At 42.7% G+C, this 72,089-nt stretch overlaps 1 pseudogene; it reads right to left on the bottom strand.

Moving 5' to 3' along the window:
* Positions 1-33,166: 33,166 nt before the first annotated feature.
* On the bottom strand, positions 33,167-63,196 carry LOC124010686 (annotated as a pseudogene).
* Positions 63,197-72,089: the final 8,893 nt, after the last annotated feature.

The raw sequence follows: 72,089 nt of genomic DNA, 5'->3' as shown, positions 1-72,089 counted from the left end.
TCAGGTCATTGACCAGGTCCTGCCGTGTAGGTCTGGGCTGATCCCTCACCTTCCTCATGATCATTGATGCCCCACGAGGTGAGATCTTGCATGGAGCCCCAGACCGAGGGTGATTGACCGTCATCTTGAACTTCTTCTATTTTCTAATAATTGCGCCAACAGTTGTTGCATTCTCACCAAGCTGCTTGCCTATTGTCATGTAGCCCATCCCAGCCTTGTGCAGGTCTACAATTTTATCCCTGATGCCCTTACACAGCTCTCTGGTCTTGGCCATTGTGGAGAGGTTGGAGTCTGTTTGATTGAGTGTGTGGACAGGTGTCTTTTATACAGGTAACCAGTTCAACCAGGTGCAGTTAATACAGGTAATGAGTGTAGAACAGGAGGGATTTTTAAAGAAAAACTAACAGGACTGTGAGAGCTGGAATTCTTACTGGTTGGTAGGTGATTAAATACTTATGTCTTGCAATAAAATGCAAATTGCAAAATGCAAATTAATTACTTAAAATTCATACAAAGTGATATTCTGCATTTTTGTTTTAGATTCCGTCTCTCACAGTTGAAGTGTCCAAAAGGACTCTCGCCTCAAGTGGAACTGTCTATAGAATGATGAGCAAACACAAAATGGCACACCATGTTAGCAGAGTTCTCTGAGATGTCTGCCCACACACACACATTCACCTTGTGATGGTACAGGGGGGTTGGCAGATTTTAGTGTTATCCTGAGATGAAGTCGGATGAATCGTACACAGCTATGGTTCGTATCAAGAAGCTAGTTTCAATGTTATGAAGAGTCCTAACTAACCATTCTAACACTGGATTCGGCAACGGATAATAACCAGCAAGGTTAATCACTTTAAAAACAAACACTTGCAAAGCATGGTGGGTATTATTCTAATAAGCTCTGCCCCCAAACAAATAGAAATATGGTCGGTGTAGACCAGATCCAAATCTGAACGAATGATAGAGGTCTAGGCTACATTGCATTCGGAACGTTTTCAGAACCCTTGACCTTTTTCCACATTTTGTTAAGTTACAGCCTTATTTTAAAATAGATTTAATTGTTTTTCTCTTCAATCTACGCACCATACCCCATAATGACAAAGCAAAAACAGGTTAAGAATTTTTTGCAAATGTATTAAAAATAAAAAACAAGGTTTCAGAGCCTTTACTCAGTACATAGCATAGTCATAGTCTTTTGTAATCAAGTCTCCGTATAAATGCACCTGCACTGTGATAGTCTCAGAGGTCCATTAAAAGCGCAGAGAGCATCATGAAGAACAAGAAACACACCAGGCAGGTCCGAGATACTGTTGTGAAGAAGTTTAAAGCCGGATTTGGATACAAAAAGATTTCCCAAGCTTTAAACATCGCAAGGAGCACTGTGCAAGCGATAATATTGAAATGGAAGGAGAATCAGACCACTGCATATCTACCAGGACCTGGCCGTCCCTCTAAACTTTCAGCTCATACAAGGAGAAGACTGATCAGAGATGCAGCCAAGAGGCCCATGATCACTCTGGATGAACTGCAGAGATCTACAGCTGAGGTCTACAGCTGTAGAGGTCTACAGCTGTCCATAGGACAACAATCAGTCGTATATTGCACAAATCTGGCCTTTATGGAAGAGTAGCAAGAAGAAAGCCATTTCTTAAAGATATCCATAAAAAGTGTCGTTTAAAGTTTGCCACAAGCCACCTGGGAGACACACCAAACATGTGGAAGAAGGTGCTCTGGTCAGATGAAACCAAAATTGAACTTTTTGGCAACAATGCAAAACGTTATGTTTGGCGTAAAAGCAACACAGCTCATCACCCTGAACACACCATACCCACTGTCAAACATGGTGGTGGCAGCATCATGGTTTGGGCCTGCTTTTCTTCAGCAGGGACAGGGAAGATGGTTAAAATTGATGGGAAGATGGATGGAGCCAAATACAGGACCATTCTGGAAGAAAACCTGATGCAAAAGACCTGAGACTGGGACGGAGATTTGTCTTCCAACAAGACAATGATCCAAAACATAAAGCAAAATCTACAATGGAATGGTTCGAAAATAAACATATCCAGGTGTTAGAATGGCCAAGTCAAAGTCCAGACCTGAATCCAATCGAGAATCTGTGGAAAGAACTGAAAACTGCTGTTCACAAATGCTCTCCATCCAACCTCACTGAGTTCGAGCTGTTTTGCAAGGAAGAATGGGAAAAAATTTCAGTCTCTCGATGTGCAAAACTGATAGACATACCCCAAGCGACTTACAGCTGTAATCGCAGCAAAAGGTGGCGCTACAAAGTATTAACTTATGGGGGCTGAATAATTTTGCACACCCAATTTTTCAGTTTTTGATTTGTTAAAAAAGTTTGAAATATCCAATAAATGTCGTTCCACTTCATGATTGTGTCCCACTTGTTGTTGATTCTTCACAAAAAAATACAGTTTTATATCTTTATGTTTGAAACCTGAAATGTGGCAAAAGGTCGCAAAGTTCAAGGGGGCCGAATACTTTCGCAAGGAACTGTATCTATTGTTTTTTGTTGTTGTTGTGTTATGTGGATTAATCCCCTCTACCACACGGAACCCCACTAATCTACTGACGGAACGCAAGAGGTGGCTAATAATAGGCCTCCATCCTATGCTAGCTTGCTACCGATGGCCTGGCTAGCTGTCTAAATCACCGTAACCCCCAACCAACCCTTCTACTCACTGGACCCTTTTGATCACTCGACTAAGCATGCCACTCCTTAATGTCAATATGCCTTGTCCATTGCTGTTCTGGTTAGTTTTTATTGGCTTATTTCACTGTAGAGCCTCTAGTCCTGCTCACTATACCTTATTCAACCTATTAGTTCCACCACCCACACATGCAATGACATCTCCTGGTTTCAATGATGTTTCTAGAGACAATATCTCTCTCATCACTCAATACCTAGGTTTACCTCCACTGTATTCACATCCTACCATACCTTTGTCCGTACATTATACCTTGATGCTATTTAATCGCCCCCAGAAACCTCCTTTTACTCTCTGTTCCAGACGTTCTCGACGACCAATTCTTATTGCTTTTAGCCGTACCCTTATTTTACTCCTCCTCTGTTCCTCTGGCGATGTAGAGGTGAATCCAGGCCCTGCAGTGCCTAGCTCCACTCCTATTCCCCAGGCGCTCTCTTTTGACGACTTCTGTAACCGTAATAGCCTTGGTTTCATGCATGTTAACATTAGAAGCCTCCTCCCTAAGCTTGTTTTATTCACTGCTTTAGCACACTCTGCCAACCCGAATGTTCTAGCTGTGTCTGAATCCTGGCTTAGGAAGACTACCAAATTTTTTTTATCCCAAACTACAACATTTTCAGACAAGATAGAACTGCCAAAGGGGGCGGTGTTGCAATCTACTGCAAAGATAGCCTGCAGAGTTCTGTCCTACTATCCAGGTCTGTACCCAAACAATTTGAACTTCTACTTTTAAAAATCCACCTTTCTAAAAACAAGTCTCTAACCGTTGCCGCCTGCTATAGACCACCCTCTGCCCCCAGCTGTGCTCTGGACACCATATGTGAACTGACTGCACCTCATCTATCTCCAGAGCTCGTGCTGCTAGGCGACCTAAACTGGAATATGCTTAACACCCCAGCCAATCTACAATCTAAACTTGATGCCCTCAATCTCACACAAATTATTAATGAACCTACCAGGTACCTCCCCAAAGCCTTAAACACGGGCACCCTCAAAGATATCATCCTAACCAACTTGCCCTCTAAATACACCTCTGCTGTCTTCAACCAAGATCTCAGCGATCACTGCCTCATTGCCTGCATCCGTAATGGGTCAGCAGTCAAACAAACTCCACTCATCACTGTCAAAAGCTCCCTGAAACACATCAGCGAGCAGGCCTTTCTAATCGACCTGGCCGGGGTATCCTGGAAGGATATTGATCTCATCCTGTCAGTAGAGGATGCCTGGATATTTTTTTTAAATGCCTTCCTAACCATCTAAAATAAACATGCCCCTTGGTTCTCCCCAGACCTGACTGCCCTTAACCAACACAAAACATCCTATGGCGTTCTGCATTAGCATCGAACAGCCCCCGTGATATGCAGCTGTTCAGGGAAGCTAGAAACCATTATACACAGGCATTTAGAAAAGCTAAGGCTAGCTTTTTCAAGCAGAAATTTGCTTCCTAACTCTAAAAAGTTCTGGGACACTGTAAAGTCCATGGAGAATAAGAACACCTCCTCCCAGCTGCCCACTGCACTGAAGATAGGAAACACTGTCACCACTGATAAATCCACCATAATTGAGAATTTCAATAAGCATTTTTCTAAGGCTGGCCATGCTTTCCACCTGGCTACTCCTACCCCGGTCAACAGCACTGCACCCCCCCACGGCAACTCGCCCAAGCCTTCCCCATTTCTCCTTCTCCCAAATCCGTTCAGCTGATTTTCTGAAAGAGCTGCAAAACACCCTATTACTAGCCTGTTCAACCTCTCTTTCGTGTCGTCTGAGATTCCCAAAGATTGGAAATCAGCTGCGGTCATCCCCCTGTTCAAAGGGGGGGACACTCTTGATCCAAACTGCAACAGACCTATATCTATCCTACCATGCCTTTCTAAGGTCTTCGAAAGCCAAGTCAACAAACAGATTACCGACCATTTCAAATCTCACCATACCTTCTCTGCTATGCAATCTGGTTTCAGAGCTGGTCATGGGTGCACCTCAGCCAAGCTCAAGGTCCTAAACGATATCTTAATCGCCATCGATAAGAAACATTACTGTGCAGCTGTATTCATTGATCTGGCCAAGGCTTTCGACCATGTCAATCACCACATCCTCATTGGCAGACTCGACAGCCTTGGTTTCTCAAATGATTGCCTCGCCTGGTTCACCAACTACTTCTCTGATAGAGTTCAGTGTGTCAAATCGGAGGGTCTACTGTCCGGACCTCTGGCAGTCTCTATGGGGGTGCCACAGGGTTCAATTCTTGGACCGACTCTCTTCTCTGTATACATCAATGATGTCGCTCTTGCTGCTGGTGAGTCTCTGACCCACCTCTACGCAGACGACACAATTCTGTACACTTCTGGCCCTTCTTTGGACACTGTGTTAACAACCCTCCAGGCAAGCTTCAATGCCATACAACTCTCTTTCCGTGGCCTCCAATTGCTCTTAAATACAAGTAAAACTAAATGCATGCTCTTCAACCTGCACCTGCCCGCTTGTCCAACATCACTACTCTGGACGGCTCTGACTTAGCATACGTGGACAACTACAAATACTTAGGTGTCTGGTTGGACTGTAAACTCTCCTTCCAGACCCATATCAAACATCTCCAATCCAAAATTAAATCTAGAATTGGCTTCCTATTTCACAACAAAGCATCCTTCCCTCATGCTGCCAAACATACCCTTGTAAAACTGACCATCCTACCAATCCTCGACTTTGGGGCGGCAGCGTATCCTAGTGGTTAGAGCGTTGGACTAGTAACCGGAAGGTTGCGAGTTCAAACCCCCGAGCTGACAAGGTACAAATCTGTCGTTCTGCCCCTGAACAGGCAGTTAACCCACTGTTCCCAGGCCGTCATTGAAAATAAGAATATGTTCTTAACTGACTTGCCTGGTTAAATAAAGGTAAAAATAAAAAAATTTGGCAATGTCATTTACAAAATAGCCTCCAATACCCTACTCAACAAATTGGATGCAGTCCAAAGCCCCATATACTGGCTGGCCCTCGCTCATCGCCAAACCCACTGGCTCCATGTCATCTACAAGACCCTGCTAGGTAAAGTCCCCCCTTATCTCAGCTCGCTTGTCACCATAGCATCTCCCACCTGTAGCACACGCTCCAGCGTGTGGGGTGACTATATCTCTAGTCACCCCCAAAACCAATTCTTTCTTTGGCCGCCTCTCCTTCCAGTTCCCTGCTGCCAATGACTGGAACGAACTACCAACATCTCTGAAACTGGAAACACTTATCTCCCTCACTAGCTTTAAGCACTAACTGTCAGAGCAGCTCACAGATTACTGCACCTATACATAGCCCACCTATAATTTAGCCCAAACAACTACCTCTTTCCCTACTGTATTTAATGTATTTATTTATTTTGCTCCTTTGCACCCCATTATTTTTATTTCTACTTTGCACATTCTTCCATTGCAAATCTACCATTCCAGTGTTTAACTTGCTATATTGTATTTACTTTGCCACCATGGCCTCTTTTGCCTTTACCTCCCTTATCTCACCTCATTTGCTCACATCATATATAGACTTGTTTATACTGTATTATTGACTTTATGTTTGTTTTACTTCATGTGTAACTCTGTGTCATTGTATGCGTCGAACTGCTTTGCTTGATCTTGGCCAGGTCGCAATTGTAAATGAGAAATTGTTCTCAACTTGCCTACCTGGTTAAATAAAGGTGAAATAAATAAAAAATAAAAAACTTAGTTGAAGCACCTTTGGCAGCGATTACAGCCTTGAGTCTTCATGGGCATGAATCTACAAGCTTGGCACACCTGTATTTGGGGAGTTTCTCCCATTCTTCTCTATAGATCCTCACAAGCTCTGTCAGGTTGGATGGGGAGTGTCGCTGCACAGCTATTTGCATGTCTATCCAGAGATGTTAGATCGGGTTCAAGTCCGGGCTCTGGCTAGGCCACTCAAGGACATTCAGAGACTTGTCCCGAAGCCACGCATTGTCTTGGCTGTGTGCTTAGGGATGTTATGTTGGAAGGCGAACCTTCGGCCCAGTCTGGGGTCCTGAGCGCTCTAGAGCAGGTTTTATATCAAGGATCGCTCTGTACTTTGATCCGTTTATCTTTCCCTCAATCCTGACTAGTTTCCCAGTCCCTGCCACCGAAAATACATCCCCACAGCATGATGCTGCCACCACCATGCTTTACCATAGTGATGGTACCAGGTTTCCTCCAAATGTGACGCTTGGCATTCAGGCCAAAGAGTTCAATCTTACATAGATCTCAATCTCAATCATCAGACAAGAGAATCTTGTTTCTCATGGTCTGAGAGTCCTTTCGGTGCCTTTTGGCAAACTCCAAGCAGGCTGTCATGTGCCTTTTACTGAAGAGTGGCTTCCGTTTGGCCACTCTACCATAAAGGCCTGTTTGGTGGAGTGCTGCAGAGATGGTTTGTCTGGAAGGTTCTCCCATCTCCAGGTAGGAGAATGTCATATGGTCAGCTGAAACCAAAATATAACTTTTTGGTAAAAACTCAACTCGTCGTGTTTGGAGGACAAAGATTGCTGAGTTGCATCCAAAGAACACCATACCTACTGTGAAGCATGGGGGGTGGAAACATCATGCTTTGGGGCTGTTTTTCTGCAAAGGGACCAGGACGACTTATCCGTGTAAAGGAAAGAATGAATGGGGCCATGTATCGTGAGATTTTGAGTGAAAACCTCCTTCCATCAGCAAGGTCATTGAAGATGAAACGTGGCTGGGTCTTTAAGCATGACAATGATCCCAAACACACCGCCCGGGCAACAAAGGAGTGGCTTCGTAAGAAGCATTTTAAGGTCCTGGGGTGGCCGAGCCAGTCTCCAGATCTCAACCCCATAGAAAATCTTTGGAGGGAGTTGAAAGTCTGTGTTGCCCATTTTCTGGATTTTTTTTCTCATTTTGTCTGTCATAGTTGAAGTGTACCTATGATGAAAATTACAGGCCTCTCTCACCTTTTTAAGTGGTAGAACTTGCACAATTGGTGGCTGACTAAATACTTTTTTGCCCCACTGTATTTCATTTTTTTAAATACATTTGCAAAAATGTCTAAAAACCTTTTTCGCTTTGTCACTATAGGGAATTGTGTGTACATTGATGAAAAATGATTAAATCCATTTTAGAACAAGGCAGTCACGTAACACAATTTTGAACATCACAGTACAGTAGGGCACAGTAGTAGTAGTACAGTAAAGCACAGTACAACACAGAAGAGTACAGTTTTATTCAGTAGAGTAGTACAGTAGAGTTTAATTTATTAGTGGAGTACAGTAACGTACAGTAGAAAATAGTATAGTTAATTTCAGTAGAGTACAGTATTGTACAGTACAGTAGTGTTTAATTTAGTAGACTACATTAGTGCTGTATTGTACTCTACTTTTTTACTGTACTGTGTACTATAATGTACTGTACTCTGGTGTGCTCAACTGTGCTGTGAAGTAAGATTTGTGAAACATAGACCGTATCTAGAAATTACAGTTCATGCAGCTTTTGGAGTTCTGATTATGGAATTCCGAACACATTATGCATCTACACCTACATTTGAATGTGTCTACTGTGTCCGGATTCCTTTTCCCTGCGCTATATTCAAATACCTGTATGCATTCTGAAAACGGTGGAACAGGCTAAATCGTATAACACAACAACAACTTGATGGCAGTAGCTACTGTAGCTAAATAGCCGGTTAAGCTTTAACTAGACAGCAAAGCTAGCTAGCAAAGCAAAAGGGATTGCAAACAGGTTAGCATAACTCTAGCCAAACATTTTTGTTTTTAAATAAGCTAGCTAGTTAGCATTTATGAAGCCAGCAAACACATTCCTCAAGCACTAAGAATGTATTTCCTCCAATGTTTAAGGAAAAAAGGTGCCTTTTGCTACCAAAACACATGTTTTCTGGAGACTTGTGGGCAGAGTGCTGATCATTTTGCCCATTGTATGCGCTTCATTCAGTAGCCTGATTTGGGGAGAAATCAGCACACAATGTGTCCCTGACCACCTCATGAAGTGGCCAGCCAGATCTGAACAAAATCTGACCGCGACTTTCATATATCTAAACCTGTCTTTTTAATGCAATCTTCGTATGCTGGTAGAAGAAGTTGCATGTAAGTGTCAAGAGTAGACACAGCCATGGATGTCTATGACTGGTTCTGAACCAATTATAGACGTCTATGTTTAAGCTAAATGAAGGCCGTTCCGGACCAAATCTGAACATCTATGTTTGGGCCAAATATAGGCTGGTTCAGACCGGACATCAGTGGATCTCTATGATTGGTTCAGATTTGATTCGGACCGTACCAAAAATCTACGTCCATGGATTTTGAAATCAAGGCCAGTCCGGACCATAGCAAAAAAATATATTTTAAAATGAAAACAAAATGTCAAATGCTTAAGCACTACTTGTACTCTTCCGAACCTCCCAAAACAGAGGAGAGGGAAAGAAAGTAAACAATGTTTTCCTTGTTCAAGAGAGACCAGTGTCAGGAAAACACAGTGTACACACACAATCCATTTCTGGGTCAGTCTGTGTTCATTCGTTGTAAAGATCCATGCTGCCCTCCAGTGGGCACAGAGGCTAAAATAACACTTTTTGAGTAAAGTCAAGAAACACCATCATCAGACCTTCACTACATATTTATAGTTGCCCATGAAGCAATGGCAGATTAAAATATTATGGATATACATATTATGGATATATTGGGGCAAATGCTTACTTCCCTATCTTTGCATTTTGACTTAAGTCTCCGCATGCAAGGGTTAACATGTTTAAATGTGAATAAGACATTTAAAACGCGTTAACCGTCGCAAGGCTGCCGGCCCAGATGGCATCCCTAGCCACATCCTCAGAGCAAGTGCAGAGCAGCTGGCTGGTGTGTTTACGGACATATTCAATCTCTCCCTATCCCAGTCTGCTGTCCCCACATGCTTCAAGACGGCTACCATTGTCCCTGTTCCCAAGAATGCAAAGGTAACTGAACTAAATAGCACTCACTTCTGTCATCATGAAGTGCTTTGAGAGACTAGTCAAGGATCATATCACCTCCACTTTACAGTCACCCACTCCAATTTGCTTACCGTCCCACAGACGATGCAATCACCATCACATCGCACACTGCTCTATCCCATATGGACAAAAGGAATATCTATGTAAGAATGCTGTTCATTGACTATAGCTCAGGATTCAACACCATAGTACTCTCCAAGATCATCATTAACTCGGGGCCCTGGGTCTGAACTCTGTCCTGTGCAATTGGGTCCTGGACTTCCTGACAGGCCGCCCCCAGGTGGTGAAGGTAGGAAACAACATCTCCACTTCATTATCCTCAACACTATGGGCCCCCACAAGGGTGCGTGCTCAGCCCCCTCCTGTACTCCCTGTTCAAACATGACTACGTGGCCATGCACGCCTCCAACTCAGTCATCAAATTTGCAGACGTCACAACAGTAGTAGGCTTGATTACCAACAACGATGTGACAGCCTACAGGGAGGTGGTGATGGCTCTGGGAGTGTGGTGTCAGGAAAATGTCAGTGTGGTGTCAGGAAAATAACCAAAAGGAGATGATCGTGGACTTCAGGAAACAGCAGAGGGAGCCTCCTGATCCACATCAACGGGACACCAGTGGAGAAGGTGGAAAGTTTTAAGTTCCTCAGCATACACATCACCGACAAACTGAAATCGTCAACCCACACAGATAATGTGGTGAAGGAGCAACAGCACCTCTTCAACCTCAGGAGGCTGAAGAAATGTGGTTTGTCACCTAAAACCCACAAACGTTTATAGATGCACAATTAAGAGCATCCGATCAGGCAGTATCAGCGTCTGGTATGGCAACGCATCACCACAACCTGCTCTCCAGGACAACTACACCACCCAACTACACAGGAAGGTCAAAAAGATCATCAAGGACCACAACCACCCAAGCCACTGCCTGTTCACCCTGCTATCATCCAGAAATTGAGGTTAGTACAGGTGCATCAAAGCTGGGACCGAGAGAATGAAAAACCGCTTCTATCTCAAGGCCACAAGACTGTTAAATAGACATCACTATCAGAGAGGCTGCAGCCTACATACACATACTTGAAATCATTGGTGACTTTAATAAATGGAACACTAGTCACTTTAATAATTACATTTACATTTAAGTCATTTAGCAGACGCTCTTATCCAGAGCGACTTACAAATTGGTGCATTCACCTTATGACATCACCTTATGACATCCAGTGGGACAGTCACTTAACAATAGTTAAGTAACAATCTAAAACTTGGGGGGGGGTGAGAGGGATTACTTATCCTAATGTCACTGTAATAATGTTTACATATATTGCATTACTCATCTCATATGTATATACTGTATTATCTACTGTATCTCAGTCTATGCCGCTCTGACATTGCTCGTCCATTTATTTATATATTCTTAAATCCATTCCTTTACTTAGATTTGTGTGTATTAGGTATTTGTTGTGAAATTGTTAGACATTACTTGTTAGATATTGCTGCACTGTCGGAACTAGAAGCAAACATTTCGCTACACCCTCAATAACAACTGCTAAACACTTGTATGTGACAAATAAAATTTGATTTGAATGCATGACTATGTGAAAATTCATCTTAAGTGAAAGTTAGGTTTCACCATGTTGAGTAACATCCCCATTGATATCAATACATAACTAAGTAGAAATGCTTCTTATTGGAAGTTAAAATTCTTTAACTAAATGAAAATGTAGCTTTCATGAAAGTTATGATTCACCCTTTCGAGAGTGACACCCTGCCTGGAGGTAGAGGGAGGCAACAACAGGAGAGTTACGCACATCCAGGTAAGAGTTACAGGCAGTTTCCAGGAGGTCAGAGGTCACAGATAGGGAGGGCCATGGGCATAGGTTGAGCAGGACATGACGAGGTGGGTTTAGCTCATGCCAGGCACATCATCACTTGTCATACAACAGCTCATGGTACACAGAAATGTATGAAAAGGAGCTAGAGCCACCCAATCATAACACTATCACCTTCGTGGCCACATCTGAGCAGCCCATAGGCCTACAGTATGTTATTGGTGATCGGCCCATCTATGCCCCGCCTCCAACACGCAGCCTCCATTTGGTGTGTTTGGGCCCTAGTAATCCATGGCTCTCTTTGAGATTAAATCAAACTTGTTTTTATCACTCGCCCTTTGCAAAAAGTACATGTTTTTATGGCCCTGCTTTTATTGGTCCCGGTTGCATCTGTAATCCAGAGCGAAAGAGATTGTTAATGAATTAAAGAGCACATTTAGTGTTCTGAGGCAATATGGCAGAGTATTCTAGCTCAAGTCACAGGGTGTTACAGTTGAAAAGGCTCAGCATCAGCAAGCCACACTTAACACCCAGCCACACTTAACACCCAGTACCAGCATTAATCCCACTAAGCATCGACAGCAACGTCTATTTTTGGTCCGGCTGTATTTTTGCCCTCTTTTAATTGGTGCAATCTGCAACATCCTTGATTTCAATGTCCAAGGACATAGATTTTTGGTCCAGTCGGAACCAAATCTGAACCAATCATAGACGTCTATGTTTGGTTCAGATTTGGTCTGGTCCGGCCGGCCTTGATTTGGCCCCAACGTAGACGTCAATAATTGGTTCAGATTTGGTCCGGACTGGACCACAAATCTATGTCCTTGGACGTTGAAATCAAGGACGTGCCGAATTGCACCACCAAAAAAGAATAGAGGGGGAAAAAAGTTGACATCACAGTAGAGCACAGCAGAATACAGAACATTACAGTACAGAAAAGTAGAGTATATTACAGTACAGTACAGTAAAGTATAGAAAAGTAACCCACTTGACTCTAATGTACCCTACTCTACTGAACTAAACTGTACTCTACTGAATTAAACTGTACTGTCCTGTACTCTACTGTGCTCTACTGTACTAAACTGTGCCACAATGTGATGCCAAAACTTGTGAAACATAGCCAAGATGTCTATGATTAGTTCAGATTTGGATCTGGTCCCCACCGACCAAATTTGTACTTGTTTGGGGCTGGAGCTTATCATAATAATTACCAGCATGCTTTGAAGTGTTTGGTTTTTACGTTTACATTTTGGTCATTCAGCAGACTCTCTTATCCAGAGTGACTTACAGTCAGTGCATTCAACTAAGGTAGATAAACAACAGATCACAGTCATAACAGGAAAATAAAAATCTCTAACCATTACTGAGAATTATATTGTAGTTGAAGTGGTCTGTTGTTTTATTCTGTAGGATTGGGTACTTTGAATGTCATTGTGGCCCATTTCAAAGCCTTTAAAAAGGCTTGTATTGGCAGATCGTAGCAATAATAAATATTCTGTCTCAATCATTCTTATAAAAGGCTTGTAAAATGATCATTGTGAAATATCTACCTAATTGAGAACATATGTGCAGTTGAAATTTGTCTATAGATTTATTTTCAATGTTTGTAAATGACATATTTGTAACTTCTGGAAAATACCTATTTTCACCTTTCGTTCAGCACCTAAAATGCACCTGATTTCAACATCCAGGAAATAGGTACAGTGTTATCAACGTCCTGAAAATACGTATTTACAACATCCGTAAAATGTTCATTGGCTGTAAAATAGATATTTGACCTTTCATTCAGCACCTAAAAAGCACCTGACGTCAATGTCTGTAAACATTGTGCTTACTGGAATAGGCCCATTTCATTCATATAAAAAGGAGAATGCTTGAAAATAGTTGCTTTTCACAATTTGCTGGTTCACTGAAGTATGCAGTAGCCTAAGGCTGTGTCCCAAGCATCACCCTATTCCCTTTAGTACACTACTTTTGAGCAGGGCCTACTGTATGAGTAGAATAGGGTGTCATGTGGTATGCAGCAGGACAGTGTTAACAAGTGTCACGAACCGGCTCAAAGCCCGTAACAAAGGGAGACAACGTGGAGATAAGGAGTAATAAAAGATATATTTATTAACTAAAGCAACTAAGGAAAATATCCAATGGTGTGTGTAATCAGTAGTCCGTAGTGTAAGTGAGTGTTTTGCATGCATGAATGTGATAATGCAGGGTGTTGAAAGGTGCCAAAGCACACAAACAAAAGCCCACCAAGAACCACACCACAATCTACAACAGGTGTCTGCATGGAGAGAGTCTCCTCCATGAATGTTGAAGAGGTCTATTTATCCTGGGAGACACCTGGCCCAGGTGTTTCCCATGTAGCTGACGACCCTCTCAACTCCGCCCACTGGCATCCTAATAAGGAAACAAGAACAAAGACAGAATACGGCAGACAGAGTGGGAGGGTCGTCACATTCCCCCCCATAAAACCGGGGACCAACAAGGACCCCGGAACAACACACAGGCCTCTGCGTCCCAAATTGACACAGGCCTCTGCGTCCCAAATTGACACAGGCCTCTGCGTCCCAAATTGACACAGGCCTCTGCGTCCCAAATTGACACAGGCCTCTGCGTCCCAAATTGACACAGGCCTCTGCGTCCCAAATTGACACAGGCCTCTGCGTCCCAAATTGACACAGGCCTCTGCGTCCCAAATTGACACAGGCCTCTGCCCCAAATTGACACAGGCCTCTGCGTCCCAAATTGACACAGGCCTCTGCGTCCCAAATTGACACAGGCCTCTGCGTCCCAAATTGACACAGGCCTCTGCGTCCCAAATTGACACAGGCCTCTGCGTCCCAAATTGACACAGGCCTCTGCGTCCCAAATTGACACAGGCCTCTGCGTCCCAAATTGACACAGGCCTCTGCGTCCCAAATTGACACAGGCCTCTGCGTCCCAAATTGACACAGGCCTCTGCGTCCCAAATTGACACAGGCCTCTGCGTCCCAAATTGACACAGGCCTCTGCGTCCCAAATTGACACAGGCCTCTGCGTCCCAAATTGACACAGGCCTCTGCGTCCCAAATTGACACAGGCCTCTGCGTCCCAAATTGACACAGGCCTCTGCGTCCCAAATTGACACAGGCCTCTGCGTCCCAAATTGACACAGGCCTCTGCGTCCCAAATTGACACAGGCCTCTGCGTCCCAAATTGACACAGGCCTCTGCGTCCCAAATTGACACAGGCCTCTGTGCCCCAAATTGATGAGGGTTTACGTGTTCACACTTACAATTTGCCCCAGCCAACCTCCTCCCCAGACCTCAGCAACCTTCGCACAGGAAGCAACATTTAAGAGGAAAGAAAACAAGACCAGGAGGGAGCAGACAGGACAGAGAGAACATGACAATACGAAACAATGGTCAGTCACGTAAACATTAGGAACAGGGCGCACGAGAGAGCGCATCAGCAATCACGTTTTCAGTCCCCCGGATGTGCCTCACATCGAGATGGAATGATTGTAAAAATAAACACCATCGCATTATCCTCTGGTTTGGACACATCATGGACCTCAAAAAAGTGAGGGGGTTATGGTCGGTGTAGACCACAATAGGTACTACCCCGACCCTACATACACTTCGAAGTGTTGTAGCGCCCAAATGAGTGCTAGCGCTTCCTTTTCAATAACCGAATAGTTCAACTGATAATCGTTAAACTTTTTAGAAAAGAAACTAACAGGCCTCTCAAGCCCAGACACATCTGCTTGCAGCAAAACTGCACTTGCCCCCACATGACTAGCATCCACCTGCAAGGTAAATGACAAATCCATGCGAGGAGCAGCCAGCACTGGAGTTGAGGTAAGCAACCTCTTTGAATCTTCAAAAGCGTGTTGACAACGAGTAGACCAAACGTAAACAGCCTTAGCTTTCAGCATATCTGTCAAGGGAGCGACCACAGTAGAGAAGTTATTATTATTATTCATTATATTATTATTATCCATCCGAGGAAGAGGAAATGAATCTGGCTTTGTGACACTGTTTACCTTACGGTAGTCCGTACAAAAACGGTTTGTTCCATCCGGTTTACTGACCAAGATACAGGGAGAAGCCCAACTGGAGAAAGAAGGCTCTGCTATCTTACTCTCCAGCATGTACTTGACCTCAGCATCCAGACAACGTAGTTTCTCTGAAGAAACTCTATAGAACCGCTGACGAATGGGGTCAGCACCTCCAATGTCAATATCATGTTCTATTAAGTTTGTACGTGTAGGTGTATCAGAAAATAAACCTGGAAATCTCTGAATCAGACCAACCATCTCTTTCCGCTCATCAACAGGTAGGTGAGTGAGAAGACTGTCTAAAATATCCAGTGTTTCTGAATTTTTCAATCTACCCTGCAATATACAATCGTCAGGACCAGGAACATCTTCCTCCTCATGCACAGATCTAGCACGACAAGAACCCAAGGAAACAACGGTATCAGCCAAAAGAACAGGTTTACCGTCCTCTGTAGAATCCCACTGTTCAGTCTCAGAGGAACGTGCATAATAGGGTTTTAACAGATTTACATGGCACAGCTGGTGTGCTTTCCTCCGTTCTGGAGTGGCAACTAGATAATTTTGCTCAGTGTACTGGCGCACCACTGTATATGGACCTTGAAACTTGGCTTGAAAAGGAGAACCAACAATTGGCAGCAGAGCAAGAACCTGGTCACCTGGACTAAAGTGACGAGGCTCAGTTCGGCGATCAAATATGCCCTTCATCCTCTCCTGTGAAGATGATAACTTCTCTTTAGCCATTTCACCAGCGGCATACAGCCGTCGCCGGAAATCACACACATACGAACACAGGGACTGAGGAGGCTCGGGAGACTTCCAGTCATCCTGGAGAACAGATAAAAGTCCACGCACCCTATGTCCAAACACAAGGTCATTTGGACTGAAACCTGTGCTCTCCTGTGAAACTTCCCTAGCGGCTAACAGTAACCAAGGCAACCCCTCCTCCCAATCCTTATCCATCTCAGTACAATAAGCTCTCAACAAAGACTTAAGTGTTTGATGGAAACGTTCCAGTGCTCCTTGACTTTGCGCGTGATAGGCGCTAGACACATTGTGTTTAATATGGAGCTGTTGAAGAACCTGACCAAACAGATTAGAGGTAAAATTAGATCCTTGATCACTCTGAATGACCTTAGGGATTCCAAACAATGAGAGAAACTGAGTCAAAGCTTTTAACACCGATTTAGTCGTGATAGATCGGAGAGGATAGGCAGCAGGAAACCTAGTGGTCTGACACATCACAGTGAACAGGTAACTGCTACCCTTTTTAGAACGAGGCAGAGGACCCACACAGTCAATAATCAGATACTCAAAAGGTTGGCTGAGTACAGGAATAGGAAACAATGGTACTGGTTTAATAGCTTGATTAGGCTTACCAGTTAATTGACAGGTGTGACAAGTTTTGATAAAATCAGAAACATCCCTCTTTAATCTAGGCCAAAAGAAATGTCTTAATATGCGATTGTAGGTTTTCCTCACCCCCATATGTCCAGCAACGTCACTGTGAGAAGTTTCCAACACCAACTCACGAAGCTTAACTGGTACAACAACCTGACTAATTGCCTCCCCCAGAAAAACACTATCATGAGACACCCACTTTCTCATCAGGACATCCTCTTGGAGAAAATAGCCATGGGCGACATCTCCCAACTGTTCTATAGGCACAATTTGATCACGCAACTCTTCCAACGTGGGGTCATCCCGTTGAGCATTGATTAGATCTGAGCGGGTTACAGAGAACGGGATAACAGGGAAAACAGTGACATACTTTGTATTATTATCATTAGTCGGCGCAGTGACTAGTTCGCCACGGCTCATAGAACGTGTCACTGCACACGCAGAGAACACCTCTGGGAAACTCTGTACACTCTCATCAGGAATCCCAACAAATGACGGCTTAGTGGAAACCACTAGAGATGGAAACACGACTGGCCATACATGCTCACCTGCTAAGTTATTCCCAAGGATAACGTCGATACCCTCAATAGGCAACGAAGGACGCACCCCCACAACAACTTCACCCTTCACCAGCCCACAATCCAACATCAGTTTATGCAATGGAACTGACAGAGTGTTCAAACCTATTCCCCTAATTAGAACACTATTCCCCGAATCAGTCTCAGCAGAAAAGGGTAACACAGACTCCAACACAAATGATTCAGAGGCACCTGTGTCTCTCAGGATCTTCACTGGCACTAGGTCTTTACTTCCTAACATAGACACAAAACCTTCTGTAATGAAAGGTAAATAGTCTGGATCAATATGGACTTCCACATTCTCCTGGGCCTGAGGAAATGAGTCAAGAATGAACTGATGTGGAACAGGTGCAGCTAACGCAGCAGGCTTAGATTTAGCGTAAGACCCTTTGACCTGAGAAGTGGACATTCGTTTTCCAATGACCTGAACCTTGACAGTAGTGACACTCCTGCCCAAAGTCAGCCTTACCATGGGAGTCAGGTTCAACCCTAGTTGAATAGAACTCTGCCCGAGAACCAAAGTATCTCGGTGAGCGAAGCCCAAATCTATCCGAACGCCCCCACTCTTTCCGAATACGGGGTTTTGCAAAGACACTTTTGTGAGTCAACACATACTCGTCCGCCAAAACCGCAGCTTCAGCAACATTCTTTACTTTCTGTTCATTAATATAAGTGGCAATACGATCAGGAATTGTGTCCTTAAATTGCTCTAACATAATCAGATCACACAGCCCTTGGAAAGTCACAACTGCAGAGGCAGAACACCAGCGATTAAACTGTAAAGATAACTGTCGCGCAAACTCAACATGAGTCTGGTTATCGTCCCTTTTTAAAGTTCTAAATCGTTGGCGGTAAGCCTCAGGGACCAATTCATAAATCTGTAACACAGCTGTTTTAACTTTATCATAACTGGCACTGTCGTGTACACTAAGAGCTGAATATGCTTCCTGCGCTTTACCAGTCAGCACACACTGCAACATTAAAGTGCGGTCAGAATCAGGCCAACTCCTAGCGTCAGCAACCCGCTCAAACAACGAAAAGAATGTCTCGGGGTCCCTTTCATTAAACCGAGGCAATAACCGCAAGTTCCCAACAATATCAAATGTCTCTGGGGCACGACCAAAAGCGGAACTACCCCTAGGTAAATCTGGGTCACCTTCCCAAAACAAACTCTCCCCTGAGATCTTTCCTTCCCTAACCAACTCTATACGTTCTTGTTGCAACTTGATTTTAGCACGCTCCATATCTTGTTTAAATGCCAATTCCTTTTCATATTTCACACGATCATGCTCTAGCTTCTCACGATCATGCTGCCGATCATGCTCTAGCTTCTCACGATCATGCTCTAGCTGTAACAAAAGCAGTTCTTTCTGCTGTTCAAAAGAAGGCTACTAGGACTAACCGATGGAATGGCCATTGTAACGTTATGGGGAGACAACAAATCCTCAGCAGAGGCTGGCCCGGTGGTAACTTCAAGAATACCACTCTCCATCAGATTGGCTTTCAATATCAACCTAATAGAATTCTTTAGACGTTTATCACTAATCTCAACCTTGTAGTGTTCCGCGACCTTCAACAGCTGTTCTTTAGTACCTAAATCTAACAATTCCTCTGATGGAGAGCGAATGAACTTATCTACATAAGACGCCATAATCACACAAAAAAAAATTCTCGCTCTTCCCTTCTGCTGAGCACACCAGAACACAACCCGAGAATTGACAATCACCCTGAGCACCACAGAAGAGAGATGAGATATGGAGCTTCCCCAAAACCTACAATAACTCAACCCTAGTCTTCGTGCAGATTTGCGGTGGGAATTTACGCACTGTAGCCCGCTGGCAAGGAAATAGAACTCCCCAGCATGCTGGCAAATTCCACCAAGCCACGGATGTGCCCCCGAGACAACTGCTCAGTCCACAGACACCACACAAAAATAACAAACATTAACCATGCCCAACATATTCCAAAAAAATGAAACACGTCGCTAAACCTATCAGGGGAAAAAGGCTATAGCTCCGGGTAGCAAGTTACACTACCCTACCCAAATCTCCCACCGAGGTACACAGCAGATTACTCACTTCAGACTGATGTCCCAACAGAAAGTAGAACAAGAGTTCAGGCTAGGCAGGGCCTGGAAACTAACCATTATACTCTCTCCAACGCAGCACACAAACCAAACAACAAAGGCAACCAATACTGGGCCGATCACTCAAACACCATATTCAAACTAAACACGTACCTCCACGGTCTCCCAAACCAATAGTTCAAAGATCCCGGATGAGCCCCCACTTGTCACGAACCGGCTCAAAGCCCGTAACAAAGGGAGACAACGTGGAGATAAGGAGTAATAAAAGATATATTTATTAACTAAAGCAACTAAGGAAAATATCCAATGGTGTGTGTAATCAGTAGTCCGTAGTGTAAGTGAGTGTTTTGCATGCATGAATGTGATAATGCAGGGTGTTGAAAGGTGCCAAAGCACACAAACAAAAGCCCACCAAGAACCACACCACAATCTACAACAGGTGTCTGCATGGAGAGAGTCTCCTCCATGAATGTTGAAGAGGTCTATTTATCCTGGGAGACACCTGGCCCAGGTGTTTCCCATGTAGCTGACGACCCTCTCAACTCCGCCCACTGGCATCCTAATAAGGAAACAAGAACAAAGACAGAATACGGCAGACAGAGTGGGAGGGTCGTCACAACAAGGATGATCCCACCACCTGCCTGGTGCCTTCATGTTCTGGTTATGGTGTGTAAGCCCAACACTGGATGCAATAATATTACCAGTCTTTTTGGTTGTTAACCAACCCACATAAAACATAATGGCTATATGACACGCAGACTTGAGGCATTTGCTGATGTCGATTGATGTGTCAATCAACATCAGTACCGTCAGTTGACTCATTTCCCTTTAACACACTCTTTAATTTGTATCTTACACTTCACTTATTTTTTTAAATCTCCTATCAACCCAGTCTCTCATTATGTACTATATGTACAAATTAGACTTTTTTTTGTACTAATAGCACAAACTCTTTGCGCATCGAACTCCATCAATGCCACACCCCTTCTGAATCTCCCATCATTATTGTGGCAGTCTGCTACCCAGACCAACAATTCCCACAATGCACTGCAACAGGAACCAGGAAAAACATCTAGTTAGCTACACGTGCGCCTCTTCATCAGATTCAAACAAACATATCATACCATAAGCTTCAGGTAAATTTAACTTGCAGCTATGTAATCTAACATTGTCAGTCAGTGTTGTTGAATTTGGCATGTAAATGCATTACATCGTGAAATTCATTCTCGTAAGCCTAGCTAACTAACGAGTCATTCAGCTCTCATCTTCAAATCAGTCTACACCGACAAATACTGTGTTTAAAACAAGTGTGAAATCCAAGAATGCGCCAAGCTGGGATAGGCTCCTATTGGTGAAATATCTGTCAATCAAATGTATTTATAAAGCCCTTCTTACATCAGCTGATGTCACAAAGTGCTGGACAGTAACCCAGCTTAAAACCGCAAACAGCAAGCAATGCAAGATTAGAAGCATGGTGGCTCGGGAAAAAAAACTCTAGAAAGGCCGGAACCTAGTAAGAAACCTAGAGAGGAACCAGGCTATGATGGTTGGCCAGTCCTCTTCTGGCTGTGCCGGATGGTGATTATAACAAAACATGGCCAAGATGTTCAAATGTTCATAGATGACCAGCAGGGTCAAATAATAATCATCACAATGGTTGCAGAGGGTGCAAAAGGTCAGCAACTCAGGAGTAAATAAATGTCAGTCAGCTTTTCATAGCCGATCATTCAGAGTATCTCCACAGCTCCTGCTCTGTCTTGAGAGTTGAAAACAGCAGGTCTGGGACAGGTAGCACGTCCGGTTAACAGGTCAGGGTTCCATAGCCGCAGGCAGAACAGTTGAAACTGGAGCAGCAGCACGACCAGGTGGACTGGGGAAAGCAAGGAGTCATCAGGCCAGGTAGTCCTGAGGCATGGTCCTAGGTCTCAGGTCCTCTGAGAGAGAGCGAGAGAGAGAAAAGGAGAGAGAGGATACTTAAATTCACACAGGATACCGGATAGGACAGGAGAAATACTCCAGATATAACAGACAGACCCTAGCCCCCCGACACAAACTATTGCAGCATAAATACTGGAGGCTGAGACAGGAGGATTTGGGAGACACTGTGGCCCTGTCCGACAATACCCCCGGACAGGGCCAAACAGGCAGGATATAACCCCACTCACTTTGCAAAGCACAGGCCACACCACTAGAGGGATATCTTCAACCATCAATTTTCTATCCTGAGTATAGCCCACAAAGATCTCCCCCACGGCACAACCCAAGGGGGAGGGGTGGAGGGTGTAAACCCCTTCAGTGACTCAACACACAAGTGACGCACCCCTCCTAGGGACAGCATGGAAGAGAACCAGTAAGCCAGTGACTCAGGCCCTGTAATAGGGTTTGAGGCAGAGAATCCCAAGGGAGAGCGTGGAACCGGCCAGGCAGAGACAGCAAGGGCAGTTCTTTGCTCCAGTGCCTTTCCGTTCACCTTCACACTCCTGGGCCAGACTACACTCAATCATAGGACCTACTGAAGAGATGAGTCTTCAATAAAGACTTAAAGGTTGAGCCCGAGTCTGCGTCTCTCACATGGGTAGGCAGATCATTCCATAAAAATTGAGCTCTATAGGAGAAAGCCCTACCTCCAGCTGTTAGCTTAGAAATTCTAGGGACAGTAAGGAGGCCTGCGTCTTGTGACCATAGCGTACGTGTAGGTATGTACGGCAGGACCAAATCAGAAAGATAGGTAGGAGCAAGCCCATGTAATGCTTTGTAGGTTAGTAGTAAAACCTTGAAATCAGCCCTTGCCTTAAAAGGAAGCCAGTGTAGAGAGGCTAGCACTCGCGTAATATGATCAAATTATGATCATGATTTTGATCAAGATTCTAGCAGCCGTGTTTAGCAATAACTGAAGTTTATTTAGTGCTTTATCCGGGTAGCCGGAAAGTAGACCATAGCAGTAGTCTAACCTAGAAGTGACAAAAGCATGGATTCATTTTTCTACATAATTTTTGGACAGAAAGTTGAAATTTGCTATCGTAAATGTTAGCAACACCTCCGCCTTTGTGGGATGCGCGGGGGATATGGTCACTAGTGTAACCAGGAGGTGAGGCCTCATTTAACACAGTAAATTCATCAGGCCATGTTTCAGTCAGGCCAATCACATCAATAATATGATCAGTGACTAGTTAATTGACTATAACTGCCTTGGAAGTGAGGGATCTAACAATAAGTAGCCCTATTTTGAGATGTGAGAGATCACAATCTCTTGCAATAATGACAGGAATGGAAGAGGTCTTTATTCCAGTGAGATTGCTAAAGCGAACACCGCCATGTTTAGTTTTGCCCAATCTAGATCGAGGCACAGACACTGTCTCAATGGGGATAGCTGAGCTGACTACACTGACTGTGCTAGTAGACTCCACTAAACTGGCAGGCCTGACCTGCACCTTCTCTCATTGTGGAGCTAGGGGAGTAAGAGCCCTATCTATGTTCGTAGATAAGATGAGAGAACCCATCCAGCTAGAATGTAGTCCGTCACTCCTCAGCAGGCCATGCTTGGTCCTGTTTGTGGGTGAGTCCCAAAAAGAGGGACAATTATCTACAAATTCTATATTTTGGGAGGGGCGGAAAACAGTTTTCAACCAGCTATTGAGTTTTGAGACTCTGCTGTAGAGCTCATCACTCCCCCTAACTGGGAGCGGGCCAGAGACACGTACTCAATGCCAACACATCTTTCTAGATGATTTACACGCTGAAGCTGTGTTGCACTTGGTGACCTCTGACCGTTTCATCCTAACATTGTTGGTGCCAACGTGAATAACATTATCCCTATGCTCGCCAGTTTTAGCTTTAGCCAGCACCATCTTCAGATTATCCTTAACCTCTTCCTCCTACCCCCTATTTTTCGAACATTCTGTTAAAATTCGCGCAACATTTCAGCGCCCTGCTACTCATGCCAGGAATATAGTATATGCATATGATTAGTATGTGTGGATAGAAAACACTCAGACGTTTATAAAACTGGTTAAATTACGCCTGTGGCTATAACAGAACGTGAGTTTCATCGGAAAGCGCAGGAAAACCTGATCACTGAAGATGGAAATAAATATCCTTGCGCTACTTCCAGGAATTGTTCAAAGTGAACCGAATTACATGAGACCGAGGTTTCAGCGCCTACAGCTTCCACACGTTGTCTAGAGTCTTGTCATTTGATTCAGCTTTGATTCTTGGTCTAACCGGTTCAAGGGAACTCCTTCCCTCCGGTCTCCGACCGGATGTTTTGGTCGAGCTCTCTCCGGACATGTTTTTCCAGACGACACCTATAGAATTTACATCGCCTCCTGATGAATTTTATCGCTTATTAACGTGTACTAATACCTAAAGTTGCATTACAAAAGTATTTCGAAGTGTTTTGTGAAAGTTTATCGTCGACTTTTTGAATTTTAAAAAATGACGTTACGTTATGAAACGCTATTTTTCTTCCGTTTATCACACAGTCTACATAGAACGATATCTAGGCTATATATGGACTGATTTAATCGGAAAAAAGACCCAATAGTGATTATGGGACATCTAGGAGTGCCAACAAAGAAGATGGTCAAAGGTAATGAATGTTTTATATTTTATTGTGCGGTTTGTGTAGCGCCGAATATGCTAATTATTTTGTTTACGTCCCCTGCGGGTGTTTTGTGGTGTTACATGCTATCAGATAATAGCTTCTCATGCTTTCGCCGAAAAGCATTTTAAAAATCTGACTTGTTGCCTGTATTCACAACGAGTGTAGCTTTAATTCAATACCCTGCATGTGTATTTTAATGAACGTTTGAGTTTTAACTAATACTATTAGCATTTAGCGTAGCGCATTTGCATTTCCAGAGCTCTAGATGGGACGCCTGCGTGCCAGGTAGGAGCAAGAGGTTAACGTCAGTAGCTCCCCTGGTAGCTCCCCTGGTAAACAGTGTATGATCGCTGGATGATTTGTTTTAAGTCTACATGTTGCCAATGACTAGGGTTTTCAATTTGTCCGAGCTAATGGTGGGAGGCTTCGGCATCTCAGACCCCGTTACGGGGGGAGTAGAGATCAGAGAAGGCTCGGCCTCTGACCCGTTGCTTAATGGGGAGCACCGGTTGAAAGTTTGTCGGCTGAATGAGCGACACCGGTTGAGCATTCCTACGGCATTTCCTTCCAGAAGCCATGAGAAAATTGTCCGACTGCGGGGACTGTGCGGGGGGGATTCATACTACTATCTGTACTTATTGGTGACACAGACGCTGTTTCATCCTTTCCTACACTTAAATTACCCTTGCCTAACGATTGCGTCTGAAGCTGAGCTTGCAGCACAGCTATCCTCCCCTTAAGGTGACCATACTCCTGTATGAGTACAGCAACTGCAATTAGAAGGAATAATGTTACTTAGCTTCGGCTGATGGAGGTCCAGGCGAACAACGTCCAGATAAAGCGTCCGGGGTGGAAAAAGTTGAATGAAAAAAGTTGAGCGAAGGGAGAAAAATAAAACGATAACGTTAATTAAAAAGTAAAAACCGTCAAGTTGGCAGGTAGCAAAGTAATGTTAGCAACAAACCGCACAGCAGCAAGTAAGCAAGTCTACAAGTTGTCTGATTGTTCTAATTTTGGAATAGAGCTTGCCAGCTTGTAGTTCTAATTACTTCTGGTTTCTTCACCCCTAAGCGAAAAGATTTATTGCATTGTTGCATGTTTATATTTTTGTTCAGTGTAGCTACTTAAATAGGTTTATGCATCACAACATTGTGCCTAGCAGTTTATTAAAGTGAAAGTTGTTTATGAGTGTATAATGGTCATCATAAATGGCACCCAGAAAATACTCTTAGTCTAATCCTTTTGTTTTTCCACACTTTTACATGGCTGCAGGCGTTTCGTGCAGTTAAAACACTGCTTGTTAAAATTGTGAAAATACTGTCATTAATGTTTAACAACTTCATGAAATTTTACACACTTCTGTTGAACCCAGTCATTGGTTGTGTTCCCTAAAAAACATTTATGCATATGGCCAGTCGTCTCAGAATTATGGCCACCCAAGGTGCTGTTTGGGTTCATTTAGTGCAGTTGTTATTTATTCCTATGACCATCAAATAACCCTTTTGACCTCTACCAGTTGTCTGAAATCTCAGAGTTCCAGCAGTTTGTATCAACCTTTGGATGACAGACATTTACCTAATAGTTCTGTGTGTGTCCATCTCTGTACAGCTTCTAGTCAGGCAAAATTAGTGGACCATCGAAGATGGCTTCATGACGTGGAGCATGTCACTGTCCCTTGCCTGACATCCTGTGTGTGTCAGTGGGCCAGATGTCCTTTCCCACCGTGTTGTACTCCCATGCGGGCCTTTCACTGATGTGTATGAGCCAGCCCAGGACTCCTTCCCTTTGATAGATGCCATTGACCAGGATGCTGACAGACTTAAGATAATTAGGTGAGCAGCTTGTTACAATAACTGGGTTGTATTCATTAGTGCTTACATAGCAAAACATTTTGCAACAAAACTAGTGTTTCTTATTGGACAAGTTCAGGTAGTCCCTCCCCATTTTGTATCTAGCGAAAATGACCCTCAGTTGTGTTCATTAGGCACCAAATGGAAGAAAACAGATTGAAAGGGAAGGTACTGCCTGGAATGGTCCAATAAGAATTTTTGCTTTCTGTTGCATGCCCTAATGAACCCCACCCTGATACCTGTTACTAGTCAACAATAGTTACTGACCTTTGACCCTCTTCTCCAGCCCCTCTGTGTGTCAAGAGCTGGGCAGTGGCTCTGGGGTGGTGTCTGCCTTTCTGGCATCCATGATGGGAGCTGTAGCTCTATACCTGTGAGTAGGAGAGTGTGTGAGAGACTGCCTGTCTGAATTTGTTTGTTTTGGATGTGCTTTAGTAACATGCCTATATCTGTGTTTAGGCCATTTTGTAAAAATAATTTTGTCTAGAGGGCTTGTGACTTGTATGTGTGTTTTAAGCGATGTGTTTGACTTGTGTGTCCTCCCCAGCTGTACCGACATGAAGCCCGCAGCAGCCCAATGCACTCTGGAGACCTCTCGCTATAACGCCGTTAGTCTGCAGCCCATCATCACTGACTTGAAACACACACTAGAGATGTGCATCTTTCTCTTTCAAGATGATTTGATACGTAACTTGATACATGGGATACAATACAGGAATGATACATTTTGGTTTGACACGATTCGGTTCGATGCTATTCGCCCTAACAATGGGAGTCTTTGTCCACAAAGCGGCACGATGGGCTGTCCCGCCTATCCTTTCTTTGGATTGGTGCATACATCTCATTATTGTAATCAGTTTTTGAATATTCGATGAGGGTTGCTTAAGTCAAGCACCTTTATTCAGTGGAGAGCGATGCTATGAATTCATGTCATGAATAACCATCTTGAGACAACTTCGATATAAAAAGTGTTCTTTCTCAAAGTTGCCAGGATTTCATGTCCTACTTATGTCAATACACTCGTAACAACTTCAGCATTGCGAAACTTCTATTCGATCAAATAAGCCATACATTTTTGGTTGACCAAATTCGACACTCATTGACCTCCATACGACTCCTTGCATAGTGGGCAAAACAATGAAAAAACACCACGAGTTGGACCTCTCTCATGTCGGTGCCTGAGCTGAGCTATAAGGGAAATTGGACATCTTCCACCCCACTATCAGATAAGGGGGGGGGGGCAATGTTAGCATTTTTGTTGAGTTTCAACTGCTAGAGAATGCAGCTACTAGTCAGACTCAATCTCACAGGCACAAACATGACTCTAGTCACGTAACCACGGTAACCTCAGTTCTTAAAGGGGCAGGTGTAAATTTGACTCACCTGTGAGATTTTGGTTTAAAGACTCAGGTCACAAAACTGCAATGAAATTAAACAATTAAAACATTTGTTTTAGAAACATTACAAAGCATGCTCATCAGTTTTTGGTGTAATTGAGGGGAAAAAATATTATTTTGGCTAGTAACTAAATCTGAGTGGCTAGTAGATTTAAGGCACCTGCAGGCTGACTTTGTTGTTGGTTGAACGGTGTTTCCTCCGAAACATTGGTGCGGCTGACTTCCGGCTTAAGCAGGCGAGTGTTAAGAAGCGCGGTTTGGCGGGTCATGTTTTGGGGTCAAGATCGCATTACTCGATCTTCGCCTCCCGAGCCAGTTGGGGAGCTGAAGCGATGAGACAAGATCGAAAAAGGGGGTATATTTTTTTTTTCTCTTTTCTACATTGACTCTTGGCATTCTCTCAACCAGCTTCATGAGTTAGTCACCTGGAATGCATTCAAATGAACAGGTATGCTTTGTTAAAAGTTAAATGGGTGGAATTTCTTTCCTTCATGCATTTGAGCCAAATGTGTTGTGACAAGGTAGGGATGGTATACAGAAGATGGCCCTATATGGCAAAGACAGTCCATCATTACTTTAAAACAAAGGTCAGTCAATCCGGAAAATATCAAGAACTCTGAAAGTTTCTTCAAGTGCAGTCACAAAAAACATCAAGCGTTACGATGAAACTGGCTCTCATGAGGGCCGCCACAGGAAAAGAAGTTAAGTTCAAGATAAGTTCATTAGTGTAAACTGCACCACAGATTGCAGTCCAAATAAATGCTTCACAGAGTTCAAGTAACAGACATCTCTACAACTGTTCAGAGGAGACTGCGTGAATCAGGGCTTCGTGGTCAAATTTCTGCAAAGAAACCACTACTAAAGGACACAAATAAGAATAAGAGACTTGCTTGGGCAAATAAACACAAGCAATGGATATTCGACCGGTGGAAATCTGTCCTTTGGACTGATGAGTCAACCTTTTAGATTTTTGGTTCCAACCGCCGTGTTTTTGTGAGACGTAGCGCCCCCGTGAAGCATGGAGGAGGTGGTGTAATGGTGTCCAGGTGATTTTACTGGTGACACTCAGTGATTTATTTAGAGGCACACTTAACTATCATGGCTACCACAGCGTTCTGCAGCATTTCACCTTTCTTGAAATGACATTTCTTTGTTGTTTTCTAGGGCTTTGTCAGTTATTACTTGATGCGCATCACTTCTAGCATGTTTTTTTATACAGCAGGTAGGGTCTAAACTTGAATGCTGATTGGTTCAAAAAGTATCCATCCGGTGTCAATTCCACCAGCTAAATCTATGATGTTAAAATGCCTATTTACTCTGTTTCATCTGACTGCGCAATCCACTGTCTCATCAGCCCAGCAAGGCAACTCATAAACTTGATCTCCACTATAAAAAGTATCTAGACATGATCTCACATTTCTTTGACTAACATTTCGTTTAACAGCAGAGATTTGTATAAACCTTGCTGTCTGTCTCTCACATTTGCAACATTATTTCAATATTCAAATTCGATCTCTTGCTGTCCCATAGTAATGAACGTGTTGGGAGTCGTGACGAGACTGGAAAATAAAAACGGTCTGTCTAAATCATTTAATCACCTGGCATCGTTTTTATGGATATTTACAAAAAAAAATGTAAATTGAAAAGAGATCAAAAGAAACACAGCTTATTTGCAATCTCTCCAGCTTCAGTTTGAAGTGATTGTTACATTAGCTGTGTTGTTGGCTAGCTCCTCTGAACAATAGTGTCCTGACGAGTGAGCACATTTTCTATCCCAAGCGAAATTGCGGCTCATTAGCTCATTGTTATGGATGTATCCAACTAAAATGTCACTAGAAAACAGGTTAAACAAATGTAAATGCAGCTACTTTGCTGTTATTCTGGCTGCACTTTTTGTTGTGACTAAGTTAGCCGTAGTTGGATAGCTAGCAAGCAAGGGATAAGAACATTGCCAGCCAGTATGGCAATGGAACATTTAGAACAAACGACTAGGATACAGAACAACTGGGTCACGTCCATAGATACAGAACAAAAAGAAAATCCCGACACAGTCGTTCAATATCTTGTGGAAGGATGAAATAGTATGAATAAATTATTCATAAAAACGTTTAATGAAAATGTCAATCCTTATTTGAATATGTTGGTAACCTGTATAAGAGTGACAAAGTCTCGGGCCTAACAACACCAATATATCCTAACACCGGTTTCGAGGGCATTATCACATAACTAGAAACCGGGTGGTATATCAGACCATATACCACGGGTATGAATACTATATATTTTTTACTGTTCTAATTACATTGGTAACCAGTTTATAATAGCAATTAAGGCACCCTGGGAGTTTGTGGTATATGGCTAATATACCACGGCTAGCGGCTGTATCCAGGCACTAGCATTGCATCATGCTTAAGGACAGCCCTTAGCCATCGTATATTGGCAATATACCATACCCCCTTGTGCCATAATCATTGCAGACAACCAAGTTAAATCGACACCACAGATTTAAAAAGATCTGGTGAGTTTAATGATTTTCTTTTGTGACATTCAAATGTGTTTATTATGTCATGTCATAGTTTGGAATAATTATTATTTTGATTAATTTTATTTCTAAACGTCCTTACAACGATATGCCTTTCTTAATTGGATTGATGACATGTGGCAATGTGGCAACTCCTCTCTTACTGTGAAAACAATTTTGACTAGTTTTCAGGCCTTTTGATCTCGTTAACTTCTTTGGGATAGGGGGCAGCATTTTCAGTTTTGGATGAATAGCGTGCCCAGAGTGAACTGCCTCCTCAGTCCCAGATGCCAATATATGCATATTATTATTAGTATTGGATAGGAAACACTCTGAAGTTTCTACAACTGTTTGAATGATGTCTATGAGTATAACATAAATCATATGGCAGGCAAAAACCTGGGAAGAAATCCATACAGGAAGTGGGAAATCTGAGGTTTGTAGTTTTTGAACTCAGCCCTATCGAATACACAGTGGGATATGGGTCAAGATGCACTTCCTAAGGCTTCCACTAGATGTCAACCGTCTGTAGAAACTTGAATGGGGCTTTTACAATGAGGTGGGACCGGATGAGAGCTCTTTGAGTCAGTGGTCTGGCAGAGTATCACAGCCTCATGACCCGCGGTCACGAGAGAGTTAGCTCTCGTTCCATGGCCGTTCTACATACAATGGAATTCTCCGGTTGGAACATTATTGAACTTTTATGATAAAACATCCTAAAGATTAATTCTATACTTAGTTTGACAAGTTTCTTCGACTTGTAATATACATTTTTGAACATTTTGTCCGACTGGGCCAGTCCTCCTTATATAAAACATTCATTAACTTTGACCATCTTCTTTGTTGGCACTCCTAGATGTCCCATAATCACTAATGGGTCTTTTTTTCGATTAAATCGGTCCATATATAGCCTAGATATCGATCTATGAAGACTGTGTGATCAACGAAAAAATAGCATTTTATAACGTAACGTCATTTTTTAAAATTAAAACTTCAACAAAACACTTCGAAATACTTTTGTAATGCAACTTTAGGTATTAGTAAACGTTAATAAGCGATCAAATTGATCACGAGGCGATGTATATTCTACAGCTTTACGTCTGGAAATAATGTCTGGGTAAATCTCAACCAAAATATCCGGTCGGAGACCTGAAGAAATGGGCTGTCTCGTTCGTTTGACCAAGAAACAAAGCCTAGGCAAATGACAAGACTGTAGGTATTGCAACCTCGGCCCCATTTAATGTGGTTCACCTTTATCAATCGGTTGAAGTGGCGCATGGATATATTTTTCAATTTTCAGTGATCAGATTTTCCTGCACTTTTCGATGAAACGCACGTTCTGTTATAGTCACAGCCATGATTTAACCAGTTTTATAAACATCTGAGTGTTTTCTATCCACACATACTAATCATATGCATATACTATATTCCTGGCATGAGTAGCAGGGTGCTGAAATGTTCGAAAAAGTAGGGGGTAGGAGTAACAGGTTAAGCAGAAAGCACACCAAACAGAGCGCGCAGAAGCACTTGGCCAAATCAATTCCATTAAATAATTAAACAATTATACATTTACGCTGACACGTCGCGACCCACACTTTAAGGCTGGTGTAACATGCTGTTCAAATAATGTTAAGAGCAGAGTTGAAATTGGCTAGCTTTTATGGTGAATGCGATCTCTACGAAAGTTGAAGTAATTGCCTTTAGAAGGCCGTCGGACTGCCAGAGGACGTGTTTTTACGGCTCCCCAGTCCAATGGCAGTGAGTTTTACCACTCCAGTTGGCATTGCGCATGGTGATATTGGGCTTGTGCGGCTGCTTGGAAAAGGAGCTCCCGACGAACAGTACTTGTGCTGACGTTGCTTCCAGAGAAAGTTTGGAACTTGGTAGTGGGTGCTGCAACAGACCACATTCAATTGTTATGCACTACAGCGGTTCTGTTCTGCGAGCTTGTGTGGCCTACCACATCGCGGTAGTTGACCAGGGCAGCTCTAGCAGGACAGACATTTTATGAACTGACTTGTTGGAAAAGTGGCATCCTATGACAGTGCCATGTTAAGTCAGTGAGCTCTTCAGTAAGGCCAATCTACTGCCAATGTTTGTTTATGGGGATTACATGGCTGTGTGCTCGATTTTATGCAACATGTGTGGCTAAAATAGCAGAATCCACCAATTTGAAGGGGACATCACTTTTGCGTTGAGCCAACTTCGCCGTGGGCCAAAACGAAGCACCTGGCTCTAGCCCGCCTGGGAGGCAATCAACGCTAACCAGGTTTACCCGAGGAATTAATCGAATCCCCTCATGGAATAACTTAACCTCAACGGAGCAACATTTCCAGGGCTCATTCGCAATTATCCCCGTTTGTATTCTGCCCTCACCTCCTTAAAATGCATTAGTCGGAGCTTGTGCTTTGAGGAGATGAGAGGAATCGAGAAAAGACTACTTGAGAAATCAAGGGCATGCCTTAACGTAATAACTGATTGGATAGGTGAACAAGTGTTTCACCACATAGCTTTCACCTTTCCAGTCATTTTTAATTGGTGATTACGTCAAGGGATGCTCAATGTGGCCCAGGACTGCGTCCTTTCTCCTGAAGTGTACACTTCACTCTCCTTTATAAATTTGAAATGACTAATGTAAAGGGTGGAAAATCCTAACCAATGCCTACACCAAGGAGGAGTGCAGATAAAGTATAGCGGAGCTAGAGAAAGGTAATTTGTTAATTCAATGTTTTCAGTTGTAACAAGGGAATGTTGTGTGCAACCTGGTTTACAGGGAAGATGTCATAAGCCTTTCGTTACATTTCAATATTCATTTCTTGCATGTTAAGTCTAACGAAGAAGTCTTACTGGTTTGCTGATAAACTACTAAAGAAAGGTGTTCAACAGTGCAAGTTTAATGAAAGGGCATGCAGAAATAGCAGTTTAGGCATTTTCTCTAAGTATATGCAGAGAACAACCTTGACTCACTTCATGATAATCATACTACAATGACTTGCCCAGCTGGCATAGCGAACAATATAGGTTGACTCGTCATGCAATGTCTCGAGGATATACCAAAAATCATTGTTCAAGTACTACTGTAACATTCTTACATAATAGTACCCATGGAATGTGTGCAAGGGGAATTAGTTATTTTGACATTGTAGCAATGGCACAAGGCATGTATCGGGAATAAACCAGTTTGTGGCTACCAGAGATGAGGGAGGGTCTTTAGAATTTAGAACCAAATATCTATTATAAACAATAAGAGGTTGATTTTTGGGAGACATTGCTTACACTAAGGCAATCCATTTACTACACAGGTCAGTAGAGCCACTGCTTTTAGGTGGGGACCAATGTATTCTGAGTTAAGGGGGTAAGGTATTTTGGTGAATGGGGGCCAGGGTGTGGTGGTACTGTGATGAGGTTTAGCACTGTGCGTTTGGGTTCCAGACAATGCGTCCGTCATCCCCCAGGCTCACGCCACCCGCGGCCACCAGCTCCAGGGCAGCAGAGAAGGCCCGGTGCTCCGCCTCCCGGATGCGATCTGATAGGCTCTCCTCAGTATCATTCATCAACACAGGCACTGCCTCCTGAGCAATGATGGCACCGGCATCAACCTCTTCCTATGGTTGAGAAGGCAGGAAAATATTTAAGTCCTGTCCATAGACAACTCTGTGCCCAAAAGCCTGTTTTAGCATGAGCATCACCATTTCAAAATAGTCAACTGGGTGAGACTTCATATGTGTTAAAGGAAGGAAAAAAGGATCACATAATTCCATTCATCATGAGATCAGCCAATGAATTATACTTGTGATAAAACATTCCATAACTATAGGTGGCAGTAAATCACAAACATTGGCTTTATACCTGTTTAAACAACACACTCCAGGTATGCACCCGTTCAGTAGTAGAACTTCACTTCAAAATGGAGTTGACCTCAATGTCACTGCCCGTGCTCAGACACCATAATGGGACAGATGCAAAAGATGCGTCATCCAAGTCTACGGTCCTGTCCCAGAACAACCCCTAGCCTCTAACCCTAGGGACTTATGTACAGTGGGGAAAACAAGTATTTAGTCAGCCACCAATTGTGCAAGCTCTCCCACTTAAAATGATGAGAGAGGCCTGTAATTTTCATCATAGGTACACTGCAAATTATGGTGGAAAATAAGTATTTGGTCACCTACAAACAAGCAAGATGTCTGGCTCTCACAAACCTGTAATTTCTTCTTTAAGAGGCTCCTCTGTCCTCCACTCGTTACCTGTATTAAATGGCACATGTTTGAACTTGTTATCAGTATAAGACACCTGTCCACAACCTCAAACAGTCACACTCCAAACTCCACTATGGCCAAGACCAAAGAGCTGCCAAAGGACACCAGAAACAAAACTGTAGACCTGCACCAGGCTGGGAAGACTGAATCTGCAATAGGTAAGCAGCTTGGTTTGAATAAATCAACTGTGGGAGCAATTATTAGGAAATGGAAGACATACAAGACCACTGATAATCTCCCTCGATCTGGGGCTCCACGCAAGATCTCACCCCGTGGGGTCAAAATAATCACAAGGACGGTGAGCAAAAATCCAAGAACCACATGGGGGGGACCTTATGAATGACCTGCAGAGAGCTGGAACCAAAGTAACAAAGCCTACCATCAGAAACACACTACGCCGCCAGGGACTCAAATCATGCAGTGCCAGACGTGTCCACCTGCTTAAGCCAGTACATGTCCAGGCCCATCTGAAGTTTGAAAGAGAGCATTTGGATGATCCAGAAGAAGATTGGGAGAATGTCATATGGTCAGATGAAATCAAAATATAACTTTTTGCTAAAAACTCAACTCGACGTGTTTGGAGGACAAAGAATGCTGAGTTGCATCCAAAGAACACCATACCTACTGTGAAGCAGGGGGTGGAAAACATCATGCTTTGGGGCTGTTTTTCTGCTAAGGGACCAGGACGACTGATCCGTGTAAAGGAAAGAATGAATGGGGCCATGTATCGTGAGATTTTGAGTGAAAACCTCCTTCCATCAGCAAGGGCATTGAAGATGAAACGTGGCTCGGTCTTTCAGCATGACAATGATCCTGAACACACCACCCGGGCAATGAAGGAGTGGCTTCGTAAGAAGCATTTCAAGGTCCTGGAGTGGCCTAGCCAGTCTCCAGATCTCAACCCCATAGAAAATCTTGGGAGGGAGTTGAAAGTCTGTGTTGCCCAGCAACAGCCCCAAAACATCACTGCTCTAGAGGAAATCTGCATGGAGGAATGGGCCAAAATACCAGCAACAGTGTGTGAAAACCTTGAAGACCTACAGAAAATGTTTGACCTCTGTCATTGCCAACAAAGGGTATATAACAAAGTATTGAGATAAAATTTTGTTATTGACCAAATACTTATTTTCCACCATAATTTGCAAATAAATTCATTAAAAATCCTACAATGTGATTTTCTGGATTTTTCTTCTCAATTTGTCTGTCATAGTTGAAGAGTACCTATGATGAAAATTACAGGCCTCTCATCCTTTTAAGTGGGAGAACTTGCACAATTGGTGACTGACTAAATACTTTTTTGCCCCACTGTATCTGAAAGGACTGGATAGGTGTAGGCGATATGGCTAGAATTCCACCTAACGTAAACCTGTATCAGAGAAATCCGAGCTTGTGCTTAACCCTAGGGGTGAGGGGTTTCTAAATAAAGCCTTTTTTGATCTCAAGCTATGGATAACAAACTAAATGTGCATCCATTTTTCGAAGAAAAAAAAAATGTTCAACCATGTTCTGCAGTGGACCAGGAAACACAGGATAAGTTTGGCTTTAAGATCTGATCCGAGCTAATTTTTATAACATCTGGTTATGGTTAGTATTGGTGAGCGGAGGCAGGATCTGTTCCGAGTACAGTACTTACAGCCACAAAGTGGACGGTGCAGCCGGTGACACGTGCCCCCGCCTGCAGAGCCTGCTTCTGGGCATTCACCCCCTTGAAGGAGGGCAGCAGGGATGGATGGATGTTAAGCAGTTTTCCTACAACACATAAAATATGTTATTCACACACACACATTTTTAATAGAATTAAAGCATACCCAAACACGCTCCAGTCCAGCTTGATGACAAAAAGGTAAATCCGATGCTCTGAGGGATTCCAAAAAGCATTCCTTAACCCATGTAACTTCAAGGGAGAGCAAGTGAATTTAAGGAATGCTTTTTTGGAACAAATCACTGTTTCTTTGATACAGTGACATCACAGGTAAAACACACATAAAACTACTATTGGTGCACACACAAAGCTGGGTGGTCCTACCGTTCCATTTTCTGACGAAGGACCCTGTGAGGATCCTCATGAAGCCAGCAAGACACACCACCTGCACGTCAAATTCCTCCAGCATGCGGTCAATGGTGCCGTCAAACTCTGCTTGGCTACCGTACAGCTTATGGTCAATCACCAGTGTCTGAATGACGGCCAAAGAGGCTCTTTTGAGGCCCAAGACCTCCGGCCGGTTGGAGATTACCACCACGATTTCTGGTGAGCTGGACGTTCTCTTGGCCTGCTCCATCAGTGCCTGCAGGTTGGTGCCTGACACACACACACACTTAAGGCAGTGCACACTGGTATACAGATTAAAAACTTAACTGCAAATAGCTATGGGGCAATCTAGTATCCACTTAACTGCAATTCAACACGTAGGCCCTACATTGACAACTTTCACAGTAACGACCATCTGTTGAAATTTGGGTGAACTATCCCTTTAACAATGGACTACAGCAGGGGTCCCCAACAGGTCAATCGCGAGCCACCAGTAGCTCGCAGCCCACCGAGGAGTAGCTCGCCAAACAATTCTTAAAGTAGATGCAATTTTTACGTTCCACCGCAAACAACTCAGGCACCGCAAGCTCACAGCTACTATCTAATGAACGCAACATTGACATTATCCCACCGCTGGTTTGCCATTATTGGCTTAAAAAGCCAAACACAGCGTATGCAAATTATTTGCATCGGTCTGTGTGGATTCGTGTGTTTGTTTATCGCTCCATGTGCTCCAAGTTTACATGATAACTGTCTTGTGGGTTGACAGAAATACTTTCCCCAAAACCTTCTCAATTAACTGCAAAGTAGGCTTACCTGGCAGAAGTATATCATGAGTAAATATATAATTTATATCTTATTTGCAAACTGTCATGACATGAAGAGCACAGAACCGTCGCTAAACTGGCACATTCCTCACTTGCTAAATGTGTAATAAAGAGGCCAGATGCACAATTTAAAAAGGGAAAATAGTTTTTTTTTATTTAAGCATCGACATGGACTCAGAATATCGAACTGCGTTGTTCTCCATTAACAATTGTAATTTTAAGTGATTAATAAAGTGGGAAAATAGAAGAAAAAATTGGGGGGGGTGGGGGGGATCTCGGATTTTATAGGGCCCCCTTAGAGTTGTTTATTAACCATTATTTTACCAGGTATATTGACAGAAAATATTGCATTAATTTCTCTTGTACACCAAGGACCCAGGGAAGAGTTGCAGGGGGGAGGAGGAGAGAAAGTGCCCATTTAAACCACCCCTCTCAAAAAAGTAGCTTAGGACAGATTTAAAAGTAGCTGTCATGCTCTAAAAAGGTTGGAAACCCTTTGGTAAGCAAGCCAGTGTAGATTTGGCCTTGTGTTTTTGGTTATTGTTCTGCTGAAGGGTGATTTTATCTTTCAGTGTCTGGTGGAAAGCAGACCACCAGGTTTTCCTCTAGGATTTTGCCTGTGCTTAGATCCATTCCATTTCTTTTTATCCTGAAAAACTCCCCAGTCCTTAACAATTACAAGCATACCCATAACATGGGTACCAATATGCTTGAAAATATGGGAGAGTGGTACTCTGTGTGTTGTATTGATTGTCCAAACATAGCACTTTGTATTCAGGAGAAAAAGTTATATTTCTTTGCCTTTGGAATATTTTTATTCTGTACATGCTTCCTTATTTGCACTTTGTCAATTAGGTTAGTATTGTGGAGTAACTACAATGTTGATCCATCCTCAGTTCTCCCATCACAGCCATTAAATTCTAACCGTTTTTAAGTCACCATTGGACTCTTGCTGAAATCCGTGAGCAGTTTTCTTCCTTCTCCGTCAACTGAGTTTGGAAGGACGCCACTGACTTTATAGTGAATTGGCGTATTGATACACAATCCAAAGTGAAATTAATAACTTCACCATGCTCAAAGGGATATTCAATGTCTGCTTTTTTTTAATCTACCAATAGATACCATTCTTTGTGAGGAAAACCTCACTGGTCTGTGTGGTTAAATCGGTGTTTGAAATTCACTGCTCGACCGAGGGATCTTACAGATAATATGTACAGTGCATTTCGGGAGAGTATTCAGAGACCTTAACTCTTTCCAAATTGTTTCATTACAGCCTTATTCTTAAATGGATGAAATAATTTATTCCCCCTCAATCTACACACAATACCTCAATGACAAAGCAAAAAACAGGTTTAGAAATTTCAGCAAAATTACTACAAACACACTGAAATCCCGTATCTACATAAGTATTCAGAACCTTTGCTATGATACTCGAAATTGAGCTCAGGTGCATCCTGTTTCCATTGATCATCCTTGAGATGCTTCTACAACTGGATTGGTGTCCACCTATGGTAAATTCAATTGATTGGCACATACCTGTCTCTATAAAAAAGGTCCAACATTTGACAGTGCATGTCAGAACACAAACCAAGCCATGAGGTTTAAGGAATTGTCCGTAAAGCTCAGAGACAAATGTGTGTCGAGGCACAGATCTAGGGAAGGGTACCAAAAAATTAGCGACTCCTGTTTGCGGGTCGGGCACAGTACGCGCTAACCAGGTCACCAGGTGCACGGTGTTTCCTCCGACACATTGGTGCGGCTGGCTTCCGGGTTGGATGCGCGCTGTGTTAAGAAGCAGTGCGGCTTGGTTGGGTTTTGGAGGACGCATTGGCTTTCAACCTTCGTCTCTCCCGAGCCCGTACGGGAGTTGTAACGATGAGACAAGATAGTAACTACTAACAATTGGATACCACAAAATTGGGGCAAAAGGGGGTAAAATTCAAAAATTGAAGTTTGGAACCACCAAGACTCTTCCTACAGCTGGCTACCTGGCCAAACTGAGCAATCAGGAGAGAAGGGCCTTGGTCAGGGAGGTGACCAAGAACCCAATGGTCTCTCTGACAGAGCTCTTCTTTGAAGATGGAAGAACCTGCTAGAATGATAACCATCTCTGCAGCAGTAAAAGGCACATGAGTTTGCCCACTTGGAGTTTGCCAAAATGCACCAAAAGAACTCTCAAACCATGGGAAACAAGATTCTCTGGCCTGATGAAACCGAGATTGAACTCGGTTTCATCGTCACATCTGGAGGAAACCTGGCACCATCCCTACGGTGAAGCATGGTGGTGGCAGAATCATGCTGTGGGAATGTTTTTCAGTGGCAGGGACTGGGAGACCAGTCAGGATCGAGGCAAAGATTTTGATTTTGATTTTATTTTATTAGGATCTCTTTTAGTCCCCATTTGGACTAATCTCCCAAGAGTCCTTAACATTAAAATACAATTTATAATACAAACACAATTTCACATATAACACACTATTACAAACATACATAATACACTAGCATAATAACCCAATAAATACTCAATCTAAAAAATAAAAAAAATGATTCTTCATCTACTATAGTCCCACAACATTTCTATATACTATTATTTAAATTGTTTTTAAATAATGTTTAAACTTATATATTGAAATGTTTCTAGTTTGCTCAGTTTATTTATTCCATTTCTTTATTGCTCTAAATGAAATGTTCTTTTGCCCATTTATTTTTTCTGTCTGGATAACGCATAGATGGTGGACAATCTATTCCTAGTATTTACGGAATATCTTCTCTTACCAACTGAATACCATTGTGAATAGAACTTGGCCGTTTTAAATGATGTATATTATAAAACAAGATAAGCATGTTTTTTTCAATTATCTTGTCGATTGATGACCAACCAAGAACACTGCGAATGACTGCAACAGAAGAACCATATCTCCGCCTTAAAACAATCCTTGCTGCTTTATTCTGTGCATTCTGCAGCCTCCTAACTTCACTAGATGATGCATTTCCCCAGACCACCGAACAATAGTTCACTTGCCTCTCAACCAATGCCTGTGTTATTTGCTGAAGGATTTTCCCCGGTAAATATTTCGCTATCCTTCTGATTATGCATGCTGTTTTAATATTTTTTTTACATAGATTAGTTATTTGAGACGACCATGATAAGCAGTTGCTGCACTCCCAGTGGTTTGGTTTCTGCCACTTCTTCAATTTGTACTCCTCCCATACTTAATTGTATCCCATGCTGTTTTGGCCTTTTACTAGTTGAACAGACCAACATAACTTTGGTTTTCTTGGTGTTTAAAGCAAGTTTGTTTTGGCAAACCCATTTCCTGATAATCTCCAAATCTCCTTGCAAAGCTTGCTGTACCTGTTGAACCGATTGTCTTGCTATATAAATTGTAGTATCATCTGCAAATATAGTAGCTTGAGTTTCAACCAAGGCATAGGGAAGGTCATTGGTCTTATTAAGTAGAGAAGTGGCCCAAGGCAGCTGCCCTGCGGTATTCCACAGTTTAACACATTAGGGGAAGAAAATGAACCATTGATATAGGTGTACTGTTTCCTGTCAGTTAGATATGACTGTACCCAATTCAATGCTACCTCCTTAAAACCATAATGCATTAATTTTGTCAAAATAATTTAATGATCCACTAAATCAAATGCTGCACTGAAATCAAAAAATAGTACACCTACAAACCTGCCATTATCCATAGCATTGAGCCACTGGTCAGTTATGTCAACCAATGCAGTGGTAGTGGAATGGTTTTTGCGATAAGCATGCTGATTGGCTGTAATCAGATCATTCTTTTCCATATACTCCCACATTTGTCTACTCACAATACCCTCCAATATCTTACTGAGTACCCTAGGGGGTTGCTTTGGAACCTTGGTGTTCATGGTTATGGTCACAATATTATGGTCTGTCCAGCCCACTGGCATTGATCTGGCTTTTAAGCATTGCAATGGTATATTACAGAAAATCAGATCAATCCATGTGTCTGAACGATGACCCAACTTAATTGAAGAGCTAGTAGTATCATTAACCATTTGTTTCAAACCACAGTTCTTAGCATATCTCATCAATTTTGTTCTATTCGAATTATTGTGATCCTTTCAATTTATATTAAAATCCCCCAAGATAAAAACATCTCTGTTGGTATCTGTGGCCTGGTCAAACAGATGAATGGCGCAAAGTACAGAGAGATCCTTGATGAAAACCGACTCCAGAGCGCTGAGCACCTCAGACTGGGGTGAAGGTTCACCTTCCAACAGGACAATGACCTTAAGCACACAGCCAAGACAACGCAGGAGTGGCTTCGGGACAAGTCTCTAAATGTCCTTGGGTGGCCCAGCCAGAGCCCAGACTTGAACCCGATCGAACATCTCTGGAGAAACCTGAAAATAGCTGTGCAGCAATGCTCCCCATCCAATCTGACTTAGCTTGTGAGGATCTGCAGAGAAAAATGTCCCCAAATACAGAGCTTGTAATGTCATACCCAAGAAGACTCGAGGCTGTAATCGCTGAACTGAGTAAAGGGTCTGAATAGTTATGTAAATGTGATTTCAGTTTTTTCTTAGCAGCAAGCATATCTAAAAACTAGTTTTTGCTTTGTCATTATGGGGTAGTGTGTGAAGATTGAGGGGGAAAACAATTTAATCCATGTTAGAATAAGGCTGTAACGTAACAAAATGTGGAAAAAGTCAAGGGGCCTGAATACTTTGAATGCGCTGTATGTGGGATATTGAGAAGTTGTTCATTTTAAAAAAAAGCATGTTAAACACTATTGCTTATTCAGGCTTGCCATTAGTAAAGGGGTTGATCACTTGACTCAAAACATTTCAGCTTTTCATTTTTTATTAATTTGAGAAATATAAATCCATCTCAAATTACACTGACATTAGGTATTATTGTGTGTAGCCAATGACAAAATATAAATTGAATACATTTTTAATTCAGGCGGTAACAACAAAATGTGGAAAATGTCAAGGAGTGTGAATACTTTCTGAAGGCACTGTACTTGAGCATAGCTATTGCCATCAGTCTTGTGTTTTTATGTTCATCACTCACAGCGAAGTTTGTCAAGATCACAAGCAGGGTTGCCATTAGACTACTTTGTGAAAATGTATTGGACACGGGTTGCGAGTTTTTGGGCTACTTCTAAACTGTCCCGCGGTCACCATGGTATTTCCTGGGGCTAGAAATGCTTGCTTAACCTGGCAACCCTGGTGCCAACATCAGTATATAGCCAATTCTGCTACAGGGATTTGTTGAGAGCATGCGCACGCATTGCTTGAACATGACGTTTGCTTGTAATAAGAAAATTGTATACACATCTGTTGACCCTTGTCAGGGTTTTTACATTTCAGATACAGTGACAAACACACCATACACAACACTCTAACCTGTGCCTGAGATGAGGACGCCCACCCTGGCCATCTTGCGGGGGGACGTTGCCGCTGCTATCCCCTTGAGACGCTCCGTTCTGCATGGGCCCCAGGTCTACTACACAGGGATCAGGTTCCTGATCACCACCGGCTCAGCCCCTTCCCACAAACAAAACTCAGTAAAATGACAAAGATGAATATCACTAAGCGCTGAGAGAGTCTTATCTGTGTGTGCATGCGTGCGCGTTTGAACCCATCAATTCAAAAATTACATTTAAATGTGAACATCTGAAGAGCATTTCATCATTAACCAGATTAACTATGTTGTATAGAATCAGTTTCCTTATCGGTCTGTGAGTATACAGAATCCATAATTCCTCTAGCATTGTTATAAGTGTTTCACTAACCATGCTTTAGCTGGTATGTCACCAGGCTGCTTGTGGGCCAACGAGCACACAATCCACGCATCGACATGGGCTTGGAGCTGCCTCAGAACCCTCTGGGCGTCCGGAAAGGCCACCACCAGCACAGCCCCAAGGCCAGTTGAAGGTGCGCCCCATCTCCTCCTCGCACAAGCCCCTCTCCACCTGGAGCCACGAGAACATGATCCAACGAGATGCGTCTGGGTGGGACATACAGTGCAGCTCACACACACACATTTAATATGAAGTAAATACCAACAACAGTTTAGGGCTGACCCCAATTAGTCGACTGGTTGATTGTTTGGTCGTTAGGCCGTTGGACGACCAAGATTATTTAAGTCGAGCAGTAACACGCATATTTTTTTGCCCATCTCAGTGAACTAATCGATTGTGGAGGCCTAGACTAAAAGCCCATTTATGCTTGATCTGATGTGGTCAGAGGCTCCATATGGAGGATGTGACGCAATTGCGGAACCTCAAGAGGCATGCAGAGGCCAAGTCGAGCTCTGTACCGCATCACCATGCGTCTCACTTTTTTTTAAAGAAAGAGAAAAATGGCATGCTCTGATCCAATGGAAACATTACAATAGGTCTACCTAATTACTTATTAGTGCTGGACTTAGGTTCGATACTCTTTTTTAAATAATTTAAAAAACTTTTTTATTGTTGTTGAATTTTACCCCTTTTTCTCCACAATTTCGTGGTATCTAATTGTTTGTAGCTACTATCTTGTTTCATCGCTACAACTCCCGTACGGGCTCGAGAGAGATGAAGGTTGAAAGCCATGCGTCCTCCGATACACAACCAAACCAAGCCACACTGCTTCTTAACACAGCGCGCATCCAATCCTGAAGCCAGCTGCACCAATGTGTCGGAGGAAACACCGTGCACCTGGCAACCTTGGTTAGCGTGCACTGCGCCCGGCCCGCCACAGGAGTCGCTGGTGGCACAGCTGGCGCTGCAGTACAGCACCCTTAAACACTGCGCCACCTGGAGGCCCCGTCGGTTCGATACTCATTTTGGCCGCTGGTACGGTTTATATTGAGGCGCAGGAGCTTCACAATACTTTTTAATATTCTATTAGAGGAACAGCAGCTCAAGCAGTTGTCTAGTTTGAGAAACAGACGCCTCACAAGTCTGGCAGCTTCATTAAATAGTACCCACAAAACACCAGTCTCACCATCAACAGTGAAGAGGCGACTCAGGGATGCTGGCCTTCTAGGCAGAGTTCCTCTGTCCATTGTCTATGTTCTTTTGTCCATCTTAATCTTTTCTATTTATTGGCCAGTCTGAGATATGGCTTTTTCTTTGTAACTGCCTAGAAGGCCCGCATCCCAGAGTCACCTCTTCACTGTTGACATTGAGACTGGTGTTTTGTGGGTACTGTTTAATGAAGCTGCTAGTTGAGGACTTGAGAGGTGTCTGTTTCTGGGGCCTCCCACTCTTTCTATTCTGGTTAGAGACAATTTGCTCTGTTCTGTGAAGGGAATAGTACACAGCACAACTTCAGTTTCTTGACAATTTCTCACATGGAATAGCCTTAATTTCTCAGAACATGACAAGACTGACAAGTTTCAGAAGAAAGTCCTTTGCTTCTGGTCATTTTGAGCCTGTAATCAAACCCACAAATACTGATGCTCCAGCTACTCAACTAGTCTAAACTACTCTAAGTAGGCCAGTTTTATTGCTTCTTTAAAATCAGAATAGTTTTGTTTACAACTGTGCTAACATAATTGCGAAACGGTTTTCAAATGATCAATTAGCCTTTTAAAATGATAAACTTGGATTAGCTAACACAACATGCAATTGGAACACAGGAGTGATGGTTGCTGCTAATGGGACTCTGTATGCCCATGTCGATATTCAGAAAACAAATCTGCCGTTTCCAGCTACAATAGTAAATTTACAACAATAACGATGTCTACACTGTATTTCTGATCAATTTGATGTTATTTTAATGGACAAACCAGGACATTTCAAAGTGACCCCAAACTTTTGAACGGTAGCGTCTGTGTGTATACATACAGTTGAGGTCGGAAGTTTACATACACCTTAGCCAAATACATTTAAACTCAGTGTTCACAATTCCGGACATTTAACCCTAGTAAAGATTCAGTCTTCGGATCACCATTTTATTTTAAGAATGTGAAATGTCAGAATAATAGAAGAGAATGATTTATGTTGGCTATTATTTCTTCTATCACATCCCAAGTGGGTCAGAAGTTTACATACACTCAATTAGTATTTGGTAGCATTGCCTTTAAATTGTTTAACTTGGGTCAAACATTTAGAGTAGCCTCCCACAATAAGTTGGGTGAATTTTGGCCCATTCCTCCTGACAGAGCTGGTGTAACTTAATCAGGTTTCTATAGGCCTCCTTTCTCGCACATGCTTTTTCAGTACTGCCCACAAATTTCCTGTAGATATGAGGTCAGGGCTTTGTGATGGCCACTCCAATACCTTGACTCTGTTGTCCTTAAGCCATTTTGCCACAACTTCGGGAGGAAGCTTGGAGTCATTGTTCATTTGGAAGACCCATTTGCGACCAAGCTTTAACTTCCTGACTGATGCCTTGAGATGTTGCTTCAATATATCCACAATTTTCCTACCTCATGATGCCATCTATTTTGCAAAGTACATCCGTTCCTCCTGTAGCAAAGCACCCCCACAACATGATGCTGCCACCCCTGTTCTTCACGGTTGGGATGGTGTTCTTCGGCTTGCAAGCCTCCCCATTTTTGCTCCAAACATAACAATACTCATTATGGCCAAACAGTTCTATTTTTGTTTCATCATACCAGAGGACATTTCTCCAAAAAGTACAATCTTGGTCCCCATGTGCAGTTGCAAACCGTAGTCTGGCTTTTTTAATGGCGGTTTTGGAGCAGTGGCTTCTTCCTTGCGGAGCGGCCTTTCAGGTTATGTCGATATGGGACTCGTTTTACTGCGGATATAGATATTTCTGTACCCGTTTCATACAGCATCTTCACAAGGTCATTTGCTGTTGTTCTGGGATTGATTTGCACTTTTCGCACGAAAGTATGATCATCTCTAGGAGACAGAACACGTCTCCTTCCTGAGCGTTATGACGGATGCGCGGTCCCATGGTGTTTATAGTTGCGTACTATCGTTTGTACAGATGAACGTGGTACCTTCAGGAATTTGGAAATTGCTCCCAAGGATGAACCAGACTTGTGGAGGTCTACATTTTTTCTTCTGATGTCTTGGCTGATTTCTTTTGATTTTCCCATGATGTCAAGCAAAGAGGGACTGAGCTTGAAGGTAGGCCTTGAAATACATCCACAGGTACACTTCAAAGTGACTCAAATTATGTCAATTAGCCTATCTAAAGCCATGGACATAATTTTCTGGAATTTTCCAAGCTGTTTAAAGGCACAGTCAACTTAGTGTATGTAATCTTTTGACCCACTGGAATTGTGATACAGTGAAATAATCTGTCTCTAAACAATTGTTGGACAAATGACTTGTGTCATGCACAAAGTAGATGTCCTAACCGAATGTAATGACTCCAACCTATGTGTACGTAATCTTTCGACTTCAACTGTATATATTTTTTTCCCCTGTCACATCCCCCCCCCCCCCCTCGACCCATCGCGTGTCACCAAGATATGGTTATTATATCGACATTTTCACATAAAAGCATTTCCACCACCATTTCTCACGTAATACATTTTACCGACACATATAGTTTGCCGACATTTGGAAAGTTCACTGACAAATGTGCCATTTCCATCAGACCCGTCGTGACATTTTTTATCCAACATGTACTTTACTCGCATTAAATGATGGATGGAAACCTGGTTGAAGTTATTTAATTAGTTGATAGGTCTGTTGTTCAGTATCAGTTTCGACTAACAGCAGATCAGTTCCAAACAGGAATATCGAAAGGGAACCAACCAAAGAAAACAGAGGCAAACGGAGGGACCTACTTGAACTTGTCCAATGGAAATGCTTTGCAACGGTGTTACTAATGAATACACGCCAGTTGAGTAGAGATTGACAGAAGCATGCCTACCTGTGATTGCGACACCTTTCTTATAGGAGCCAGGGTAGCCAGGGCTGGCCATGACCACAGTAACTGCAGAGCAGTCCTGGTGCCACACAGGGGCGCTGGATGCCAACTTCCCCTGCAGAGTGCTCTGGAGCACCTCGTACAGGTCATTCTTCAGCAAGGGCATCAGCACCTGGAACAGGGTCACATTCAGTAGACAAAGCGCCGTTTTTTTTTTCCAGTGAACGAAGACTGATGAGGGAGAACGTTTTATTTTCAAGCAAATTATCACTTTGTGCATCCTCAGAATTGTAGGCTACATTTACAGTGTGCAACTGAAAACAATATACTGTCAAAGCTACGTGATGTCTGAAGCAGCAGCTAAATAAACACTACATTCCAAAGTTTGAAATGCATACTTTTTATAAAACAAATGTCATGGTATATCCTTGTGTGGAACAATGTAACAGACAATCTGCACTGAATAAAAATATGACAGCAAAGTGTTGGTCCCATGTTCCATGAGCTGAATTTGTTTTTTTTAATCCCAGAACTTTTCCAGACGCACAAAAATATTATTTCTCTAAAATGTTTGATTATATCCCTGTTTGTGAGCATTTCTCCTTTGCCAAGACCTCCCTCTACCTGACAGGTGTGCATATCAAGAAGATGATTAAACAGCATGATCATTACACAGGTGCACCTTGGGCTGGGACAATAAAAGGCCACCTTAAAAATGTGCAGTTTTGTCACAACACAATGCCACAGACGTCTCAAGTTGAGGGAGCATGCAATTGGCATGATGACTGCAGGAATGTCCACCAGAGCTGTTGTTAATTGCTCTACCATAAGCTGACTCCAACGTCATTTTAGAGAATTTAGCAATACGTCCAACCGGCCTCACAAGCGCACACCACATGTAACCACGCCAGCCCAGGAACTCCACATCCAGCTACAACACCTGTGGGATCATCTGAGGGGAAGTGGGGGCTCTTGAGGAGTATTAATAAAGCCTTTTGTGGGGGGGGGGAAAAACATTCTGATTGGCTCGGCCTGGCTCCAAGGCCAACCCATGGCTGCACTCCTGCCCAGTCATGTGATGCATAGAATAAGGCCTAATGAATTTATAATTTCCTTATAATGAACTGTAACTCAGTAAAATCTTTGAAATTGTTGCATTTATATTTTTGTTCAGTATGTTCAGTATAATTTAGGACAGGCTACAAACAGTTTTCACCCCCACCCCCCTGGAAACTTATTTCTCAAATCTAAGGATTCAAATCATGTTCTGCACATGTTATTTTACACATTCACATTTCCTCTTTACTCACCCTCTTTTGAACACAACCAATTTGATGATGTAGCCTCTCCTCCTAATTTCTGAACAACTGCGATTTGGACAAACATTACAAAAAAATACTGTGTGTATATATATATATATATATATATATATATATATATATATATGCTACTAACTGCTGTCTGTTGTAATGGATTTGCAATAGCATAAGCAAGACACATTGCATCAGGCCATAACAATTACCATTTGTGTGATATAATCTTTATATTTATGCTGGCATATAGGCAACAGTCTGCCTCTTGTTTAGCCAATGTTTGCAATGAATAAAAAAAAACATTAAATTGCTATTGACTGCCTGTGTCTTGCTTTTTTGATATGCTGTGTAGTCTACATTTTGCTTTCCTAAATAACTCCCCTCCTGACAAAAACATGAAATGTCTAGACAAACTGTCTGTGTCTTAGATTTGCAATAGCCTAGGCTACTGTGACAACTGACAAACTATTTTGTGTACAAGCGGCGTCACAGGGTGACTGAACCGCAGCTGTAAGGAGGTAGGCTAGGGCAAGTGTTCCCAAACTGGATTACACTAAATTTAAAATGTGACTCACATTTTCAAACAGTCCATACATGATAGATGCACACAGCAATTTTTTATATTTTTTAAGTAATCTCACTTATTTTCAGCAAATTTAACATGTGTAAATATTTATATGAACATAACATCACGCACAGAACGAGCAGTATGGCTGGTGGCATTGTCATGCTGGAGGGTCATGTCAGGATGAGCCTGCAGGAAGGGTACCACATGAGGGAGGAGGAGGTCTTCCCTGAAACGCACAGCGTTGAGATTGCCTGCAATGACAACAAGATCAGACCCTCCATCTCCAAAAATCGATCCCACTCCAGAGTACAGGCATCGGTGTAATGCTCATTCCTTTGACGATAAACGCGAATCCGAGCATCACCCCTGGTGAGATAAAACCGCACCTCGTCAGTGAAGAGCACTTTTTGCCAGTCATGTCTGGTCCAGCGACGGTGGGTTTGTGCCCTAAGGCGACGTTGTTGCCGGTGATCTCTGGTGAGGACCTGCCTTACAACAGGCCAACAATCCCTCAGTCCAGCCTCTCTCAGCCTTTTGCAGACAGTCTGAGCACTGAGGGAGGGAGGGATTATGCTTTCCTGGTGTAACTCGGGCAGTTGTTGTTGCCATCCTGTACCTGTCGCGCAGGTGTGATGTTCGGATGTACCGATCCTGTGCAGGTGTTGTTACATGTGGTCTGCCACTGCGACGATGATCAGCTGTCCGTCCTGTCTCGCTGTAGCGCCGTCTTAGATGTCTCACAGTACAGACATTGCAATTTTTGCCCTGGCCACATCTGCAGTCCTCATGCCTCCTTGCACCATGCTTAAGGCACATTCACGCAGATGAGCAGGGACCCTGGGCATCTTTCTTTTGGTGTTTTTCAGAGTCAGTAGAACGGCCTCTTTAGTATCCTATGTTTTCATAACAGTGACCCCTCTCTGGGATATGTGGGACGCTAGCGTCCCACCTGGACAAAGGCCAGGGAAAATGCAGAGCGCCAAATTCAAATAAATTACTATAAAATTAATTAAATCACACGTTGCTAGCAAATTAAAGCTACACTTGTTGTGAATCCAGCCAACATGTCAGATTTCAAAAAGGCTTTTCGGCGAAAGCAAACTATGCTATTATCTAAGGATAGCACCTCCGTAAACAAAAGAGAAGAAGCATATTTCAACCCTGCAGGCGCGACACAAAACGCAGAAATAAGAATATAATTCATGCCTTACCTTTGACGAGCTTCTTTTGTTGGCACTCCAATATGTCCCATAAACATCACAAATGGTCCTTTTGTTCGATTAATTCCGTCAATATATATCCAAAATGTCCAATTATTTGGCACGTTTGATCCAAAAAAAAATCACCGGTTCCAACTTGAGTAACGTGACTACAAAATATCTCAATAGTTACCTGTAAACATTGCCAAAACATTTCAAACTACTTTTGTAATACAACTTTAGGTATTTGTTTACGTAAATAATCAATAAAATTGAAGAAGGGATGATCTGTGTTCAATACAGGAAGAAAACAAACTGAAGCATGCTTTCTGGCCACGCGCCTCTAACAGTACACTTCAAGTGACCCTCGTTCAAGATGACCGTACTTCTTCATTACACAAAGGAATAACCTCAACCAATTTCTAAAGACTGTTGACATCCAGTGGAAGTGCAAGAAGGTCCCTTAGAAATCTGGATTCCCAATGAAACCCCATTGAAAAGAGTGACCTAAAAAAATTAAAATCTGAATGGTTTGTCCTCTGGGTTTCGTCTGCTAAATAAGTTCTGTCATACTCACAGACATGATTCAAACAGTTTTAGAAACTTCAGAGTGTTTTCTAACCAAATCTACTAATAATATGCATATCTTATCTTCTCGGGATGAGTAGCAGGCAGTTGAATTTGGGTATGCATTTCATCCGGAAGTGAAAATACTGCCCTCTGTCACCAAGTTAACAGCGCGATTTGCCAAGGCAGGACACTGAGTGCAGCCCAATCCAGAAATCAGGTAGTGACTTCTGATTTAAATTCAATTTTCACTGAACTGCTTGTTGCTATTTCAATGAGGCTCTTGTTCGGATATCGGTAAGTGGACTGGAGGTAGGGCATGAAAGGGATAATGAATCCAGTTGTTTGTGTCATCCGTTTCAGGAAAGTACCTGCGTAATTGCGCACCCAACACACTTGGGTGCTTCGCTATGTCACCTTTGACATTGTCTGTAAGCTTGAGTTCATTTGCACACACACATGATACAATGATGGAAAGACCTGTGTGTGTAGTCCTTGTTAATGCAGACAGAGAAGTGCTCCAACTTTTTAATCATAGCCTCCCCGTCTTTCAGAGATAATTCGTAAAAATCCAAATAGCTTCACAGATCTTCATTGTAAAGGGTTTAAACACTGTTTCCCATGCTTGAACCATAAACCATTAACCTCTTGAACCTATGGGGGCGCTATTTCATTATTGGATTAAAAAAACGTGCCCGTTTTAAGCGCAATATTTTGTCACAAAAAGATGCTCGACTATGCATAAAATTGACAGCTTTGGAAAGAAAACACTGACGTTTCCAAAACTGCAAATATATTATCTGTGAGTGCCACAGAACTGATGCTACAGGCAAAAACCAAGATGAAACTTCAAACAGGAAATGAGTAGAATTTGAGGCTCTGTTTTCCATTGTCTCCTTATATGGCTGTGAATGCGCCAGGAATGAGCCTGCCCTTTCTGTCGTTTCCCCAAGGTGTCTGCAGCATTGTGACGTATTTGTAGGCATATCATTGGAAGATTGGCCATAAGAGACTATATTTACCAGGTGTCCGCCCGGTGTCCTTTGTCTAAATTGGTGCGTAATCTTCAGCTGCAGGCATTTTCCCATGGGATTCAGAGGAGAAAGCACACTTCCACGAACGTTATATCATCGAAGAGATATGTGAAAAACACCTTGAGGATTGATTCTAAACAACGTTTGCTATGTTTCAGTCGATATTATGGAGTTAATTTGGAAAAAAGTTTGGCGTTTTGATGACTGAATTTTCTGTTTTTTTTAGTAGCCAAAAGTGAAGTACCAAACGGAGCGATTTCTCCTATACAAAGAATATTTTTGGACAAACTGAACATTTGCTATCTTCAGTGCCTTGCGAAAGTATTCGGCCCCCTTGAACTTTGCGACCTTTTGCCACATTTCAGGCTTCAAACAAAGATATAAAACTGCATTTTTTTGTGAAGAATCAACAACAAGTGGGACACAATCATGAAGTGGAACGACATTTATTGGATATTTCAAACTGTTAACAAATCAAAAACTGAAAAATTGGGCATGCAAAATTATTCAGCCCCTTTACTTTCAGTGCAGCAAACCCTCTCCAGAAGTTCAGTGAGGATCTCTGAATGATCCAATGTTGACCTAAATGACTAATGATGAGAAATACAATCCACCTGTGTGTAATTAAGTCTCCGTATAAATGCACCTGCACTGTGATAGTCTCAGAGGTCCGTTAAAAGCGCAGAGAGCATCATGAAGAACAAGAAGTTTAAAGCCGGATTTGGATACAAAAAGATTTCCCAAGCTTTAAACATCCCAAGGAGCACTGTGCAAGCGATAATATTGAAATGGAAGGAGAATCAGACCACTGCAAATCTACCAAGACCTGACCGTCCCTCTAAACTTTCAGCTCATACAAGGAGAAGACTGATCAGAGATGCAGCCAAGAGGCCCATGATCACTCTGGATGAACTGCAGAGATCTACAGCTGAGGTGGGAGACTCTGTCCATAGGACAAGAATCAGTCGTATATTGCACAAATCTGGCCTTTATGGAAGAGTGGCAAGAAGAAAGCCATTTCTTAAAGGTATCTATAAAAAGTGTTGTTTAAAGTTTGCCACAAGCCACCTGGGAGACACACCAAACATGTGGAAGAAGGTGCTCTGGTCAGATGAAACCAAAATTGAACTTTTTGGCAACAATGCAAAACGTTAAAAGCAACACTGCTCATCACCCTCCTTTGCATTAGCGTAGCCTCTTCTGTAGCCTGTCAACTATGTGTCTGTTTATCCCTGTTTTCTCCTCTCTGCACAGACCATACAAACGCTCCTCACCGCGTGGCCGCGGCCACCCTACTCTGGTGGTCCCAGCGCGCACGACCCACGTGGAGTTCCAGGTCTCCGGTAGCCTTTGGAACTGCCAATCTGCGGTCAACAAGGTAGAGTTCATCTCAGCCTATGCCTCCCTCCAGTCCCTCGACTTCTTGGCACTGACGGAAACATGGATCACCACAGACAACACTGCTACTCCTACTGCTCTCTCTTCGTCCGCCCACGTGTTCTCGCACACCCCGAGAGCGTCTGGTCAGCGGGGTGGTGGCACCGGGATCCTCATCTCTCCCAGGTGGTCATTCTCTCTTTCTCCCCTTACCCATCTGTCTATCGCCTCCTTTGAATTCCATGCTGTCACAGTTACTAGCCCTTTCAAGCTTAACATCCTTATCATTTATCGCCCTCCAGGTTCCCTCGGAGAGTTCATCAATGAGCTTGATGCCTTGATAAGCTCCTTTCCTGAGGACGGCTCACCTCTCACAGTTCTGGGCGACTTTAACCTCCCCACGTCTACCTTTGACTCTTTCCTCTCTGCCTCCTTCTTTCCACTCCTCTCCTCTTTTGACCTCACCCTCTCACCTTCCCCCCTACTCACAAGGCAGGCAATACGCTCGACCTCATCTTTACTAGATGCTGTTCTTCCACTAACCTCATTGCAACTCCCCTCCAAGTCTCCGACCACTGCCTTGTATCCTTTTCCCTCTCGCTCTCATCCAACACCTCCCACACTGCCCTTACTCGGATGGTATCGCGCCGTCCCAACCTTCGCTCTCTCTCCCCCCGCTACTCTCTCCTCTTCCATCCTATCATCTCTTCCCTCCGCTCAAACCTTCTCCCACCTATCTCCTGATTCTGCCTCCTCAACCCTCCTCTCCTCCCTCTCTGCATCCCTTGACTCTCTATGTCCCCTATCCTCCAGGCCGGCTCGGTCCTCCCCTCCCGCTCCGTGGCTCGATGACTCATTGCGAGCTCACAGAACAGGGCTCCGGGCAGCCGAGCGGAAATGGAGGAAAACTCGCCTCCCTGCGGACCTGGCATCCTTTCACTCCCTCCTCTACATTTTCCTCCTCTGTCTCTGCTGCTAAAGCCACTTTCTACCACGCTAAATTCCAAGCATCTGCCTCTAACCCTAGGAAGCTCTTTGCCACCTTCTCCTCCCTCCTGAATCCTCCGCCCCCTCCCCCTCCTCCCTCTCTGCAGATGACTTCGTCAACCATTTTGAAAAGAAGGTCGACGACATCCGATCCTCGTTTGCTAAGTCAAACGACACCGCTGGTTCTGCTCACACTGCCCTACCCTGTGCTCTGACCTCTTTCTCCCCTCTCTCTCCAGATGAAATCTCGCGTCTTGTGACGGCCGGCCGCCCAACAACCTGCCCGCTTGACCCTATCCCCTCCTCTCTTCTCCAGACCATTTCCGGAGACCTTCTCCCTTACCTCACCTCGCTCATCAACTCATCCCTGACCGCTGGCTACGTCCCTTCCGTCTTCAAGAGAGCGAGAGTTGCACCCCTTCTGAAAAAACCTACACTCGATCCCTCCGATGTCAACAATTACAGACCAGTATCCCTTCTTTCTTTTCTCTCCAAAACTCTTGAACGTGCCGTCCTTGGCCAGCTCTCCCGCTATCTCTCTCTGAATGACCTTCTTGATCCAAATCAGTCAGGTTTCAAGACTAGTCATTCAACTGAGACTGCTCTCCTCTGTATCACGGAGGCGCTCCGCACTGCTAAAGCTAACTCTCTCTCCTCTGCTCTCATCCTTCTAGATCTATCGGCTGCCTTCGATACTGTGAACCATCAGATCCTCCTCTCCACCCTCTCCGAGTTGGGCATCTCCGGCGCGGCCCACGCTTGGATTGCGTCCTACCTGACAGGTCGCTCCTACCAGGTGGCGTGGCGAGAATCTGTCTCCTCACCACGCGCTCTCACCACTGGTGTCCCCCAGGGCTCTGTTCTTGGCCCTCTCCTATTCTCGCTATACACCAAGTCACTTGGCTCTGTCATAACCTCACATGGTCTCTCTTATCATTGCTATGCAGACGACACACAATTAATCTTCTCCTTTCCCCCTTCTGATGACCAGGTGGCGAATCGCATCTCTGCATGTCTGGCAGACATATCAGTGTGGATGACGGATCACCACCTCAAGCTGAACCTCTGCAAGACGGAGCTGCTCTTCCTCCCGGGGAAGGACTGCCCGTTCCATGATCTCGTCATCACGGTTGACAACTCCATTGTGTCCTCCTCCCAGAGCGCCAAGAACCTTGGCGTGATCCTGGACCACACCCTGTCGTTCTCAACCAACATCAAGGCGGTGGCCCGTTCCTGTAGGTTCATGCTCTACAACATCCGCAGAGTACGACCCTGCCTCACACAGGAAGCGGCGCAGGTCCTAATCCAGGCACTTGTCATCTCCCGTCTGGATTACTGCAACTCGCTGTTGGCTGGGCTCCCTGCCTGTGCCATTAAACCCCTTCAACTCATCCAGAACGCCGCAGCCCGTCTGGTGTTCAACCTTCCCAAGTTCTCTCACGTCACCCCGCTCCTCCGTTCTCTCCACTGGCTTCCAGTTGAAGCTCGCATCCGCTACAAGACCATGGTGCTTGCCTACGGAGCTGTGAGGGGAACGGCACCTCAGTACCTCCAGGCTCTGATCAGGCCCTACACCCAAACAAGGGCACTGCGTTCATCCACCTCTGGCCTGCTCGCCTCCCTACCACTGAGGAAGTACAGCTCCCGCTCAGCCCAGTCAAAACTGTTCGCTGCCCTGGCCCCCCAATGGTGGAACAAACTCCCTCACGACGCCAGGACAGCGGAGTCAATCACCACCTTCCGGAGACACCTGAAACCCCACCTCTTTAAGGAATACCTAGGATAGGATAAGTAATCCCTCTCACCCCACCCCCCCTAAGTTTTAGATGCACTATTGTTAAGTGACTGTCCCACTGGATGTCATAAGGTGAATGCACCAATTTGTAAGTCGCTCTGGATAAGAGCGTCTGCTAAATGACTTAAATGTAATGTAAATGTAATCACCCTGAACCCACCATCCCCACTGTCAAACATGGTGGTGGCAGCATCATGGTTTGGGCCTGCTTTTCTTCAGCAGGGACAGGGAAGATGGTTAAAATTGATGGGAAGATGGATGGAGCCAAATACAGGACCATTCTGGAAGAAAACCTGATGGAGTCTGCAAAAGACCTGAGACTGGGATGGAGATTTGTCTTCCAACAAGACAATGATCCAAAACATAAAATCTACAATGGAATGGTTCAAAAATAAACATATCCAGGTGTTAGAATGGCCAAGTCAAAGTCCAGACCTGAATCCAATCGAGAATCTGTGGAAAGAACTGAAAACTGCTGTTCACAAATGCTCTCCATCCAACCTCACTGAGCTCGAGCTGTTTTGCAAGGAGGAATGGGAAAAATGTCAGTCTCTCGATGTGCAAAACTGATAAGAGACATACCCCAAGCGACTTACAGCTGTAATCGCAGAAAAAGGCGGCGCTAAAGTATTAACTTAAGGGGGCTGAATAATTTTGCACGCCCAATTTTTCAGTTTTCGCAAAGTTCAAGGGGGCCGAATACTTTCGCAAGGAACTGTAACTGAGTCTCCTCATTGAAAACATCCGAAGTTCTTCAAAGGTAAATGATTTTATTTGATTGCTTTTATTGTATTTGTGAAAATGTTGCGATTTTCATGAATAGTTAACGTTGTGTTATGCTAATGAGCTTGCGCCGATAATTACACTCCTGGATACAGGTTTTTTTCGTAGCCAAACGTGATGAACAAAAACGGAGGGATTTGTCCACAAATAATATTTTTGGAAAAACTGAACATTTGCTTTCTAACGGAGTCTCCTCATTGAATACATCTGAAGTTCTTCAAAGGTAAATTATTTTATTTGATTGCTTTTCTGTTTTTTGTGAAAATGTTGCATGCTGAATGCTAGGCTTAATGCTATGCTATCAAAACTCTTACACAAATGCTTGTTTACCTATGGTTCAAAAGCATATTTTGAAAATCTGACATGACCGTGTTAACAAAAGGCTAAGCTTGAGAGCTAATATATTTATTTCATTTCATTTGCGATTTTCATGAATAGTTAACGTTGCGTTATGCTAATGAGCTTGAGGCTATAAATAGGATCCCGGATATGGGATTGCTCGTTGCAACAGGTTAACAAAAGCACATTTGTGAGAAAAAAAGCATAAATTTTGCACAAATTTATCTAACCATAAACATCAATGCCTTTCTTAAAATCAATACAAAAGTATATATTTTTAACAGGCTATATTAACTGGGGAAATGGTGTCACTTCTCTTGGGTTCAGTGCAAGCAGAGTCAGGGGATACAGTCGTGGCCAAAAGTTTTGAGAATGACAAATATTAATTTTCAAAGTCTGCTGCCTCAGTTTATATGATGGCAATTTGCTCCGGAATGTTATGACGAGTGATCCAATTAATTCCAATTCAAAAAACATTTCCACTGCATTTCAGCCCTGCCACAAAAGGACCAGCTGACATCATGTCAGTGATTCTCTCGTTAACACAGGTGTGAGTGTTGATGAGGACAAGGCTGAAGATCACTCTGTCATGCTGATTGAGTTTGAATAACAGGCTGGAAGCTTCAAAGGGAGGGTGGTGCTTGGAAACATTGTTCTTCCTCGGTCAATCATGGAAACACGAGCCATCATCATTGCTTTGCACAAAAGGGCTTCACAGGCAAGGATATTGCTGCCAGTAAGATTGCACCTAAATCAACCATTTATCGGACCATCAAGAACTTCAAGGAGAGCGGTTCAATTGTTGTGAAGGCTTCAGGGCACCCAAGAACGTCCAGCAAGCGCCAGGACAGTCTCCTAAAGTTGATTCAGCTGTGGGATCGTGGCACCACCAGTACAGAGCTTGCTCAGGAATGGCAGCAGGCAGGTGTGAGTGCATCTGTACCAGAGGTCGACCGATTAATCGAAATGGCAGATTAATTAGGGCCGATTTCAAGTTTTCATAACAATAGAAAATCGGTATTTTGGGGCGCCGATTTCCGTTTCTTTATCAAATTTAAATGTTTTTTTTAAATTATACCTTTTATTTAACTAGACAAGTCAGTTAACTTGTAGTGACGCCCAGCCCGTGAACGGGACCGTTATCATCATCTGACACTAATTAGCATAACGCAACGGGCATAAATCTTCCTAGAAAATATTCCTATTCATGACAATCACAAGTGAAGTATATTGGAACACAAGCTTAGCCTTTTGTTAATCACCCTGTCATCTCAGATTTTCAAAATATGCTTTACAGCCAACGCTAGACAAGCATTTGTGTCAGTTTATCATAGCCTAGCATAGCATTATGCCTTGCTAGCAACAGGCAAACTTGTCACGGAAATCAGAAAAGCAATCAAATTAAATCGTTTACCTTTGATGAACTTCGGATGTTTTCACTCACGAGACTCCCCGGTAGATAGCCAAAGTTCATTTTTTCCCAAAATATTATTTTTGTAGACGAAATAGCTCCGTTGTTCTTCACGTTTGGCTGAGAAATGACCCAGAAATTGCGGTCACCACAACGCCAAAAAATATTCCAAATTAGCTCCATAATATCGACAGAAACATGGCAAACGTTGTTTAGAATCCATCCAAGGTGTTTTTCTAATATCTATTCGATAATATATCCCTCGGGACAATTCCTTTTTCTCTAGGACCGATTGGAGTAATGGCTACCTCTGCCCTAATGCGAGAATCTCTCTCGGAGCCACCATGTGACCACTTACGCAATGTGCCCCCCCCATACGGCTATTCTTCAACAGAAATGCGTAAAACTACGTCACAATGCTGTAGACACCTTAGGGAATACGTAGAAAGCGTAAGCTCGTTGATGGTACATTCACAGCCATATAGGGAGTCATTGGAACACAGCGCTTTCAAAACCTGGGGCACTTCCGGATTGGATTTTTCTCAGGCTTTCGCCTGCAACATCTGTTCTGTTATATACTCACAGACAATATCTTTACAGTTTTGGAAACGTTAGAGTGTTTTCTATCGAAAGCTGTCAATTATATGCATATTCTAGCATCTTTTCCTGACAAAATATCCCGTTTAAAAAGGGAACGTTTTTTTTCAAAAATGAAAATACTGCCCCCTAACACCAAGAGGTTAAGAAAACATTCTTATTTTCAATAACTGCCTAGGAACTGTGGGTTAACTGCCTTGTTCAGGGGCAGAACGACAGATTTTCACCTTGTCAGCTCAGGGGTTCCAATCTTGCAACCGCACAGTTAACAATGCTCTAACCATTGCACTCCACGAGTAATCTGCCTGTTACGCGAATGCAGTAGAAGCCAAGGTAAATTTCTAGCTAGCATTAAACTTATCTTATAAAAAACAATCAATCATAATCACTAGTTATAAATACTAATACAGATTAGCAGGCAATATTAACCATGTGAAATTGTGTCATTTCTCTTGCGTTCATTGCACGCAGAGTCAGGGTATATGCAAATTTGGGCTGCCTGGCTCATTGCGAACTCATTTGCCAGAATTGTACATAATTATGACATAGATTGAAGGTTGTGCAATGTAATAAGAATATTTAGACTTAGGGATGCCACCCGATAAAATACCGAACGGTTCCGTATTTCACTGAAATAAAAAACGTTTTGTTTTCTAAATTATAGTTTCCGGATTCGATCATATTAATGACCAAAGGTTCATATTTCTGTGTGTTATTATGTTATAATTAAGTCTGATTTGATAGAGCAGTCTGACTAAGCAGCAGCAGGCCCGTAATCATTCATTCAAACAGCACTTTCCTGTGTTTTGCCAGCAGCTCTTCGCAAGCACAGCTCTGTTTATGACTTCAAGCCTATCAGCCTAATGGCTGGTGTAACCAATGTGAAATGGCTAGCTAGTTAGCTGGGTGTGCGCTAATACTGTTTCAAACGTCACTCGCTTTTAGATTTGGTGTAGTTATTCCCTTTGCGCTGCAAGGGCCGCAGCTTTTGTGGAGCGATGGGTAACGATGCTTCGAGTGTGGCTGTTGTCGATGTGTTCCTGGTTCAAGCCCAGGGAGGGGCAAGGAGGAGGACGGAAGCTATACTGTTACACTGGCAATACTATAGTGCCTATAAGAACATCCAATAGTCAAAGGTATATGAAATACAAATGGTATAGAGAAATAGTCCTATAAATACTATATTAACTACAACCTAAAACCTATTACCTTGGAATATTGAAGTCTCATGTTAAAAGGAACCACCAACTTTCATATGTTCTCATGTTCTGAGCAAGGAACTTAAACGTTAGCTTTTTTACATGGCACATATTTTACATGGCACATTTTCTTCTCCAACAATTTGTTTTTGCATTATTTAAACCAAATTGAACATGTTTCATTATTTATTTGAGGCTAAATTTATTTTATTGATGTTTTATATTAAGTTAAAATAAGTGTTAATTCAGTATTGTTGTAATTGTCATTATTACAAATAAAAAAAATTGTCTGATTAATCGGTATTGGCTTTTTTGGTCCTCCAATAATCGGTATCGCGTTGAAAAATCATAATCTGTCGACCTCTAATCTGTACGCACAGTGAGGCAAAGACTTTGAGGATGGCCTGGTGTCTAGAAGGGCAGCAAAGAAGTCACTTCTCTCCAGGAAAAACATCAGGAACAGACTGATATTCTGCAAAAGATACAGTGATTGGACTGCTGAGGACTGGGGTAAAGTCATTTTCTCTGATGAATCCCCTTTTCGATTGTTTGGGGCATCCGGGAAAAATCTTGTCCAGAGAAGACAAGGTGATCGCTACCCTCAGTCTTGTGTCATGTCAACAGTAAAGCATCCTGAGACCATTCATGTGTGGGGTTGCTTCTCAGCCAAGGGAGTGGCTCACTCACAATTTTTCCAAAGAACACAGCCATGAATAAAGAATGGTACCAACATATTCTCAGAGAGCAACTTCTCCCAACCATCCAGGAACAGTTTGGTGACGAACAATGCCTTTTCCAGCATGATGGAGCACCTTGCCATAAGGCAAAAGTGATAACTAAGTGGCTCAGGGAAGAAAACATCAATATTTTGGGTCCATGGCCAGGAAACTCCCCAGACCTTAATCGCATTGAGAACTTATGGTCCATCCTCAAGAGGCAGGTGGACAAACAAAAAAAACACAAATTCTGACAAACTCCAAGCATTGATTATGCAAGAATGGGCTAACATCAGTCAGGATGTGGCCCATAAGTTAATTGACAGCATGCCAGGGTGGATTGCAGATGTCTTGAAAAAGAATGGTCAACACAGCAAATATTGAAATTCTTGTAATTATACTTCAGTATTCCATAGCAACATCTGACAAACATTTCTAAAGACATTTGTGTCATTCTCAAAACTTTTGGCCATGACTGTATGTTGCAGTTTGGGCCGCCTGGCTCGTTGAGAACTGTGTGAAGACCATTTCTTCCTAATAAAGACCATCATTAATTTCCCAGAATTTTACATAATTATGACATAACATTGAAGGTTGTAACAGCAATATTTAGACTTAGGGTTGCCACCTGCTCGATAAAATACAGAACGGTTCTGTATTTCACTGAAAGAATAAGCGTTTTGTTTTCGAAATGATAGTTTCCCGGATTGGACCATATTAATGACCCAAGGTTCGTATTTCTGTATGTTTATTATATTATAATTACGTCTATGATCTGATAGAGCAGTCTGACTGAGCGGTGGTAGGCGGCAGCAGGCTCGTAAGCATTCATTCAAACAGCACTTTCCTTCGTTCGCCAGCAGCTCTTAGCAATGCTTGAAGCACAGCGCTGTTGATGACTTCAAGACTATCAACTCCCAAGATTAGCCTGGCAATACTAAAGTGCCTATAAGAACATCCAATAGTCAAAGGTATATTAAATACAAATGGTATAAGAGAGAAATAATCAAAGCGTCATAATTCCTATAATAACTACAGCCTAAAACGTCTTAACTGTTAATATTGAAGACTCATGTTAAAAGGAACCACCAGCTTTCATATGTTCTGAGCAAGGCTCTTAAACGTTAGTTTTTTTACATGGCACATATTCCACTTTTGATTTCTTCTCAAACACTGTTTTTGCATTATTTAGACCAAATTGAATGTTTTATTATTTATTTGAGACTAAATTGATTTTATGTATTATATTACGTTTTTTATTTTTATTAAAAGTGTTAATTCAGTATTGTTGCAACTGTCATTATTACATATAATATATATATATATATATATACACACATAAAAAAATAAAAGGCATCGTTTTTTTGGGGTCCTCCAATAAATTGGTATAGGCGTTGAAAAATCCTAATCGGTCAACCTCTAATGCAAACCTTTCTACTCCACCTATTGTGAGTGCCCACAGATACAGCATACCCTCTCGGAATCATAGCCTTAACTATTAGGGTGGGAAATGCTAAACTGACCTTGGGTCACTTTGAAACTATACCTTCATTATGTCCAGCACAGCCTGGTAGGCCTCCTCCTGGTCCTTGGCCACAATGACACCCTTCCCTGCAGCCAGGCCACTGGCCTTCACCACCAGAGCAGGAAAACTGGCCCTGGGGTCAGGGGTTAATTATATTTCAGTTCAGGAGATGGGTAGAAATTCAATGACACAGTGTTAAGATGACACACAGCGAGCAGACTCAAACCGGGACAGACTACCTGGACTAGTCCAATTAGAAATACTTTCCCGTTGCAAATCATTTTCCTATGGTGTGCACCAATGAACATGACCTCTCTCCCTCCAACACTCCCCCCTAGCACTGCCCAGCTTCCATGCCAGGGTGTGTTCCCGCCCACCACTGCCAATCACCAGCACCCGCTCTGACATGGCAACTGAATGACAGGTAGATGGAAGAACCAATCACAAAACATGCACATGTGATCAAATCACATCATCGAACCAGGAAGGTGCTCATTAAGATATCATGGAACTTTGATATAAAAATAAATTCTGTATTACAGACATACTTCTCTGTCACGTAGAATAAAGAAACTTGTCAGCTCTATTCAATACATTTCTATCTGCAACCTTCAGAACATTGCACCCTTCTGAATTCAACCCAGGGGCACTAACAGCAACAGCAAATCAAACAGCTTCTCAAATCACTTTTAATTTATAATCCATAAAGGAAAAAATGTAATTGCATGTGAAAATTGACCTACGGTACAGGACCTTACCCAAGGCCTCATCACCAGGCTGCTGTGAAGGATTGGTGACCTTTTTCTGGGGCCGATCACTTAAGTCACCCATTCATATGTCACACCCATGTCACACCCATAAAAATCTGTCTCCAATTAGTTGTCATTGTGCAAGAGCCCATTCTGTGTAGGGACCCATTAAAAACTGCAATTTGTATTATTATTTTTTAATGTGGGTGACACATGTATCAGTGTGCTAATGACAGTAGAAACAAGTTGGGGGGGGGGGACTAACATGTACAACCCCTTGAATACTCTATGCGTTTCATTTGCCTGAAAGACATTGTAGCTCAGGGATGGGCATCCCAAGGTATGCAAACCCTTGAGCTACTGTGCCCAACAAAATTACTTAAAATGTTTTGTTGGTCCCCACCCGCATCAAGGTTTGCTATCACTGTTGTAGATGGACAATATTGGGGTTGAAGAAGTGGAGGGAATGCCTTTGCCCCAATCAATAACCAGTTCTATCTCCCATCTTACTGGAGCAATGTTCAGTTATCTAACGTTGCATATAGAAATGTGTGAATAGAGCCAATGTGCTTTCTTATTCTACATATTAGAGAGGCATTTTTGATCTACATAGCATATTTCTATATGAATGTTCGATCTTGCTGAACGTGCCCCTGGAAGGTCATAGCTAGAAGGGATAAATTGTCAAATTAACGTCAGATTTTACTTTTTTACGACAAATTAGGAGAACTTAAACAGCAGGCTAGGATAATTCGAAAAAACATGTTTACGTTAATTTGACAAAAAGCAGGATCCCTTCTTCCCCCCCAGGAATGGCCTATACGCCTCTGTACAAAATCTAGGTTACATCAGCAGACTATGAAATAGGAGCTTTTACATAGATAATGTGAGTCGCAAGATGCGCGTGGTTCCAAATTAGTCGACTCGCTCCCTTTGATTGGAAACACGCACTCGTGGCAATGGAACTATTAATTTACAGACGTTTGAGAACTTTGAGAGATAATTTTGCTAAAAAATGTACAAATGATTGTCCGCAGCCCATCGCTTTTTTTAATCAGCACAATTGATGCAAGCAGTACTAAAACTACACGGTGGAAAAAGAGAATCTTTTTTTACAAAGTTTGATGACAAGTGATGGCAGAAAGATCCCACTGGCTACAATATAACAAACGTGGGTGAAATGCCTCCACAAGAAAAGTTAAACTTGGATAACTACAGCATCTAGCAACAACTGTAGCCAGTTAACTACAGCGTTTGAGTTTAGCCACACTAACCTTTGCTAACAAGTTCATTGACTTATCTATATATTTGCAGCCACATTAAAAAATACTGCGACAACAATAACCCTCTTTCGAAATTAGCCGTGTTCTTGTATTTTTATCTAGGTATTTTAATTGCCATCTTCCCAGTTGATTCCAAGGTGTAGTTAGCATCGCGATAGTAAAACTGACTCAGTGACCACACGCGTAACACTGAAAGTTCTCATAAAATAAAAACTTAGTAGAAGCCAAACTCACATGTATCTTGTATCGTGGCAAGTTCATATTTTTGATTACCGCGCCCACATCCAGATGTATTTTCCTTGCCCACAGCTGGGAGGAGACGTGTGCGCACTCAGGCAGTAAGGACTCAGAGTATTGCAGCGTTAAAGTGCTAGTTGAAACTAGAAAACTCGTACATTTTCGACTTTATAACTGGTTGTCCTTCAGCCCAGCCCCATCAGCTATACATGTGCCGTGTTCAACCATTTAAGGAGTTTGACTTTTTTAGTTCCAACTATGACACGAACTAAGCCTATCAACTCTCAAACCACGTGGACCCTAAATTATATATGCAACTGTGTTTGTTTAGCTTTTAAACGCGGGCCAAATAATGGATATGTAACTTCTATAGGCCATTTATTTAGGTAGTGTCTAGTAAAAGTCTTAAGATAAAGTCTATCATGTACATATCAAGTTTTGTTTCTGTAAAACATGTTTTAACTTCCTTAGCCTGTAGTCAATTTTTTTCATTCAGAGAATCATGGGAGTTTAGGCCAACCCTATATTTTTTGCCTGTAGAGCATTCAACTGTTAAAGGCCTTGCGTGGTCAATCTGGGGGGTCTGCATTGGCAGTGCAGAGCTGTTGAGAATGAAGTTGTTTAGATACAATCTATTGTTGTTTTTGTCACACTGCTTTTCTTTATCTTGGCCAGGTCGCAGTTGTAAATGAGAACCTGTTCTCAACTGGCCTACCTGGTTAAATAAAGGTGAAATAAATAAAAATGTTTCCAAAAAAAATACAGGACCTCCCGTCCTCACCTATTGTCAGCCAATCATGCCAATGCAAAGCTATATGGAGCCTTCAGCATTGTAAAAGCCAATTTATGCTTGATCCAAAAATGAGGTGCCATATGGATGGTGCGATTCAATTGGCAAGCGTCTGGAGGAATGCAAGAGGCCACAGTGAGTTAAGTACCACATGGCAGTGTGCCTCTCAAATGTGTAAATAATGTGGATGGCTCCATATAGCTCTGCATTGACATGATTGATTGACCGCAGGGGGGGGAGGTCCTGTATAAACACAAACTCACTTCTTTCACAACAGCTCTGAACTGCTCCGCAAAGCAAGTATGAATGTCCTGACTTCTGCAGAGGCCACATTCTTCCTGACTTCTGCAGAAGCCATATTACCGTAAATGATTCAGCACGGCCAATGCAGATGTCAGATTGACCATACAGCGCCTATGAATCCTTTTACAATATTTTAGATGGTCACGGCGATGCGGTACTGAGCTCACTTTGGCCTCTGCGCCAACGGAGGTTCCGTATTTGCATCACCATCTATACGGCGCCTCAGACCACATTTCCGGGTCAAGCATTTCCGGGTTACCCTATGAGGTCCGATGCCTGCTGGTTTTCTGTTCTATTTGATAATTAATTGCAACCACCTGGTGTCCCAAGTCTAAATCAGTCCCTGATTAGAGGGTAACAATGAAAAAACTCAGTGAAACGGTCTTCGAGTTCCATATTTGAGTTTGAGACCTGTAGAGTATGTACTTTATTGAAGCAAGTTTGTTAAATGTTGTTTATTTGTTATTATTTTGTGTAGAGGTGTTGACTAACGGCAAATAAACTGTAAGCTCTGAGAGAACAACATTTTGAGCAAAAAGTGAATTCGTACCTCCCCCCAAACCTTCAGGCAGGATTGTTGAAAATGAAAGTGACCTACTGAAAGACAAACAAAAAAAACAAATCCTATGATAACCTGAGTAGAGATGAGAAATCAGATCCTTTGATTATCATGAGAAAATGTGACAGGAATTTGCATACAAAACAAATGTGACTATGCGAATGAATGTCACCGACAAAGGTGACTTCTATCACAAACTGAATTATGACCCTACCCTAGAATTCCAGCATAATATCACATCCACAGTGGAAAACCATTTGGAATCAGGACAAATCACCAATAAAGAATGAGAATTTATGTGAAATTTCATTAGATAAACTTTTTATACAGTCGCTAAATTAATCAAAAAAGTGTCTCCTCCCCCATTTTAGCTGCATTTGACTTTGTGGTTCCAACATTTCTAAGTTTGTGGAATACCACATTAAACCGATGGTTGAGAATCTCCCATCTTACGTCAAATACAAGACATTAGTCACATGATCTCATTAAATAGAGGGCTTAAGGATTCCAGAGGGCACCCTGCTAGGCACTTTTGATGTGGAGAGCTTGTACACTAACATTCCACACACTGGAGACTTGCAGGCAATCAAACAATTCGTTCAGCAGAGAGACCCTACCCTTGCTTCATCCAATGATTGCATCTTGTAACTCACTGAACTGGTATTATCCAAAAACTACTTTGTCTCTGTGTCAGACTTTTTCCTTCAAATTCAGGCTGTAACCATGGGCTTCCACTATGCAAACCAGTATGTGGGACAATTTGAGGAAGCACTCAGTTACAAAACAGAGACACACCCCCTACTTTCTAAAACCTTCCTATGGAAGAGATACATAGATGATGTCTTTGTGCTCTTGGAAGAACATCAGTAGGAACTAAATTAATTCCAAACTCAGCTAAACGAGAGCTCTGAATATCTCCCATTTACCATGCAGACTGATGAGAGAGAAATAAACTACCTGGACTTATGGATCATCAAAGAGAATGATCCATTACACACAGACTTATACACAAAGCCCACAGACCACAAAACCTGCTGCGTGCAGATAGTATGCATCCCCTTCCCCTCAAGAATGGTCTACCATATAGCCAGTGGCGCAGGGTGAAACTAATCTGTGGCAATGAGTCAGATTTTGACAGCAATGCTAAGAAAATTACAGATAGATTCAAAATGAGAGGCTACAAGGACAAAACCCTTGATGCTCCAATGATGAAAATATCTAAAAAACCAAGACAGTAATTGCTAAAAACTAAACTGAAGAAGAAAAACAATTCAACAGAGAAAATGAAAGCAATCCTGAAAAAGCACTGGCATGTATTGCAATCAGACAAAACAACTGCACATCTCTTCAAGGAACTCCCACTGGTGATCTATAAGCATGGTCACAGTATTGGGGATAGCTTAGTGAGATCTGACATGCCCCCTGAGGCCACTCAGACACTCTTGACACCCTTTCCGAATAGGAACTATAAATGGGGCTCATGCACACAGTGCAATAGCACTACAAAAATATACTTCTTCAGACACCCACATATCCTTTAAGTGCCTTTTGGCAAACTCCAAGTGGGCTGTCATGTGTATTTTACTGAGGAGTGTCTTCCATCTGGCCACTCTACAATAATGGCCTGATTGGGGAGTGCTGCAGAGATGGTTGTCCTTCTGGAAGGTTCTCCCATCTCCACAGAGGAACTCCGGAGCTCTGTCAGAGTGACCATTGGGTTCTTGGTCACCTCCTTGACCAAGGCTCTTCTCCCCCAATTGCTTAGTCTGGCCGGGCGGCCAGCTTTAGGAAGTCTTGCTGGTTCTAAACTTTTTTTTCAGGACCATCAATGCTGCAGAATTTTTTTTGGTACCCTTCTCTAGATCTATGCCACGACACAATCCTCTCTTGGATCTCTACAGACAATTTCTTCGACCTCAGGTTTTTGCTCTGACATGCAATGTCAACTGTGGGACCTTATATAGACAGGTGTGTGCCTTTCCACATCATGTCCAATCAATTGAATTTACCACAGGTGGACTCCAATCAAGTTGTAGAAACAGCTCAAGGATGATCAATGGAAACAGGATACACCCGAGCTCAATTTCGAGTCTCATAGCAAAGGGTCTGAATATTTATGTAAATAAGTGATTTCTGTTTTAAAAATGACCTTTTTTCACTTTGTTATTATGGGGTACTTTGAGGAGATTGATGATGATTTTTATTATTTAATCCATTTTATAATAAGGCTGTAATGTAACATGTTCATCTACCAAGGAGCATCAAGCATTCATGACATTAGCAGGACACTAATCCGGATGCTGATATGAAATCCCGCAATGCCCTCAGACGAACCATCAAAAAGGCAAAGCATCAATACAGGACTAAGATTGAATTGTACTACACCGGCTCTGATGCCCGACGGATGTAGTAGCAGGGTTTGTAAACTGTTAAGTTCTAGACAGGGAAACACAGCCGAGAGCTGCCCAGTGACACAAGTCTACCAGACAGGCTAAATGCCTTTTATGCTTGCTTCGAGGCAAGCAACACGGAAGCATGCATGAGAGCACCAGCTGTTCCGAACGACTGTGTGATCACGCTCTCCGACTGTGTGATCACGCTCTCCGACCTTTAAATAGGTCAAGATTCACAAGGCCCCAGGGCCAGACGAATTACCAGAAAGTGTTCTCAGAGCATGTGCGGACCAACTGGCAAGTGTCTTCCCTGACATTTTCAACCTCTCCCTGACTGAGTCTGTAATACCAATATGTTTCAAGCAGACCACCATAGTCCCTGTGCCAAAGGACGCGAAGGTAATCTGCCTAAATGACTACCGACCCATAGCACTCACGTCTGTAGCCATGAAGTGCTTTGGAAGGCTGGTCATGGCTCACATCAACACCATTATCCCAGAATCCCTAGACCCACTTCAATTTGCATACCGCTCAAACAGATCCACAGATGATGCAATCTCTATTGCATTCCACATTGCCCTTTCCCACCTGGACAAAAGGAACACTTATGTGAGAATGCTATTCATTGACTACAGCTCAGCGTTCAACACCGCAGTGCAGTGCCCTCAAAGCTCATCACTAAGCTGAGGACCCTGGGACTAAACACCTTCCTCTGTAACTGGATCTTGGACTTCCTGACAGGCTGCCCCCAGGTGGTAAGGGTAGGCAACAACACATCTGCGGGCTGATCCTCTAAAGGAGGATTCTACTGAGTTGAACTTGATCAACCAAGTTGATTTCACCTTTCACAAAGCTCTGGCGAAGGCCGTGAGGCCGATACGTAAGCTTATTGTGATACTATCAAGAGCAGTGTGCGGTTTCCTTTTTCCCTCATCTTTCACAAATGCCACACACTTGTCACTAATCATCAGGACTTCCCTGACAGGCTCATTCACACCTTTTTTGTATTTACATCCTGTCAAGCCCTTCCTCAGTTTCTTTAGTTGTGTGTGTCCAAGTTAAGAGTAAGTCTATTTCCTATTATCCATGTATATTTTAGTCAAGTCATAACACTAAGACGTCATGTCATTTCCTTATTTTTGCTATTTGAGATATTGGTTGAATAGTAATCCTTATCAACTTCACCTTTTGTGTTATGCAACCTGCTTGTAATGCATCTTCTTTGTTGCAGAACCACACACAAATTCAAACTTTACCATGTCAAACCACAAGTCCTCAATAAATGTGAACTTCGGCACTTTCTCTGTTGTCTGCTTGCTCTCGGACCAGTACAGAGTAACCCTGGTGACATCTATCCAACCAGTTACCTATCTTGGGTTTCTTAGACTATTTTTCCACAGGCATATTGGAAATGACCGCCAGGAGGTAATGGACAAAATCTGTGATGGTACTATAGCCAAAAATACATATTTAAACATGTCCTAGCTGTGTGTGAAATTTGTTGGCTGTATTACAAAGGTTTATTTTTTTTACATAGCTGCTGGAATATGTTCAAAATGACCCCTCCATATGGCCCATATTAAGGTCTTAAGAGTACCTTATGATCAGAATGATTGTCTACCTGTGAGGTTCATTTAGTGGGTAAATTGTTATTTACAAAGTAATTTTTATATTGTTTGGAATGATTTTTTTTACCCTATTTTCTAACAGGATATCTGGATGGCAGCCATTATTATACAACCGCCCTAGTTGACTGATGGGCTTTCCAGACTGGCTCCAATCTTTAGCTAATGTTCCTTAAGGTATCTAGTGTTAGTGTACCATCTTTGGTACTTGTATCATAAAATGGAACAATTATGTCACCTATCCCTGGACTATTCCGTAAATTATGCACTAAAGCAAGGTAGCTGTATGAATGGGTTAACCTCTTAGGGATAGGGCTGTCTACTGCCCCCGCTGGAGTAATTGCGTGCCCATGGTAAACATAATTATTTTTTGTCAAAAGTTGCTAATATATGCAAATAAAAAATATTATTGAATAAAAAACACTCTAAAGCTTTTAAAACCGTTTAAATTGTGTCTCTGTGTAAAGCATAACTCTCAAAATATGCATTCTCCCAAACTATCTCTTCTCATCAGAAAACTTATGCCACCTTGACGTCATCACAGACACCCTCCACAAACAGTTACCGCTCCCAGAACAGTCTCCACGTGTTCAGCGTGATCTCAGCTTTCAATGGGGCTTGTCATTGTGAGAATCGCCCGCTCGTGAGAGTTTGAGCACGCGGTATGCTCCCAGTCAATCAAAAACAGCTGTCACTTTTCTCTGCTCATTGGTAAAGTGCTCTCTTTCTTCCAAGATCGATTGAACGGTGCCTGTGTTTCTGTTTGTTCTCAAAATTGCTGTACACCTTTATAACATGTTAAAGCTTGATTATGAAGTTAGTTTGACAAGTTAACTAGACATATAATATATAATTTCAACGTTTTGGTGCGCAACTACATCAATTTTGCGTAAATTTCGACCGAAATGTGGGTATTTTGAGAACCGAAAGATGTAGACTTGAAAACTAAATGCTGGTTTGGTAAGTATAATCCCTTCCAGGTCGTTTGATGGAAGAACAACAAAGGTAAGGGAATATTTAATGTATTAATTTTGGGTTTCTGTCGACTCCAAGATAAAGGAGTCATGATGATACTGTGGGAGCGCCGACTCCATATTATAGTCTAGTGAATGCAAAATGTAACATTAAAATGACATGTAACAATGCAATTGCATTTAGAAGAAGTGTATCTTGCTATACATATGTAAAACATGCATATTTAGTCAAAGTTTATGATGTGTATTCCTTGTTAGCTGACGTTATCTGCCGGGGCTATCGTCATTTCTCAGGACATTTGGGTAGCATTTTTTGAACGATGCATCTTTGTAAACAGAGATTTATGGATATATATAGCATATTATTGAAAAAAAAATGAATGTACTGTGTAACATGTTATATTACTGTCATCTGATGAAGATTTCAAAAGGTTAGTGAAATGATTTTTCTTTTAATCCTGCGTTTGTTGATTGCATATTTTTTCCTACTTGGCTATGCTAATGAGCTATGTCTGCGGTGGTGGTTTGACATAAATATGTGCTATGTTTTCGCTGTAAAACATTTTAGAAATCTGACTTGCTGGCTAGATAAACAACTTGTTTATCTTTCATTTGAGCTATTTTACTTGTTAATGTGTGGAGGTTAAATATTTTTAGGAATATTTCTTGCGTTCCCTGCGCCACATTCCAGCTGGGGGGGTGGGGGCGCGTGTCCAAATGGGAACTGGTGTCTCTAACAGGATATCTGACACGTGACCGCGGTAACTATCTACTGTATAGCAAGCTAATCGTATCACCAAGAAGTCCCAAA

This window comes from Oncorhynchus gorbuscha, linkage group LG23 (assembly GCF_021184085.1).
Source record: "Oncorhynchus gorbuscha isolate QuinsamMale2020 ecotype Even-year linkage group LG23, OgorEven_v1.0, whole genome shotgun sequence".
In the NCBI taxonomy this organism is placed as follows: domain Eukaryota; kingdom Metazoa; phylum Chordata; class Actinopteri; order Salmoniformes; family Salmonidae; genus Oncorhynchus; species Oncorhynchus gorbuscha.
The sequence above is the reverse complement of the archived record's forward strand: the minus strand, read 5'-3'. Positions and strand labels throughout refer to the sequence as shown.